This window comes from Glossina fuscipes, unplaced genomic scaffold (genome assembly GCF_014805625.2).
Source record: "Glossina fuscipes isolate IAEA_lab_2018 unplaced genomic scaffold, Yale_Gfus_2 27, whole genome shotgun sequence".
Lineage (NCBI taxonomy): Eukaryota > Metazoa > Arthropoda > Insecta > Diptera > Glossinidae > Glossina > Glossina fuscipes.
In genome coordinates this window covers 10,355,480-10,426,064 of record NW_023998422.1, presented here as the reverse complement: position 1 = coordinate 10,426,064, position 70,585 = coordinate 10,355,480, and the positions used below count along the sequence as shown (strand labels likewise).

At 34.2% G+C, this 70,585-nt stretch overlaps 7 protein-coding genes and 2 long non-coding RNA genes across 14 annotated transcripts in view; 5 read left to right on the top strand and 4 right to left on the bottom strand.

Annotated features, from left to right (window-relative positions):
* LOC119635732 (activin receptor type-1) overlaps positions 1 to 1,480 on the top strand; it is a 5,270-nt gene extending 3,790 nt beyond the window's left edge. For both annotated transcript variants that reach the window (XM_038030721.1, XM_038030722.1), the window contains exons 8-10: positions 619 to 815; positions 910 to 1,135; positions 1,206 to 1,480. In XM_038030721.1, coding sequence (XP_037886649.1) covers positions 619 to 815; positions 910 to 1,135; positions 1,206 to 1,367 — 585 coding nt within the window. In that variant the 3' untranslated portion in view covers positions 1,368 to 1,480. The remainder of the gene's footprint in view (positions 1 to 618; positions 816 to 909; positions 1,136 to 1,205) is intronic.
* A 4,925-nt stretch (positions 1,481 to 6,405) lies between these two features.
* On the bottom strand, positions 6,406 to 17,566 carry LOC119635641 (pre-mRNA-processing-splicing factor 8). Its single transcript, XM_038030533.1, has 13 exons — positions 17,428 to 17,566; positions 16,155 to 17,240; positions 15,963 to 16,088; positions 14,388 to 14,807; positions 14,100 to 14,317; positions 13,814 to 14,040; positions 12,923 to 13,747; positions 12,648 to 12,840; positions 10,283 to 10,856; positions 10,067 to 10,217; positions 9,807 to 9,983; positions 9,453 to 9,744; positions 6,406 to 9,398 (listed from the first exon to the last, which is right to left on the bottom strand). Exons 2-13 carry the CDS (start codon positions 17,195 to 17,197, stop codon positions 6,454 to 6,456), a joined length of 7,191 nt encoding a protein of 2,396 aa, XP_037886461.1. The 5' UTR covers positions 17,198 to 17,240; positions 17,428 to 17,566; the 3' UTR covers positions 6,406 to 6,453.
* A 5,888-nt stretch (positions 17,567 to 23,454) lies between these two features.
* On the top strand, positions 23,455 to 32,022 carry LOC119635677 (myosin-11). Of its 4 annotated transcripts, XR_005247100.1 has the most exons (9): positions 23,455 to 23,642; positions 23,841 to 23,940; positions 24,000 to 24,172; positions 24,526 to 24,729; positions 24,781 to 28,413; positions 28,480 to 28,551; positions 29,936 to 30,058; positions 30,205 to 30,448; positions 30,532 to 31,638. XR_005247100.1 is itself a non-coding variant. In XM_038030622.1 (8 exons), the coding sequence occupies exons 1-8, from the start codon at positions 23,592 to 23,594 to the stop codon at positions 31,854 to 31,856; spliced, it is 4,374 nt and encodes a 1,457-aa protein (XP_037886550.1). In that variant the 5' UTR covers positions 23,455 to 23,591; the 3' UTR covers positions 31,857 to 32,022. The 4 variants fall into 4 exon arrangements, 3 of the variants coding, with proteins under 3 accessions (XP_037886550.1, XP_037886549.1, XP_037886552.1); XM_038030622.1 differs by lacking the exons at positions 30,205 to 30,448; positions 30,532 to 31,638 and adding an exon at positions 31,839 to 32,022; XM_038030621.1 differs by having other exon boundaries at positions 30,205 to 31,638.
* A 3,310-nt stretch (positions 32,023 to 35,332) lies between these two features.
* Positions 35,333 to 41,707, bottom strand: LOC119635960 (little elongation complex subunit 1). The gene is made up of 4 exons (XM_038031006.1): positions 41,628 to 41,707; positions 39,987 to 41,544; positions 39,777 to 39,890; positions 35,333 to 39,716 (listed from the first exon to the last, which is right to left on the bottom strand). The coding sequence occupies exons 2-4, from the start codon at positions 41,485 to 41,487 to the stop codon at positions 35,431 to 35,433; spliced, it is 5,901 nt and encodes a 1,966-aa protein (XP_037886934.1). The 5' UTR covers positions 41,488 to 41,544; positions 41,628 to 41,707; the 3' UTR covers positions 35,333 to 35,430.
* A 222-nt stretch (positions 41,708 to 41,929) lies between these two features.
* LOC119635631 (serine-threonine kinase receptor-associated protein) lies at positions 41,930 to 56,011 on the top strand. The gene is made up of 3 exons (XM_038030518.1): positions 41,930 to 42,539; positions 54,962 to 55,627; positions 55,699 to 56,011. The coding sequence occupies exons 1-3, from the start codon at positions 42,422 to 42,424 to the stop codon at positions 55,896 to 55,898; spliced, it is 984 nt and encodes a 327-aa protein (XP_037886446.1). The 5' UTR covers positions 41,930 to 42,421; the 3' UTR covers positions 55,899 to 56,011.
* On the bottom strand, positions 52,537 to 52,882 carry LOC119635636. The gene is made up of 3 exons (XR_005247095.1): positions 52,792 to 52,882; positions 52,714 to 52,735; positions 52,537 to 52,660 (listed from the first exon to the last, which is right to left on the bottom strand). It is a non-coding gene; the product is annotated as an uncharacterized LOC119635636 (long non-coding RNA).
* Positions 53,385 to 54,209, top strand: LOC119635633 (non-structural maintenance of chromosomes element 1 homolog). The gene has a single exon (XM_038030519.1). It carries the CDS (start codon positions 53,409 to 53,411, stop codon positions 54,111 to 54,113), a length of 705 nt encoding a protein of 234 aa, XP_037886447.1. The 5' UTR covers positions 53,385 to 53,408; the 3' UTR covers positions 54,114 to 54,209.
* A 15-nt stretch (positions 56,012 to 56,026) lies between the features above and the next one.
* Positions 56,027 to 60,037, bottom strand: LOC119635634 (eukaryotic translation elongation factor 1 epsilon-1). Of its 2 annotated transcripts, none has more exons than XM_038030521.1 (4): positions 59,658 to 60,037; positions 57,589 to 57,675; positions 57,236 to 57,538; positions 56,027 to 56,372 (listed from the first exon to the last, which is right to left on the bottom strand). In XM_038030521.1, exons 2-4 carry the CDS (start codon positions 57,667 to 57,669, stop codon positions 56,220 to 56,222), a joined length of 537 nt encoding a protein of 178 aa, XP_037886449.1. In that variant the 5' UTR covers positions 57,670 to 57,675; positions 59,658 to 60,037; the 3' UTR covers positions 56,027 to 56,219. The 2 variants fall into 2 exon arrangements, with proteins under 2 accessions (XP_037886449.1, XP_037886448.1); XM_038030520.1 differs by lacking the exon at positions 59,658 to 60,037 and adding an exon at positions 59,294 to 59,312.
* LOC119635635 lies at positions 59,325 to 60,828 on the top strand. Its single transcript, XR_005247094.1, has 4 exons — positions 59,325 to 59,636; positions 59,962 to 60,043; positions 60,099 to 60,138; positions 60,216 to 60,828. It is a non-coding gene; the product is annotated as an uncharacterized LOC119635635 (long non-coding RNA).
* Positions 60,829 to 70,585: the final 9,757 nt, after the last annotated feature.

Genomic DNA, 70,585 nt, shown 5'->3' with positions numbered 1-70,585 from the left:
GATTCATTGCGTTCAATTAAGTTGTTCACAAATAGCCACGCAGCATAGCTCGTGTACGGTGGCAAAATGCTCCCCGATCAAGATTTCGTTCATCAGAGAATCATCATTTGCGCGTATTGCTCCATTTGATTTAAAAGATCCGCGTAGCGACTTAAGATGCAGTGGATCTATTTTGGTTGATGAAACATGATGTCCTACAAATTTTGTCGCCATCGCCCACAAGAATTAAAGGTCATGTCTATGAAATCAACTCAGTTTAGTGCTTTTGATTGTGGTGGTCTTTTTATAAATTGATCGTAGCTTTGTTCAGATACGCAAAGATCGTTGGTTCATAGTTAGTGGCCTCGCCATGGACCATATTCAAACCTTCATGTCTGGTACTTCGGTCTTAAAACAAGCCCTCTCATCTGCAGGACTGCCTTGCAAAAGAAGGGGCGCCCCAAATCATTAACTGCCTGATAAGCCTGCGGGCTTCGTCCGCAGGTGCCGACGTGACACCATAGACACATCTGACCTACATTTAGTATATTTAATATAGATATTATTGCTAGGTGACGACCATTATAAAAATAATAAATTACTTAATCAAGTTTCGTTTTTCTTCGTTACGCTTTTCAGGGTAGCTCCGCTAAGCCTGCTATGGCTCATCGGGATTTAAAATCGAAGAATATTTTGGTGAAATCGAACGGCACATGTGTTATAGCTGATTTCGGTTTAGCGGTTACACATTCAAACGTTACCGGCAAACTAGATCTGGGTAATAATCCTAAAGTTGGCACTAAACGTTATATGGCTCCTGAAGTTCTAGATGAAAGGTAAGTATATATATATATATATATATATATATATATGTATGAAACTTGCAAATGTATTCGTCGATCAAATTTTGATTAATTTTTCTCTTTTCAGTATTGATATGCAAAGGTTTGATTCATTACGTCCTACAGATATATACGCGTTAGGTTTGATATTATGGGAGGTATGCAGACGTACGATTTCATCGGGTAAATTTGAAGAATATAAAGTACCATATTATGATGTGGTACCAGCAGATCCCAGTTTTGAAGATATGCGCAAAGTCGTGTGTATAGACAATTATAGACCGTCCATACCAAATCGTTGGAGTTCAGATCCTGTAAGTTAGTCAAATATTGTATAATTTTTAGCTTTTAATTGATTTTTCCACATTTTGCGCGCGCGTATAGCTTTTGGAGGACATGTCCAAACTAATGAAAGAATGTTGGCGTCGAAATCCCGTTGCGCGTGTTTCAGTGTTACGCGTTAGAAAGACTATACAAAAACTAGCTGCCGCTGAAAAGTTGAAAAATGAAAAGATGAAAAGTTACGAAGACGAGATCTGTGTATAACAAATTTTACATTAATTTTATATTAATTTCATTAGCGTAAGTTAAACGTGTTAGATTTTATAGTTGTAAATTTTTATTATATAAAATATTTTAGTTCTTTAAAATTTAAAAGAAAATATATATAAATATATATATAAAGATATAAATAGATATACATATAAGAATAAGAAAATTTAAAAAATTAAGATTAACATAGTATTAATGTCTGTTTAAAAAAATTAAGCTAATAAGATGTTAAAGATATGAAAGAAAAAAATTGTACTTTACATGTAATCAAAATAGTTTGTTTTTTTTAGTTTTATATTTACTATGTTTTCAAAATATTTTTTTACTTGAAAAATACTTTTTATTTTAAATCTTCCTATTATACGCCACACCATTACTTGGTACAAGGTACATTAAGTTTGTCTGAATGTAAGCCACACCTATGATACCGAAGACTGGACTTGTCTGTCCGAGTGATGGCTCCCCATGTACTTATGTTTTTCAACCAACACGTCTCAATTTACAAATGTTAGCAAGCAAGTAGAATCTCGTTTTTAGAACAGACCAAATAGGTGGTTTTTACGCTTTACTCCATTTGTGGTGCGCGGGTATATTAACTTTGCACCGATAGATAGATCTATCGTTACAGTCCCCTTTTGAATCGATATGAGCTTGCTTGTCCGTTTCACCCGCTTGTTTTCTTGTGTTGAACTTATAGGTCCTAATTCCTAAGGTTTTTTGGTGTAAAGATGAAGGCTACTGCGATGGGAGTATATTTTCCACCACTATTTTCCATACGGCATCTTATGTTGGAAAGTCGTCATATGAATAATTGTATTAAGTAAAGTGATGTACGTATTTAACGGGTGGGTTGCAGCCGTCTGCAAGGTTTTTATTTATTTTTTTTTTTTAATATTTACTTCTTTGGGAATGACTTTAACGTCTTCAGACTATCCCACCTTTTATGTAAGAACACAAGCGGGTTATTTTATACTCACTACCGGAGATATCAGAATTTTCTTAATCAACGAAATTTATGTGTTATTATTTAACGCAAGCTCTATGCAGTTGGAATTTGTCTGTCCATAGGTTAATCGATACGTTATTAAAGATATTGAAATGATATAAAAAATTGAAATTTCAACTGTAGATTTTCGATCTAAAATATAAGCCATAGAACTAACAAAGGATCTAACGAATAAGTATATAATAGCTAAGTAATCGTGTCTGAATTACGCTTGAAATGTGCCTTAGGTCGGAATTTTCATAACTCCTTCGACGTTGATATTTAAAATTTTATGAAATACAAATCTCAGTTTAAAATTGCTTGTAGCTCTGCTAAGTAATGGGATACGCGTTGATCATTGACATACTTTCAGTTAAGGAAAGGTTTTGTGATTTATATGCATTTATTTGAAAAGCACTGGATACCCCAAGATTCAAGCCAAAACTAATAAGGTTTTCTTATGTTTCGCGTATGCTTGACCTGCTTCCCTAATTTGTAGATAATTCTTCTACAATTTATTTGCTTATACTCTTTTTTTTTTTTTTTTTTTTTTTTTTTTTTAATTTGTTTAAGTCCTCAAAAGATTGAAAACTCAAATAATTCTCATAATTTAACTCATTTGTAATACATACACATATATGCTTATATTGAATATTAACTAAATCTATCTCTTTACTAAAAAATTGAATATTTTTTAGACTATGGAATATATATATATATATATATGTATATGTATATATTGACCACTTCAAGTGCCATTTCTTCTTATTCTTACTTAATTGTTAAGTTAAAATAAATATAATTATTTCTACTTTTAAGTTAACCTCAGCACTTTTTTATGACAATTATTTTCATCTTAAGGTTCATCCTTAAATAGTTTTAAATTTAATTTAAGTTTTATTATAGTCTTCTCTTTGTAATTTTATTGTTAATTTCATACCCTACACCTACACTACGTGCGGTACAAATTGTATATTAAGTTTATGTGGATATGTTTAACGTCCAGAACTTGACTTGAAATTTTTTATTTAGAATTGTGCTCGCTTTTTATATTGAGTTTACAGATTGCAGTATTCGAGATATTTTGAGGATGATATTTGATGCGTTGGTATGTTTTCGAACATTTTATTGAGTCAGTCGATTCAAAATCATTTTCTGAATCCGTTTTAAGATTATAATCTAATTCTATACCGAACGTTTAGATCGCAGTATTCGAGACATATTAATGAAATTTGATTAACTGAATCAAAATGAATCAATTTAGAATCATTTTCTGAATCGATATAAGACTGTCCGTCCCTATTATATCTATTCTTGTATTTTTATATTGAACTTACACTTCGCAGTATTCGAGGTATATTGATAAAGTTGGATGCACTGAATCAATGTTAATTAATTTAAGCTTCACTATCCATATGATAATATGAAGACATGAAAAATTTTGAAAATTATTATATAAAAATTTGGACATGTTTAATAATCCCCACTTAAAATCAGTTAAAAAAAGAGAATTTTGGAAGATCAAATCAATATGTTCAAACTGGACGTGACAAAGCCATTTTTTAATTTGTCTATTATAAGCAAGCGCTTGTATGACAAACCAATTCTAATTTGTAATAGTTTATGACGAGTACTGATCCACAATTCTTATCGCACTTATGACCATGTTGGTCAATTTTCCAAATTCCTTCCTATATATAGGAAAGGCAATGCCGCCAACTAGAACTAATTTTTGACATCTTACGCAGCAAAATAGTAATGTAGGGTATTTAATAATCGGCCTTAACCGATCGTAAAGTTTTAAATTGTTCAGAAGACTACAAGAGTTGAACGTTTAGCTTGTATTTATACATATACTTAGTTATTATCAACGATATGAGTGTCGGTTGAGATTTGTGTACAAAAAAAGAAAGTTTTAAAATAACAACAACAACACAATAAACACATAATTTAATTTTTATTAATCGATTAATTTGTGGTAATACATACAATAAAATTAATTAAGATAAAAAAAAAATTTAATAAATATACAATTTCAATAAAATTACATTTAGATGATAAGATGATAGAATTATTAATATTTCTTTTATATATTAGTTTTTAATAGAAACTTGCTTATATTAAAAGGATATTGAGTAAGTATGGGTGCTTTACGTAACGAAATTGAAAATGGTAACGGATCCACAGATTCCTGGAAACGATTTATAGAGTTCCCCGTTACAGAGTAAATTCTATACCGAATTGAAAATAGTAACTGATCCACAGATTCCTGGAACCGATTTACGGTCCCCGTTATCGAGCAGACTCGATATCGAATTTGCAGTTTGGGTTGATGGTTAACGAATGCTCCGTAACGAGAATTCAGTTGATGTCACTCGATAGCGTGTGAGCATTTGCTCGACATCGAATGTAAAATGTCGCATTTTAGCTCTAAAGCAAAAAACTAATATTTGATGAAATTAAAGAACGCAGGAATATCACTTAGACTCGGCAATTCCAACATGTTGGCAAAAATAGTAAAATAAAAAAATTATTTTCGCCACTTTTACCTCTTGGTGGAGAGCGGATAAATGAATATGTCATTAACGACCGCTGACAGGTCTCGCTATCGAGCTCGATATCAACCTTGCATCTTGGGGCTGATGATTCTCGTTGAAGAGCCTTTGAGAACAAGAATTGAGTTGATGGTAGTCGATAACGTCATTTTGTTGTACGCACAGTGATGATGTTATAAATATTCCATTGTAAATAGAACGAACCTAAGTCGATATCGTGTTATAGCTCGAAAAGTAGACTTGCAAACCGGTCCAACATTGCTGGGGATTGTCTGAAGTAAAATTTTCAAAATTTATATGTTTACACGGCTCGATTAATTTCGCCAAATCATCCGATGGAAGTTGAATTTCATATATTTGAAGTTACTTTTTGGAGTCAAGATGTACGCAGCTAGAAGCCACAATAGAAAGTCGTCCTTTATTGAAACCTGCTTACATGCTACGCGGGTGATGGTTTCTGTTTTAAAGTGAAAACTACAGTGAGATAGATAGAAGGCTGAAATGCTCCACATTTACTTATGAGAAACTTTTCTTCTCATATACAAAAATGGAGAAGATCGGCCTTGCCCCCACATTCTTCCAAAGTGGCAAATGGCACACATAGCAAGCATTTAATATCGCAATAAATGAGTTATTTATTTTTCTATTAAACTGACTGCATAAATACGTCATTCATTCAATAAGTGCGTAAGATGATATAAAGATGTTGACACTACTGACAAAACCATTTGACTTTTATGGAAAACGCTGCGTGTTCCAATAAATTTTCATGACATCCTGAGAATTAGTTTACAGGTTACACTGATCTTAGTGACTTGCTTTGTAATTTTCACAGCAATGGATAAAGAAGGAAAAGTACTATTCAATCTCAGCAGAGACTTTGGCAGTTTTACGGCATTTCTTCTCCTTCGAACACAACAATTCGTCGATGATTTACTGAATTTCGAAATTCGGCAGTTGTTTCAGAAGCATTTTGGAAGAGGGAAAAATGAAGTTGCTTGTGGTAAATGACATCCTAAAGAACATTTGTCCATGAGAACGGTTCATACGAGGTAGACGCCGCCTTTGATTGCTCCTTTTTCAGAAGAACGTAATGGCGATTCCGAGCGCTGGTTACAAATTTTTTATGAGATAAGTGACCATAAATGATCTATGGATTTATGACATGTAGTCCAGAGCCAAACCGGTAGTCAGCGCAGTGAATAGCAACTGGTAAAAGTCGTCCAAAGCTAACAAAACAAGCAGCGCTAGTAAGACAAAGTTCGTTTGATAATTGGTACTATCTAAAAACTACATGGATTCGCCAATAGTGACGACGTCTACATATGCTATGTCCTGCCAACTTATTGAGCGACTTGTTTCATTCAACTTTCAGGTGATAAACGCAATCTAATTTTTTTAGAAAAAATCTTTATTAAAATCAATAACTTTTTTAATTACGTTTCTCTGATAAATTTTTGAAAAACCCAAAAATTTTTTAATAAAACCCTTTACAGCTAATAACTAAAATTAAGCACTTAAAAAACGCAAACGAATGACTTTACGCAAATACATCTTCACGATCGGCACCAGAACCATCGCCAGCATCTTCCAGATTGGCGAATAATAAAAAGTGTGAAGGTCGATGAATTTCATGATAGAATTCCTTAGGATTGGCCAACTGTAGGTCATATTTCATATTGGGATCATGGCGTACGCCCATGAAATTGTAATTCCAGCTGCCTTGGGCCGGTACCATAAAGAAGCCTAAAAATTTATTTGATAATAACATTTGTACACGTTCGTAATGCGACGGTAGATAGCCCTTAGGATTGTTGCCTTTGTCGGTGTTTTTCGAGCCCCATTCAAAGCCAGAAGGCGTTAACTTATACGCGGTAAGGGAACAAGAACCAGGTGTGAATGAGCAGGTAATAACAATCGTTTTCTCACCATCCCAACCAGGGTTCTCTTGCATTATTTTGGCGTGTGTTGTTATGTCCTGCGGCGACAATTGCGGCAATTCATTTGGTTGAGTGTGTATCCAACCTAACGGTTCCATATCTTTAAGGTATTGATGCGTGGGCAGGGCATTGGGTAAATTGATAGTCTGATGTGTGCCCCATTGCGGAGGCATAACTATGCAACGTATTTCCTTCACCTGGGGATTATCCGGTGGACTTATACCATATAGATAGCCAGCAATTTGAGCTCGCAGATCTGAGATAGTAACGAATTTTTTTAATATGTTTTTAGGCAATATATATGTATAGCCAGTTTCTTTAATATCATCTGAACTGACATATATGTGATTCGTGCGCAAGTGCAAGTTCGTTGCGGAAATTGCACGCACACGCCATTCAGTCTTCGAGCTAAACGTCTGCGTTTCATAATTCGAAGTGGTAGAGGTAATGATTTCGTCGCCATGTTTATTTGTCGTGCGTGTCGTGGTCGCAGTAAGTTGATTTTGCTCCTTAGTTTGTTTTTCAATTTCGGCAATTTGTTGTCTCTGAGCTGAGGGAGCGCTTATTTCCATACCCAATATGATGTCACGAATTTCGGACTGTGTAAGAGAGGCCACGTTCACGTTATTTTTCTTGCCGTAATCGGCTAGGATTAAATCTTTTAATTGTACTTCCACTTTAATCCATTCCTCATCCGTTAGTGTTGGCCAGATGTGATGAGCCTCGGTAATGGTAGTCTTATCCGGTTTCAATATAATTTTGGTACGTTCCGTATTGACATGTAAAGCTCGTAGTATCAAAATTAAGCGACTAAAGGCCGTGTAAGAGGAAATTGTCTTCAGCCAGTCATCGTACAGGTTGAATAAGACCATTTGAGGCTCGGTGGCTTTTAAAATCAAATCTCCGAATTTTTCCACTTTAAGGCAAGCTTGGAAAGGTAATTGCAATTCCGAGCCTTTAATAACGATATTAGGAAAGTCTAGCAAGTGCACTTCCAAAGGATCTAACATGCCTTTGCGCGTTACAATAATTTGTTTGGGTTGCTCTTCAACGGGAAGTGAACGAATAAGAGCCGCTACTTCCTCAGCGGTTTTCCATTTAGCCAATTGGCCTAAACGTTTCTGACCCGCCCATACTGAAGTATGAATAATTTTTAAAAAGAGTTGTCCCGTCCTTGGATTGAATATAAAAATGGCTCCATTAATTGGTTTTGTCGTTAAATTACCTTCGAACGTTTTATGTATGGTCACTCGATACACATTAGTATCGTCCACAAACCAAATGATCTGATTCGAGAAGAGTTCACCGTAGTTCTGAGAACTCAAATAAGGCTCTGTAGGCTCTGACGAGTACAATTGCAAGGCTTTGCGTATTCGTTCCCGTAATACATACAATGCAGGATTCGCTTTCATAATTTTCGCCATAGCCTGCTGTATAAGGGTTTTACAACCCGGAAACCAGTTGCCATAAGCTGAATGCAAATTATAAGCCAAGTCTATAGCTATTAGAACTCCAGTAGGCGAAGGATAAATAGACATGTTATCAGTAGTGTAATCCAAAAATTTAGCTCTGGCATAGCGTTCTACATCATGTGAATCATAATCACCCCAACGCAATTGAATGTCAAGCCAATATTTTTGCGTAGTGGTATTATCCATAGTGTCTTTTGTGTCAGCCAGCAATGAAGGTCTCGATACATTCCATTTATAGGCGGGGAAAAGAAGGATATCCGCACACGACGAGTTCATTTTGTATGACTTACGTGGATGTATTGTTTCTTTTTGTACCGTTTCAATTTCTAAAGCGTCCAATTCTTGATCAAAGACTTGACACAAATCCATTACTATCGATTCGTGTATTTTTTGCCACAAGTGAGCTCGGAAAATTTGAATAAGAGAGATTTTAAGTGTGGGTATTTTACCGTGCATGAAAATACCAGTCAAATCCAATTGCACCTGGAAACCAACGTAGACATTGGCTCGATTTATTGTAGGTGACCACCACAAGGTGAAACGTCGATTTGGTATTTGATTTAAACCTGAACGTTGAGCATTGGTTAACTTTTTATACTTCATGGATTCTTCAAAACCAGAAGCCTTTTCCCAGAAGAGACCTTCCCACGTCGGGAAATAGGTACCCTTGAAAAGTGTATGCTCCAAAATACCTTCAACTCCGCCCAAAGCTTGTATCATATCGGTACGATAATTGTTAAGATTCCATAATTTGCCGTCATGACGTTGATGAGTCCACCAGAATGGATTTTGCTTTAATACCTGATACTGTTTAAATTCGGTACGTATACGCCAACCTTTATCATAAGCTAAGGTATGACGATCCTTCTGGAACAATGTATTAATACGAGGTATACCACGATCCCAGCTATCCTCTAAGTCCTCTAAAGTTAAACGACGATTTTGAGTGCTGGCCTCTTGACGTTTTAAAGCGTATTCAGCCCAAACGCGCTGCGAATCAATAAATTCACTTTCCCACGGTTGTATATACCGATAAAGATTTGGTATCAATTGATCCTCATCGTGGGACATACCTGCACATATATTATATTAAACGAAATTACATTGATTTCTATTGCGTTATTTACCTGATCTAAAGTGAGTAATGCCTACATCGGTTTGCTTAGACCATCTTAAATCCGACTGAGGTATCAGGACATGACCCATACTTAACATACCCAAGCCACCCAATTCCTTGGGTGTATAAAATACCACCGGAGGGAAACGAGAAGGCATTTTCGAATTTAATCCAATTTTAATACGTGTCTGAATTTTATTTTCACACTTCACCAGCAAATCAAGCAATTCTTGAGTGTTGACCACGGCTTCTCGGAAATAAGTCATTAGGCCAATCAAAGCAGTATTCCATTTATTAACGATCTGTAGAAACGAATCCATAAATTTAATTTGAAATTGAAAAATTCAGTGCGAGAAACGCTAACCTTAGTAAACGTTGTCGATCCGGAAGCCATTAATATCTGCCTTACTCTATTGTGAAAGCGACCCAAAGACTCATCATCTACTCTTAGAAAACACTGAGCGGTACGTTCTTTTGTTACTTCGTTTTGTAAATTCCAAACGCCATCGCGATGAGTAAATTCGTCATGTTGTGTACGACACTAAAGAGATTGCAAAAATAAAAACAAAAAAAGTAGATAATAAAATTTTTCTTATCTTAACAATCATGTAGGTGTTGTAGAACCTTTGGTAAGATACGACATTCAAAGCCGCACATATTGAACAAGAGATTAGGATTATCCTTTGAATAAACCGAAACGAAAGTATTCTCCCAATTGATTGTCGTAACAGAACGAGGTAGACGATTTTTAATATCCCAAAAAACAGCACGACCTCTGAAAATGCGTAGAAATGAATAATCGTTCGTATGAAACATAAAGCCATGCATTTTAAGTCTTACAAGTTAACGTCATGTTTCATTAAACGCATACGAGCATCTCTGGGCCAACATTTTTTATTATTATAACCTACGATATTCTCATTATTGGGATCTGGATGTTCGGTTAAATATCGTTGTATTAAATCTCGTGCCTCTTCAGCAGTAAATCTAAAGAATAAATGTATACGATCCACATAACGGCAATACAAACGGATCGGATGGGCTGTTTCGGTGACGGTATCTTGGAATGTTAGAAAATCGTTTGGCATTTGAGGCGGTCCGGCCATTTCACTTGCTCTGTGCAAACCCAGGACCAATAAATCCAAAATCAAACCATAATATTGAACAATAAATGATGAGAATTGCAGACCACGTATTATGCCATAACTGTTGTTATGATTCATATCCTTGTAATTGATGATAACATTATGTTTAGCAGACATATAATCGGCAATATTGTGGTCCACGATTAGACGTAGCAAACGGTTCAGCAATGTCAAGTCAATCTTCTCGTAAAGCTTTTCAAAACGTGATTCCAATAAAACGTTACATTCGCCCTCACCAACATCCCAAACATCTTGCAAATTATTAATGCCTAAAAGAAAATATTATTTCGATTAAGACTTTCGCTGATAAATTCCCAACAGATACACATTTATTGCGCCTATGATGGCTATTTTACACTGCTTATGGCATAAATTAAAATTTGTGATAAAATATATAAAATTCAGTTTTATTGTGTTATTCTTCAGCGTTGCGTATTTTATGTATAACAGCCGCTAAAAATAAAGCTTCTAAAGAAAAACAGAACGAGAAAATTATATTCGGCCGCAACAGAGTCTTTTATATTCATCAACGCTGAAAACTGATCAATACAATGTAGACTTTGTCAAGTCTGTGAAGGTCTTCTTCTCGATGCTGTAAATGTTTTAAAAAAAGATTGAAATTTGAACATTCTGTAATATTGAGTAGGTTTGGCCGATTTTGCCCATGTTGGTGCAAGTACTACAAGATCACCCCATAAAGTTATAAATGCCAATTTTTTTCATTACATCTGTTGTAGTGTACAAGTAACAAGTAAAAAATTTTTTACAGTTATGTTGTGCGGTGGCCGTGATTTTTGCGATCAAGACAAACAGGCAGACGGACGGATGCTGCTATTTATTTCATGGTGCCCTGAGACTTCCTTTTGAATGCTGGGAAAATTTTGACAAAATGAGCGTAGCCTTTACCCTTCAGTGATGGGTATAAAAAAGGAAATCGTATCAAAAGGAACCTTGGACGATGGAAAGTGAAGTCAATAGTAAGAGGTACGACACAGTGAAATGAGAATTCATATTTCATTAATTTTATTACGAGTTTCAAGTGATTATTGATTGATTCGTCGCGTGGAACAGACAAAGCGGTAAGGAAGAGCTACATGTCTTTCAGTGGTCTGAACAACACTAACTTATTTGCAAAAATTACCCAGACCTGAATCGTTTCATGGGAGCTATTCCGAGGGTATATCATAATGTTCGCTTAGCATTCTTTTACTCTTAACATTGCACAATGCATTCGGATGTCCTGATCTTTCCCTCCATAATAAATCCCACAAGCTTAAGAGAAATATTCTAATAATTGTGAATCGAGTTTGATGACGACTACCTTTGTTGAAATATCCTATGCACATGTAGATATTTACAATGTCAAGAAACGACTGCTATTACAAAGTGCTCGACCGCTCTAATTGATTTAACAATAAACGGAATAAAAATAAAAGTTTGCGTAGTCACCTGCGATAATAAAGATTAATTAATTGAAAGGAATATGTTGCCCTCGTCTTTGTCGTTTGAAGTATTTTTACCTGAAAATGTTAGCCTTAAAGGAAGTATAAAAGCTATAACACGAAGTGTGAAGACTTTAACGAAGCCAACAAGCCAAGAAGCTTACAAATAAGTGCGGACAGAAATGCTACTAATCGTTAAAAACTAGTTTTTTTTTTTTTTTTGTTTTTTTTTTGTTAATTATTTGTACATTATTGCTCTATATAAGGAACCGGTTATTGTTGGAAACTAAATTGTTCACCACTACTCCTACTTTCATCGTACTCGTCCCAAGAAGAAAAGCCCATACGCCAGCTTAACTGTATAAGTCGAGAAAATTATTTTTCTTAGCAAATAAAAAAAAACTTTATATTCCATAATGTTCCGGCGACTATTTGTCGCAAGGCTATTCACATCACTTGTTTTCATTACGGTGCTTATCCACCCAACCAGCGTGAGGTTTGCAACAAGGGGATTTCACATACAAATCACCTTGCTTCAAATCACACGACAGACGGACAGATTTTAAAAATTGTAAATTTGATTATCTCGATTATATCGAAATTTTTTAAAAACCTTACCTTGACACCATTTATACGCTAACAATGGGGGTGGTTCAGTATCGCTTGGCTTTATCCAAGGCGGAAATAGGCGTCTCTTATCGGCTTCATACCATAAATATTGATCTAAATAAGCATCGGTTATCTTTTCTAAAGGTTCCACGTCATAAACAGGTATTAAATGACTGTACAAGTCCATGAATTCAATGCCGACCTAATTGAGCAAAAAAGAAAAAAGAAAAAAAAAAAACGCATTTCTTTCAACATTTTCTTTTATATGAAGTAAACCTACTAACCTCCTTGAAATTCCTTTGCGTTAAAAGATGACGCTTAATACGCGAGAGAGCTTCATGAGGATTATCATAAGCTTGCTCTATTAAACCCAATTCCTCACGTTGTGACTGATTTAAACGCGATTTAACGCTGTAAGCTTCCTTTAAACGTTCCAAAGCTAATATTAAAAGTTTAGTGTCATGTTTGTACGATAAAGGAGGAAACGGTATGGGCCCGAAGCGCCTCGACTCTAACCAATGCACTGTGGTTGTATAAATTGCTACAGCTTCTTCCGGTGAAATATAAGGACCATCTTTAAGGTAATTATGCTGACGTTCTTGTTCGGCTTTTAAATACAAACGTGTCAAACGTCCTAAATTCTTTTTACAAACAGTTTTATCGACGGTCGCGCCACGTCTAATGCGCTCGCGATTATAATGAGCTGTATTTGTCCACCAATCCGCTTTCATTTTGACATAACGTAATATCATATTTTCAATAGGTATTGGTAGACCAGGAACTTTCCAGGGTATGTTAGCTTTCCAGCAACGCCATGCCTCTGACAAATGTTGCAAAATTGTACGTGCCTTATTTTGCTTAATTCCCTCTGGCATCATGTCTACGATATCGTGCATAACCGAGGCACGTAATTCCAAATCGAAATGCGATTCGACACGTTGTTTAGTCACCGTTTTGGCTACACCTTTCGAGTGACGACCTTCAAATTGGCGAGACAACAAATTGCCGAGCCAACGCTCCAGTAGCGGTGTTATACCGCGCATAAAGAACAGCCATACACGCCAACCGGGCGCCCAAAAGCCGCAGCCAGGTCCTTTGCCAACAGGACCCTTAACAAAAAGAATAATAGATTTTCACTTGAGCTCTCACAATCCATTAACAATTTTCATAATTACCGTGTTGAAACGATAGTAAATTAAATGCTTCAAATCCTTACACATGCGTATCTGACGCATCAGTTTATACTTATAACGATACATTCCCGTAAGTTGACCGACATGAGCAAAGATATATTGCAAGCCGTCAGCCAATTGAAAGGCATCGACATTATTTAAACGATATTGCACGTGAGAGTCAATGATTAATTTAGTTAAACGTAAAATTTCGCGACATAAATGAAAAGCTGCAAGAAATTAATTCAAATTAATTTTCATTTTCAAAAATTTAACGAAGATTACCTACCATTGCCGAACCTAGACTTTTTACGTTCTTTTGTGGTTAAGGTTTTCACTGGTTTCAAGTTGAAATTATAATCCAAGTGAAGATAATTTAAATTCTTACGATGTATTAATAAATTTAACATATTGTAACCTTGGCGGCATACCTGCAGGCCAGCCTCCACCCAATCTAAAGTAGTAGTTTGAAAGAATTTGGTGGCCTTAAAGGACCGGAATAAATATCTGCAAGACATTACGAAAGCGGTGTCTTCATAGACTCTTTCAAACAATAGTACAAGTTAGGAAAACTCACCTTTTCTTCTGTGGTTTAGGACGTCGATGTTTTAAAGCATTCAAGACGTAATACTTTAATAACTTTTGGTAACTAACTCTTACTTTGACAGGATGACCCGGCGGACAATGCTCTTTATACCAACTTTTCACTAAAGGTATGTCTATAGCTCGCCTACAGCGACCGGAGCGTAAGTTAAATGGTCTTGGAGCCCACAGCAAGGCTATCCCATTCGCTGTGTTGTCTGTGAATAAAGGAGTGTCGTGTAGAAAGACCTTTACATCGTCGGGTAAAGTGAAATCTTCATCGTCATCTAGTAAAGGTTCTTGGATTTTAATGTTGGCATGACGATGTGAAATTGGATTAATCAAAGGATCAAAATAGAAGGCTGGCAAGTCAGGATCTTCAGTTTTAATATAAACCACGTTAGGTGTATGATACCTGGAATGATGAACATTAATCAAAAGTCATTACATTGCCTGGTAAATCATTAGAATCTGGCTAAGAATCGTTTTCAATATCATTTGCTTTACACGGCAGCGTGCTATTATTATGTTATTATAATCCACTTAATCTAATGATAAATGCTAGGGAGCAGCTTGCTGTCTACTTTTACTAGAATAAATTGGACTGCGAGCTTATCCTTTCTGGTATATTTATAGATTCAAGTGATGTCTCCTTCTTCTAATTCTGTATCGAATGATTCGTTTCAAAATATGTAGTTAGAAAGGATGCTTCACTAAGGGGGAAAAATGTAAATTCGTTTATGATTTGTCAAAAACTAATGAACTATTTTCATTGCAGAAATCTTGACCTCTTAGACATCCTACGATCAGGTTGATCACTCAAACAAACGCTTTACTCGACTGCAATCTAAACGCGCTAAAAACTCTGTGTCTAGATTGATCACTCAAATGATCACCAGCGGCATTTGGCGATCAGAAAAAACAAAACAGCATAAATCCAACCTATGTCAACCTATGGTTTTACGCTCTTTAAGGGATCATAAGTAAACTTACTGGATTTATTGAGTTATACACGATGGATGTTTGTTTTCTTTTTTTCAAAATCTGTTAAATATAGTGAAAGAACAAGATTGAAATTAGGGTAAGAGAAATACGAACGACGATCGTATTTTAAAATTTTTCATAAATTTTTCCTTTAACTTCCAGTTCTCATGATAGACAAGAGCACTTTTATAGCATCAAAAGCATTTCTATCTTCTCTGCTCCCTTGCTTTACTTCACTTAACATTTAACGGCTTTCATATCCGTCTTACACCGTGAATGCAACTACGACAATAACATTTGTAAATGTATTTGCAGAGTTATAGTTTGTTAGAAATAATGTCCGCTCTGTGCAGCAGCATAAATTTATTGCCTTTCAAAATAAATACTTGCTTTCAGCAGAGCACCTTGAGAACTTTTTTTTAAAAACGCTTTTTTTAGTAGTAAGTTTTCCTATGAAGGCGTGTTTAATGTATCACTTTTTTCATAACTGAATATAATCGAAAATCTGATTTTATTCGAAATTTCAATATTCTTTAAATAAAAGTGAAGGAGGATAGGTTTTAAACAAAAAATAATTCAAACTTACCAAGAGAGATGAACAAAGTGAGGCATGTTATTATAAAGGTAAGGAAAAGCTATACGATATTCCGTGCGTATCGGTTGACGTATAATCACTTTATTAATATCATTGAATTCGTTCCAATCCTCGTCTCTATAATGAAATTAAACTGAATCATTTTCAACGTTTTTCCGCGTCTTATTACTATTTTCTACTCACCCTATATTGTGATCTTTAATTAAAGGTTCAAATTTTGGTCCGCCCGGTATTGCCATATTTAAAGCTTTTGCGGTAAAGAAACTTTTCGGGTCAAAGAGATAAAAGAAATTATCATCCACCAAATCAGTCAATAATTGATTGGCTAGGCGATACAAAGTGGCTAATTGTGGTAAAGTCAAATTCCATTTACGATAAGTAGATCCATTAACGTATGGAGTACCCACCAAAGGGCGATGGTCATAAAACCACTTATATACGGCACCATCTTCTTCGGTATCTAGTTCAATCTGTATTGCTTCTAACGGTTCGACGTCCAACACGTTATCAGCATAGTCTAAAGGCGGCTCTTCATCATCAAAAGGAGGAAAACGCATACGTTTAAAATGACGCCGATCACGTTTCTCACGACGCATCATTATCCACATAGTACCCCATTGAGCTATATAGACAGGTTCAATAACCCAAGGAATTTCATTTACAAATGTTATCGCTCCAGTGATATGATAAAGTACTTGAACATCTCTTATTTGCTCCCAAGGCATAGGCATATTTTCCAATAATTTCAAAACTGCGTGAGGCATATATTTCAAAGCACCTAAATAGACACGCTTATCATGACGATATTTACGTGACGTCATATCACCATGATCACGAATAATCTTGCGTATATGCTCAGGCGGCATATCTTCTTTCTGGGCGTCTACGAAACCGAATTTGCGTTTCTCAGCGAAGCGTTTCGACTGCAATTGCTGCCACTTTAAAGCCTTTTCCTGCAGTTTTTCCTCCGTCAAATCAGGCTTAGGTGTTGGTATTTGTCCAAGTTGAGTTTGCACCGTCGAAGCTGTCACACCTGTTATATGACTTGTGTTAGAAGTTATCGGTTGAGGCGCTGGCGGCAAGGGAGCACCCGGCGGTGGTATTTGCTGTATTTGATTGGCTTGCAGCCGAGCTTGCTGCACCTGAGCGGCTGCTGCGTAAACCTGCTGCTGGGCCATTAACTGAGCGGCCCAAGCATTCGGCATCATATAGGGCGGCAGAGACATTTTAAATGAGCTCTATATCTGCCCTATATTTAATTGTTTAATACTGAAAATAACAAAACATTACTTTTTCACAACTTTAATGTACATTATTTTTTGTGTATATATACGAAAGCACAATAGATTTTTTCGCTGCCGGAGACGTCTCAAAAAAAGGGCATGCTTATAGCAGAATTTTTATTTAACATTTTACATATAAACAACTCGTCATTTCACCATATTTTTATACTCACTCTTTGTATTATTTACTAATTAATAAATTTTCTTAAATTTTCCTATACTTTAAGAAATCTTTACGTATTTTTTTCAAGAAATTTCACAAGCAGTAAATATAAAAGCGTTTTCTATAAGAAAATTTTTGGTAGACATTTTTTCACGTAGCATTGCCAGTCTACACTACCTACTATAAGCATTAAAATAAGCAAGAAGACTTCAACCCTCCTGCTGTATTTATATAGCGAGCTAATTCCCATATAAAGGAACGGTGGATGATTTGGCAACTCTGCTGAGTAAAAAGTAATTTTTAAATAAGAAGTCTTTCCTTCATTTGTGAAAATTTTGCGTGCAATCTCACAAAGGACATCCATAGGAAAATACAGCAAAGTAAATTTCTAAAAAGGACAAAAATTTTAACCGTGGCGAAGATACTCCACCAAGATAATACACGTTTTTGCGGCTTGCGTCTTCGCTAAAATGTCTTTACTACGCTGCGGTTTATCGTGAAGTAAAAAACAACCAAGAAAATATGAATTAAAAATCAAGAAATATAAGTTATTGCCATTAACTCTCACGCACATTTACAGTATAAACGTTGAAAACTAGAAAGAATGCAACGTTCAAATTATAACAATTTACGTTCTATCCTTCTATCTATTCATTCAATTCTAGATTTTAGACATGTTTTGAAAATTGCTGAAATCTATAAGGAAAATCCAATTTCATTACGGTGGGTAGGCCACCTATTCACATATTTCAAACGCACTAAAACGTATTAAAAAACTACTTTAAACAGCTTCGTTTAAATTTGTTACAACACACTTTGCATGGTAAATATTAACAATGCATTTTTTTAAATTCTTTATAACATCAAGAATGATTTCTTTTTTATTTTAGTTTTTCTCATCATTTTGTTGTTCTTTCAATATAGTTCAGTTATCAATTACCTTACCATAAGCGCGAATTAAGTGTGAAGATAATCCACTTTTTAGCAAAGACAAAAATGTGAGTTCTGTTACGTGCGGTGAGCTAACTTCATGAGACAAAATTTTAAGAGGGTAGACCACTGTAACGGTTAAAAAAAAACTTTTTTTGTAATGCTTTTTTAAATTGAAGGAAAGTTAGCATAATATTTGAGGAAGTTTTACGTATTAGAAAAGAAAGTTATATTTGAAATATATTAAAAAATGGCAGCGCCGCAGCTATTTGCAGTCGAAATCGTTTTATCTACATTCCTATATTTAGTGAAGCATGCAGAGGTTTTTAAAATTATTGAATGTTGTGTAATTCGAGGATGTTTGACTGAAAAAGTGCGATTTTCGACCAAAAAAATACTCTTTTATTATGGAAAAAGTTCCATGTGTTCCACTGGAGGATGTTGTTTCGATAAGACAATAAAATATACTTATGAAGGAAATGAAAATAGTTTGCGTTATGCTGCTTGCCAATTTCAAAAATTGTCTCTCGAGGTAATGGCGTTCAGAGTTTTGTCATATCCTTTTTTTTATAGCATGAAACTGCTCCTCCAAGTTCAAATGTTCCCCCTCATTGTGTTTTCTCGATGATTTGAAGCTACAGGATGGTTGTTTTGCCGCATCTGCCAAGGAAAGATTCGCACGTGTTACACCTTACTTCGAAATGATTGAGGACCAAGGAAATATAAAATTTAATACCAGAGTTCATAATCAACTTTTAATTTAATTGATAATAAGCTCTTAATAATTAATCAATCTGATATATCTTATATTATATCTTACATTCATATCGCTTTGAAATTTCTTATTATTTCCTTTAGTTGATTTTGTTGCTGTTTTGGAGTACTACCTGTGCCTGACATGCCCGCCAAGTATAGATCCCTCTCATGTGAATTCTTTAAAGCGTAAAAGTAACTTAACTTGAATAATTTAAATTAATTTAAAAAAGCGAATTTATTACTTAAAGATTTTAAAGATTAATTATAATAGTATTAAGAGTTAAGTACATAAAAACTATGATAACGAAATAGCAATAATTTTAATCAATTCTAAAGAGATGCATTTTATGTACAACAACAAAATACCAACGGCACTGGATACACACATAGTACTATATTGAGATAAAAAATATGCATTCATCTCCCCTTGTACGTCTCCTCAATAGTTTTATACAATTTTTATAGGCGTGCCATTCGATTTTACCCTATTTTGAAAAATTTAATGTTAATTCTTTCCATATATTCATATTATCGAACGCATTAGCAAAGTTTGGCAACCCTAAATTGTATGAGCAAGAGGAAGAATTGTCAAAAGTTTATCCAACTGTGCATAAAAGTGTGACCAACTGTGCATAAAAGTGTACCCAATTATCAAAAGAAAAATACACTTTTTAAGTGTTTTCAAAATGGCAAAAAAATAACATCCAATATTATGGAAAATGAAAAAAAATTTTTTTTTAAATTTTGGAATAATTTTTAATTAAATAAAGTCACATGTTTATTTCAATATGGATTTGTTTTTTATTATTCCCTCGATTTCTGCGGCGTTTGGAGTTTTTGGCCCGTTTGGGTGGCGTGTTTGAATTATTTCCTCTACGGCGCCTTAGCCTCTCAATTTTGTGGCGTAAATCATACTTCTTTAGCTCTATCGGGGCTCCCCGTTTTTTCCCTCTTCGCCTGTTTCTTTTTCGTTTTGGCGGCGTATGGATCATACTCGGCTTGGCGTGCATCCCGCCGCAAAGTCGTTCTTAGGTCTGAAAAGAAAATATATTATTGCTAGTGGACGGTAACGAAGTTGGAGTAGGAGCCGCTTTCTGAGCAGATGAAGCAGGTGCGTCTAACAAATTGACGGGTTCACCAATCTTCTGCACCTGATCGCCTGGATGCAAAACGGTCAAGCCCATAAATGAAGACACGTCTGAAAATAATAGAGAACCATTTCTTTGCTGTTTTTTCACGATTCTGATTAAAGACTAGATACTTTCCAGCATCGTTTTTGCTTACTATCGATGTTATATATTTATCTACTCTAATAATCGTGTTTTCCTTTAGCTGTTCTTCTTCGCATAGGAAATTCAAATGAGTAGAAAGCATTGCGTAGCTATTAAAGTATTGACCGTCCGAGATGATGATACGTATGCGCTCGCTTTCGGCAGTAATTATTTTCTTAACACCCAAAATTTGTAGGATAGGTCCTTCAATATCTTCGCCACTCATAATACGCTAAAATGCAATTTCACAACGGAAATTAATAGCACTAACTACAATTAGTCATTACGAACGACTTACAAGAATGACTCCTTCAGTTAATGGGGTTATATCAGGCATGCTGTTATTTGATTCAATTTCAGTTTATAGGCCTTGATTTAAGGTTTTTTATATTTTCCACGCAAAGCGTTTATTTAAAAAATACTAATCAATTTGAATAAAAGCTTATGGTAAGATTCTAATTTTTTTGCAATCAAGCGGGAAGACGCTTAAGCGAAAATATCAACGCTGTATTACATTAATAAATAAGTAAACATTCAACTGAACGAGAATCAACATTTGGTGAAGCAAAATTATTTACTGCCACAAATCACATTGATAAACTGTCATTGCTCTTTATAAAGTTCTTCCATGGAAAAATCGTGCGGTAAGTAAGAATTTTGAAATTATTATATCTTTGTCACCCCATTTTATCAAAGCGACAATAAACTCAAGGATTTCGTAGTCGACATAAACGTTTAAACAACTAATCCTTGCGAGAAAGAAAATAGTTAGTAAATAATACTTTTTAGTCATATTTTCAAAAACACAATAATATTATAAAGAAAATTTATTAGAACTATTTCTATTGAATTGTATGCATGACTTTCTTTTCAAACTTGCGGCGTTATATTATAGATAATCTTTCATGGATTTTGAATATTGTACTTTTTTCGTCTCTTCTTTTATTATCAGGTCGCTTATCCCTTTCCCCAATATTGAATCTTAATAGGATATTAAGATATTAATTGATATTTTAGGACTTCTGCAGACATCTCATTTAGTACGATAACCTTGAATGCCGATCTTTCTTTGTCTCTGTATTTAACATGCGCCCTTATGTCAATTTCATTATTTTTTAATATTTCGCCTTGGGCAAAAGCAATTATATCTTCACTTTTTTGCTCAGGACTACAATAGCTGAGATGAAGAGCTGTACTTTGGAGTAAAGATGGTGCTTTTTTTTTCCTTTTTGCTGATGAATAAGATTTCCTACATTTCAACTCGTTCGGCTCGGAAGATATATCTTCCTGTTTTATTGCTCTTCTGGGAAGACAAAGATAAAATGGCTACTGACGGAAAAATCGTATTAGATGATGGGGAAAATGAAGAAAACGACATATATCAAGTGGTACGACAGTGGCTTTGAAGCAGCTCGCGGTAGCAGCACAGCAGTAGTTGTCACAACCAGTATAGTACATGCATGTGCATGCATTTATGTGTATGTGCGTGTGTAGACAAAGAAAAGTAAAATATAAAATTTATGCATAAATTATAGAAAACGAAGAATAGGCCAAAGGTTTAGTTAAATTGAAAAAGAAAAGTATTTAAGCATTTGATGAAAAAAAAAAATTGTTTAAAACGAATTAACACAAAAAAAAAAAGGGAAAAGACATATTACGCGAAAACCGGAAATTTGTTAAACGCAAAAATATAAAATCCCAATAAATTTTATTTAATAGCACGAAAAACATTTAAGCATCCAAGACTGATTCACTCATTTTCACATTATTTTATTATATACTCAATAATTAATAAACGCAACTATATATAATATCCTATTTTATTATAAGCGAAAATTTAATTTTGATTCTATTTACTTCAATAATAATACTTTTAATAATTAACACTTCAACATAGAATAATATTAAAAAAATTAAAAAGAACAATAGGATTATTATTTATTAGAGTTATAGGGACGAAAGCTAGTTGATTAACTTTTCTAATCCTACGGAAAATTATTAACTTGTATTTGTATTGTGTATTAAAATAAATTAATAATGCAGTAGATAAATAAAAATGTGCAACAACAGAATACATATGTACCGGATTTACAATACAACCAAACGTAAAACTAAGAGATAAAAAGTGCTGAGAAAATAAAATTCAATCTCTGAGCGTAAACTTTACTTTGCTGTACATTTCTTATGGGTGTCCTGACTGAGCACGCTTCTGTTGAAATAAAGAAATCATAAACTATAGCAGATAATTGTACAAAAATTTGAAGGCACACTCTATGAGCGACACTGTAATACCGTATCAAAACATTATTTTTATTCAATACCTATATAAAACGCGAAAGAAATTTCCAAAACCCCTTAAAGTGTGTAAACTTTTGGTAAGTTTTGAATTTGAAATGCAAGTAAGCATGTCCGCTTGGAAGCCTGTTCATCCGTCCGTCTGCCTAGCTATGTCGTGGTACACATTTTCCCCTCCGCAAAAATGAAGCCATCGCTAAAACAATTAGGAAATGACTAAAATCGGTTAAAGGACGTGCTTACGACGCCAATATTTCTATTCAGCAAAAACTGTGAACAGCTTTGCGTTTTTTTGTTTTGCTTGTTACCCGTAATGTACGCTACACACACCACCTTTATTCTGAAAATAGAAGAAATCAGCCACGCCCATTCAATCTTATAGAGTATGAAAATTCAGTTCTTTTTTTTTTTTGGTCTCTTTTAGGATAACAGTAGCACGTATTCGATTGTTCTGGACGAGAGACGCAAGCGGTTACTTACCGTAGGGCAAGGTCGCGTAATGAAAGTGTAGGGTTTGTCGACGGTTTGGGCCGAATATCGAATTCCAAACATTTGGTTGTCATTATCAGTAACATCTGTTCAATTTAAAATTTTTAACAAGTGCAACAATGAAATAGGAGAAAATAAAAGCGTGAAATTACATCCCTGCACGAAGGTTGTTGTATTTGCTGAAATGAAACCAAGCAAGTTAAATGAAGTCAAATTGGAATAACACAATTTAGATAATGCATTTTATACATCAACTCTGGCAACTTGGTTTTTTTTTTTTATTTTGTAATATTTTCTTTTTTTTTTTAGAATCTGCTCCACGTATTATTGCGAACATCGATGTAGGGGAATCTAATAAATTCTTAAATATTGTATAGAAAATCCATTAAAAATTTTAAGTGTTCTATTTGAGAGTTAAAATTACATACGTATAATGTTTGTAAATTTGAAAAACAAAATAATCGAAGAAGTTAAAGCAGCTCAGGTGATTCCTTGAAATAATAAAAGAAAAACAAACATGATTGCGAGAAACGCAAACAATCCAATACAATAGCAGGCCTATAAATAAATATTGAACATTGTGTTTGATTTGACTTGTGCTAATTTGAACCCTGGATTCCTTGTTATGGTTAATTTAATTTTCATAAGAGTTGGTTTTTCTTCTTTTTTTGTTTGTTTTTAGGCTGCTGTCTCTTCATCTAATAGCACAACGCCCAGTGGTTCCGAATCCACTGCAACCACTAACACCAACAATGAAAATTTTTTTAGTATAACAGAAGAAGGTAACATATGCAATGGCAGCTAATCTAATTATAATAAATTTAATAAACTTATTGCTTAGATACACCACAAAATTCCCCTTTAAAACCAATGAGACTGCCTGGGATTAGGGGTAAAGCGGGAGCACAGTCTTTAAATAATGGAACAGGAGCCATACAAAGGGCGCGTAAATTGTCCAATTCTTCGATGGCAAGCGATGTCTCATTTCGTCTTCCCGCTTACGAAGGGGCACCGGTAGGTAGTTTGGTAGAGTTTATGTTAATATCACTATTCAACATCCCATGTACCCATGTACCCTTGACGCGTTTGGCTTTTTCAATATATGTATACAATTAAGCTCGTGTGTCCTTGAGTCCGGGGTTTATAAGCTGAAATTGGAAGTTGAAGTCTGGCAAACATATATGCTTATAACCGATGACGCAATGATTCCATAAATATGTGAAGATTAGTCAAGAAAGACGATTAGTTTTTAGACCTTCATATCGACTGAAACTTTCTGGCTAATATCTGACACAAAGACAGTATGATTATTATTTCTTTTTTTTTTTGGATGTAAGATTCGTTAAAATAAGAATTTGTTTTTTTAGATTTATCATCTTCAATCGGATTTGGATGAATCAGGTAGTGAACTGGGTGACACCAATTCATCAGCCAAATTGGACGTTGTTACTAAAGAACAACTTTTCGATGCTTATCGCAGATCTATTGATAACTATAATAAATATCGCAGCCGTTATATGGATTTAGCCAAAAAATATAAGGATTTAGAACGGGACAGTAGTAAAGCTAGGGTAAGTTCCTTTGCGATTTAATTATAAATCGTATTTAATTGTTTCCCTTAGTCGGTATTGATAGAAACTCAAGAGAAGGCAATACGACGCATTAATGAATTGCGTGAGCAATGTGCATTGGAGCAAGAGGCTAAAGCACACCTGGAAGAAGCTCTACGTGTTGAAATGGACGATATGGAATGTAAAATGCAAGCCTATCAAACCAAATTAAAGTTATTGGGTGAAAATCCGGAAAATATAGCCGCTGCATTGGCAGCTCGTCTTGACAATGGTAAAGAATTAATCGACTTGAACGAAGAACGAAATTTACTCGATAAAGATGTCGCCATTAATGGCGAAGACTCGAAGAAGAAGCTCAATAACTTAGAAGCTTTGCTTGAAGAAAAAGATCAAAAGATTAAAGAACTTGGTGAGAAATTTGATTTATTGCGTAAACAAGAAGACGAGAATTCTTTGCTGTTAGCTCAAACGAAAGCAGCTATACACTTGGAGTTGGAAAATAAAGAAGCTCAAGTGAAGAAACTTACAGAAAATTTGAAGCAGTTACAAAACGATTTACTTGCAGCTAGAAAAGAAGAAAAGCACTCTGGTATTCTAATCGAAGAGTTGAATGATTTGAAGGAGAAACTCAGGCAGACACAGTTATCAAAACAAGAATTGGACGCCAAGATTATAGCCACCGAACATATGCTGAATCAGTTTAAGGAGAAACAACTGGACAAAGATAAGGCCATTAAAGCATTGGAAGATAAATTAAAACTAGTAACGAAAGAAAATGAGGAAAAATTGCGAGAACTTACTAATCAAAACAATCAACTTAATGAGATAATACAACAATATCGACAAAATGAAGTCTCGTTAGCGGAAGTCGACAACGAACTAAATAGAACGAAGAATGAAAATGACGATTTAAAGAGAACTATGCAAGAGCATCAACAGAAACTTGAACAAATGGAACGTGAATGTAAAGATAATATAAAATTACAAGAGAAAGCCAATGAGGAATTACTGGCACAAGCTAATTGTAAAATTCAAGATTTACTTAATCAGCTTGAAGCGGAAAAGGCAAGTAGAGATAGTGCCAAACGTAAAGCTTTAGATTTGAAAGAACAGTTAGAGAACATTGAAGCTAAGAATGAAAATGAAACGAAATTAAAACTTGAAGAATTAACTAAAGAATTAAATGAAGTGCAAGAGCTTTTGAAAGTAAAAGAGAAAGAACTGAAAATCTTAACCAAAAAATCATCGAAAAATGAAAAATATCACGAAAATCAAATTGAGAAACTGCAAATGGATTTGCAACAGCAAGAGCAACTACTGCAAACATTGGGGAACGAGCATAAGCAAAAAGAAGAACAGGGGGACCGAGAGAAACAAGAGCTGAGACAGCAGGTGAATAGCATATTAAATGAGATTTCACAAATGGAAAACCAAATGGAATTAGTGAAGCAATCACACAACGAGTTGGAATCGGAGAAACATTTATTGGAGGAAAAAATCGAATTAATGAATCAGCAAAATCTTAATTCCAATGAAGATTCTTTACATTGGCGTGAATTGCTTAAAGAAGTCGAACAAAAGTTACGCGACACTGAGAGTAAATTGCAAGCAGTATTAAGCGAACACACCCAGTTGGCGGAAAAAAACTGTTTACTCGAGGAAAACACACACCGCTTAGAGAAATTATTAAGCGAAAGGCAACGTCAAGATGCTTCTACTGAGGAGGCTTTAGTTAGCGAATTGCGTTTGAAGTTGGAAACCAGTGAAAACTCTCTGCAAAAACTGAATGAAAAAATGTCAGAAGTCTTGGATGAGAATTCCCGGTTGCATAATAATCAAGAATTAAACGAGCACGATCAGCGTACCTTACAAGATAAATACGATACTTTAGAGAAAGAAAAATTTTGTTTAGATGATAGCAAAAAAAGTTTAGAAAATGATTTGAACGAATTAAAAGCAAGCCTTAATGAAGAAATTGATAAAAATCGAGCCCTTACTCAGCATTTGCAAGAAAAACAAAACCAAATTGACAATAATCGCGAGGCTGGGAAGAAGAAACTCGAAGAAGAACTAATATTAAAAGATAAATTAAATCAAGAGTTAGTTGAACTTAAGGAACAAATGCTGGAATCCTACAAGCTAAAGGAAGAATTAAATAGGTTTAAGCAAGAAGAAAAAGAGAAGGAATTAGAAAAAATGGGCTTAAACGAGAAACTAGAGAATTATAAGAAACGTTTAGAAGAATATGAAAAAGATAATGCCGAATTAAAAAATTTCATAAAAGAACTGGAAGAATTGAGAAACAATGTCAAGAAATTGAATATCGAAAAAAAAAATTTATTTCAAGAAAATCAACAAAAAACTGAAAACATGAATAAGTTAAACAAAGAATTGCAAGATTTTTCCGTGGAAGCTGAAAAACAAAAGGAATTTATTAAAAAATTAACAGAAGACATTTCAAATCTTCAAAAGCAAAATGAAACCGAAACAGATGAAAAACAGAAACTGCTAAAATTGATTAATACTTCGCAAGAACAATTAAATGATTGGCAAAGAAAGTTTGCGGATAAAATGACAGAACTTGAGAAAGCTCAAGAAAAAATCAATAAACTTCACGTTTACCGTTCAACCAATGAACAATTGGAAATCGAATGCGAATACCTTAACAGACATGTAAAGCAATTAGAGGCCGAGTTAGCTAAACATAATGAAAATATAAAATTAAAAGATTCCGATTCTGATGAACTTAAAGACAAACTCAAATCGCTGCAGTGTGAACTCTATGTACTTAAGGAGAGTCAAGAGCAACATGAATTGCAAAAATCGGAAAAAGACAGAGAACTACTAGAATCGCAAAAACAAATCAAATCGTTCGTAGAGCAATTGGAACAAGTTAAACAGGAATTACAAAGGCAAACAGATCATGTTAAATATATTACCGAACAAGATGATACAGTAAAAGCCGAATTACTTCAAACGCAAACTAAACTAAAAGAATTGGAAAATAATTATGAACAAAAATGTAAAGAATTGGATGAGATAAAAATTGAAACAAGTGATTATAATCAAAAATTCGAAAATATACGAAAAGAACGGGATGCTTTACATAAAGACTTAGAGAATAAGCAAGTCTTACTTCAAGATTTCGGCAAATTCAAATTGGACTTAGAAGTACCACAACCGATAAATGTGATAAGGAAAAGAAGTCTAGATTTATCACCTACGAGTAGCAAAAAACATAATTCTCAAGCTGAGGCCGAACGTTTGCGTCAAATCAATGCAACTCTGCAACAAGAATTGGAAGAACTTAAACACAAATCTTCCACTGAAATAATCACTTTACAGCAGGATATTGAAGATTTACAAACAACGAATAAACAAATGGCCGATCGTATCATGGATTTAGAACGTTTGAAAGCCGGTTTACAGGCTCAAAAATTATTCGGAATAGACAATAAATCGGCTATGGAAGAGGTTCAAATGAACGATGATAATTATTTATCAATAACTGAGAAAGAGGCTTTAGAAGCCAAGCTTAAAAATATAATGGCCGAAGTACAAGACGTCTCCAATCGTAATTTGTTTCTAGAGAACAAATGTGAAAACTATTTAATACTGGAACAATCTAACGAACGATTAAAATTGCAAAATGCAAAACTTTCAAGGCAATTAGATGAAACATTGGTAAGCTTGTGGAAAAATTATTCATGAAAAGAAATAATTTTTCAAGTAATCTTTTAACTCGTTTAGGTATCATTACAACATAGCGATGGCATTACCGCCAATACCGAATTTGAGTACTTACGTAATATTATGTTTCAGGTATGTGTGCAAAGTAAATTCTTTCTTTTTTATGGAAAAGTAGTGATTTTCCATTTGCCAAATGCGGAAAGAATTCGGATGTAGGAATAATCATTTAAAAAGAAGAAATTTATATATAAAAAATATATTTTCACAAAAAAAACCGGAATGATATTAATTTGAAAGGAAAGATAAAGTGAAAATGAATTTTTAGAAGGCAAGGTCTTTATTTTCTTCTTTTATAAGTCAGGCAAGCAACGAAGAAGTTCTGGGGTTGAATTTTAATAAAGCTGACGATTGGCTTGATTGCAAATATATTTATCTATATATATATATACACAACTTCTTCTTTACACGGTAGGTACTTTCTGCAGAAAATATTGTGTAAAAAAGATACTTGCGTTCTATGATAGATATGGGGTATGTTCCACGACTTTAAAAAGTCGTGTACGATGAAAAAACTCTAAAAATTTCCCCCAAAAAAAAAAAAAAAATCGCGCAAAAAAGTCATAATTAAATTGATATTACATATATATAAAAAAAAATTCATTTTTACTACGCAAAAAAAATAAAATTAGTGTATAGTGAAAATTCAATCTATACGTATAACATATTAAAATTTTAATTGAAATTGGGATTAAAAATTAGTTTCGCAATCAATCAGTTTTCATCAATGCAAACCGTACGGGAAATTTCACAATTGAATTAAAAAAGTAATTTATTCAAATTATTTACTGCATTCTAAGAGCTGAGGCACTCTCGACACAATGTAATGCCTGTGTTCGAGTTGAAATGGTTACAACGAGATAAAATGAAAGGTGATCTTAAAAATCGAGTATTCGTCGCTGTAGACCAAGTCATTACTACGTATGTAAGCGTAAACTGACCGAATTCTGTTCGCGATATTCCGCCAATTGCATTTTGTTGCTATACATGTGTCGGTAGGACTCTACCAAAATTAGAATTAAAAAAATTATTTTGCGCACCACCTAACTATCATCATTTTGCTAGAAGTGATCCTTTCCATGTTCGCCAATTAGTTTCTTATTTCATTTTACTTTGTTTTGTTTTCACAATGCAAATCGAAAAGTTAATCAAAGGAAAGTGATTTAAAAACCAAACAGCATTTTTTAATTATGTTTTTTTTTTTTTTGTTTAGAACTATATACCCTTGATCAAACTAAAATTCGGAGTTAATGTTGCCATGTTCGATTACCTGGCTTTAGAGAATTCGAAAATAAATTTCGAACGATTTATTTATTTCGTTAAAGATGACCCACCCCCTTCGAACTTGCTCTATCGGAACCGTTTTTGCCTTCTTCATTCGTTGGCATGAAATTAAATGTTTGAAATTTGACTTAAGGCTTTTTTCATTTTGTTCTTTTTTACTATTATTCTTTTTCAGTATTTAACGGGTTCAGCAAATGGAAATAATGCGACATTGGTTAAAGTTATATCGGCTGTTTTGAAGTTTTCACCTCAACAAACCCAAGTAGCTTTAGAAAAAGAACATCAAAGGCGGTCTTTGGTAAGTATAGCTTTAGAGAAAAAACCAAAAATGCTAATTACTTGATTACTTTACGTTAACTTAGATTTGAGAGAATGATTCCAAAAATTGTAGAAAATTTTAATTTTGTTATTGTTGTTTATGAAATACAAGTAAAACCATTGTAGCGGCACATCAGTAAATATCCTACACCAACCTATATTGATTGAAGGCATTGTATGAGAAGTGGTTCGATCCTGAACATTTTCAATAGCCTTCGTCTTAGGGCCAAAATCCGCCAGTATTCCAAATTCCATCAAAATTGTTCGAAAGTTGTGGTAGGTGCAGTTTGGATACATGAGAACATACGCATGGACAGACAGGCTAAGATCGATTTAGAAAAGGATTTTGAATTGATCGGCATAATAAAAGGTGGGTCTATCTCTATTTTGTGTAACGGCTATGTCTGAAAATCCTCACTGTCTGTATCGAACGACTCACTTTATTATTTTTAGGCCTAATCTTAAGTGCCGCTTGAAGAGGATCGGTGTTTGTGGTGACTGACGCACATGTCATGGGTGAACTATCTAGTTTGTGAGACTAGGGGCCTTTTAAAGTTCTGTCCCTTGCACATCCTTCAGGCGATTACATGTAGAAGAAATACACGTGTTTTACCTTTATAGGAACAAACGGAGGGACGAAAACTACCTACCTTATGAGCAGATCATAGGCCCCGGGCGTTGCTGTACCCTACCCTACCACCTATGGTCTCCTTCGATCCATGATTTGCGATGGGACGTTGCATACATCTGTACGATCTTAATGTATCCTTGTCCTCAAGTAGTGTGGGAAACGAAGTAATTATATCGTGGTCCTACAAGATTCGGAGCTAGAACAAGGGAAGATATAAGGTTTTTAGTATTAGAGCTTAGATCAGCCCTATTAACAGAGGCAATTGCTTCGATATTTGAAAATTTGAATTTAATGCGGTAAACATATTACGCCAACTTTAGTGTGATGGGCTAAATTGGGAATGCCCCTGGCTTATTATTACATAACCATTACGATGTGATTCAAGCTATTCAAAGAAAGATTTCAAAATTTTCGCTTGTCATACAACTTTATATTGTATATTTGTAAATAAATATTTCAAGGTCTAAACTATTACCAAAAACACTGCATTCTGCATGAAATTTCCTTAACTTTAAATCGTTTGTTTTGTGGCTTAATTAAGAAACAAAAAAACATATTTCACGGGCCGCCGAATACCCATCCTTTTAGTATGACTTGTTATTGAGTGACCGCACTCGCTCTTTTCGCATTCAGTTTGAAGCGGCTTTTGCTTTTTTTGACTTTATATGTAGATGCATGTTGAATGATCGAATGTGAAAAGATTTCAGCCTTATTTCATTTCTTGGTATTTCGCTACAAACCACTTGCGGTACGAGGGCATGTTAAATTTGTCCCGATGTATGCAACATCCAAAAATATTTTAGATAGACTCGCCCTTTTATAATACCGATTGGCTCACAACGTGATTTTAGGCTTACCTGACCATCTGATGTCTGTCTACGTATTTTCGTTTTCAATCTGAGATATTTTGATGAAATTTGGTACACTGGCCCAAGGAGGAATATTATTGCAAAATGATTCGGATCGGACCACTCTTCCGAATATCTCATTTTGAAAAATCGTTTTATAAATGACTGTATTAAGCGAAGTGGTGTAGTGTACATCTAATGGTGGAGCGTGTTCCACTATAATGTTTTTATTTGCTTCTTTGCTTATTTTCTTAACATTTCATATTCTCTTATTTTTGCAGCTAAGCAAAATCCTGTAGCAAGAAGACGAGAAAAGTTTTCTAATGTGGTAGTGCCACTGAAATTATTTTAGCAAAAAGTGTAATTAAAGTTTTTTGTAGTAATAAAAATTTTAACAACGTAAAACTTTATATAAAAACGGTATAGTGACACTCTCTTACATATTGTTTACAAGAAAAGAAAAAAAAAAAAATATTTTTTTAAAAAAAAAAAAAAAAAAAAAAAGTTTTAAATGCTTTTATTAGCATTAAAAGAAAACAAAAGTGCGAGAAACAGAAATTTACATTTTATACAAAAAAAAAAAAAAATAAAAAATAAAAAACAACAACATATAATTTACATAAATTTATAAAAAGTTATTATTAATTATATTTTGTATATAAATAATAAATTTTATAACAATTATTGCATTTTCATCAAGCTAACCCCTTCCCCCGTTTTCAGCATTATTTTCTATATAATAATTGTACTCCTAAAATATTACATATATCTATATAATCTTACGAAATAATGTAATGGTAACAATATTTAATTATTATGGTTTATGTATATTTGTATTCTCTATTTAAAAGTGAATTTTTGTGTGCAATAATTTCTTTTTAAAAAATTTGTTTTGTGTCCAAAATAACTAAATAAGTTTTCGGTTAAGTCACAAAAATTCCTTGTATTTTCTTTTCTTTTTTTTCTTCTTTTATTGTTATAAAATATTATACATAACTTGTATAACAGATTATAATTAATAAGTTTGTAATGAACTAAGTGTAAAGTAAATTTAACAATAACATACAATAATAATAATAATAATAATAATAATAAAAAAAGTGCTTAAATTAGTGAAATTGTTAATCTTATGATAATTTCATTTACAAAAACCGATTAAAAAAGCAGTATGTTCCCGAATAGACAATCGAGTTATCTAAAACATCGAAATTCAATACTTGTAGTTTAGGCGGATGTGTGCATAATTCCGAAAGACTTGAGATAGACCGAACCTTTTATTATACTGATCGAATCAGAAAGCGATTCTAAGCTTCTTTGTCCACCTATTTGTCCTTGATTCTGATCGAATCAGAAAGCGATTCTAAGCTTCTTTGTCCACCTATTTGTCCGGTTTCCTTGTGTTCAACCTACAGGCCAAAGTTGTTTGAGCCGAGCGATTTTCTCGGCCACTTTTCATACAACGCCTTATTTTGGAAAGTCGTTGCCTATTTAACTTGTAAGGAAGCATACTTTCTTACCCGCTCCGAACGTTAAAGGAGTTGTTGTTTAAATGTCACGAAATCAACGAATATAGCTTTCCGTAGGTTACTCTGTCAAGTAGACATTAGCATGTAAGTGGTAGAATAAGTAAACATACCTCGTGCTGAAAGCTCTAGATATCAGCGCATTGGTGTGGCAGCCAACAGCTATATAAACAGAGCACAAACAACGATCTTTCTTTTAGTTGTTCAGCAGCAGTTGAACGAACAGGTAAGTCAAGAACCTTAAGTAGTAGTAGTTTGTCGTTCTTTCCGTCCGAACGAAGTCCTTAAGATAACAGTGTGCTTTTGCATCATTATCTTACTGGCTCTCGGCCCGAAAGGAAGCCCTAGCTTTGTAGTTAACGGGTGATTGGCAGTAAGGTATTCTCCGCCCGGAACGGGGTCCTTAAAATGACGGCGTGCTCTTGCATCATTATTTTATAGACCCGCGGTCCGAAAGGATACCCCAGCCTTGAAGAACTTAGTAGTTCGTTACTTTCGGAACGGGGTCCTTACGACAACAGCGTGCTCTTGCATCCATTATCTTATAGACTACAGCCCCGAAAGTACACCTTAGGAACCTCACGCCTTTAGGGACCCAGTAGACTGCCTACTGAACCACTAAAAAAATTAACAGATAACACAGTCACACGCGGATCATATTTTCTCAGTAAAAGAAAACAAGGTTGCCCACTAAATACGTATTGGTGTTTTTTCTTTCACCACGAAGTAACTTCGCGAATAAGGATATTTTGTACTCTTTTTGAATTCCGCTAATACATATTTGATTTAATACAAAAATGCGAATGGTCTGTTAACTTAACGAATAAATTTCTTCGAACGGATCGCTGGACAGCTCTGAGCGAAACCCCAGCTATAAATTATCCCATTGCAAACTGTTTTAAGAGAAGTGATGCAGGGTATTACAAGGCGAACCACGCCCCTCTCGAGTGTTTGTGCTTGTTATACCCACTACGAGTGGTGTTGCGTTTGTGCGGACGTAAGTAACACCTAGCGAGGTTGTTGTACCGATCGATTCAGTATCATTTTCTCAATTATTTCATTTTCTGAATCGGTCTAAGCTATCTTTCTGTCTGTCCATGTATTTTTGTGTTCAACGTACAGATCACAATTTTTGAGATGTTTGAAATCACTGACGTGCTTTGATCCAAGGACGAACGTTATTAAAAGTCATTTAGATCGATTCACTTTTTCGGCCACTGCCCACACAACGCCCTATTTTGTAAATTCGTTACATGGGAAAAAATTCAATTTTTCAAGATTTCTTGCGAAAATTCGTGGAATAATGGAGTTTCGACGTTCTAAACGGGCATGTAAAATTTGGTTCGGCTGGGATAATTCTTTGAACCCCCTCCTATATAACCGTTCCTGCAAATGTGATCTTCTTGTGGTAAAAAGTACAATTTTCAATACTTCCACTTTGAAAATTGGTTCATAATAAAAAATTTACAAAGAAGTTAACCTTACCAAATTTTTTCACGACGTAGGACCACTTTTTAGCTACCAACGTATATAGGGATTTTTAGGAGATGTAAACCCTTCATAGTAATTTGTCATAAAAATGTAATAGACCAAATGTGAACCATATGTGTCCATGTGTTGGACCCCGCTTCATGTAAGATTTCCTACGAATAATAAGCCTTTCGGATAAAAGTTTAATTTTTGATTTGTTACACTGATAATTGATCCAGTGATTGAGTGATTTAGCAAAACAGTTAACGGTAAAGAATTTGGATCGCAAAGGTCTATTTTTTGGTCACCCCGACAAATGTCATGAAAAGCAAGTTCTTATAAGGAGTGAATTTCCCGTTTTTTATGATGGAAAGAACATTTTTATAAAATAAATTAACTTTGCATTAAATTAAAATTAAATTTGGATCGCGTCAAGTGTTGTTTTGGGTATTCTCCAACACGCGGTCTTTCCTGAAAAGTACGCCTTTGCAAGAAAATAATGTGTAATTTTCCATGTGTTATTACCAAAACGAGTGAATAATCAATAGTATTAGGCGAAGAGATTCTTGATTGTTTTTAATTCAAATATATATTTTTGAATAAATTTATATTAAATGTAAAAAGAGTGTTTGATTATTGTGGAAAACCGTCACGTCCATCTAGTTTTTAAAATAAAAAAAAATAAAATATATATATATATATATATATATAAAACATATAATTGTTTGTATTTAAAAACTTTCATTTATTTTAAATAGATTAAAAGCAAAAAAAATATATTTTAATGACGTATTAAATAAAGAAAGAACGAAAACAAAAACGTACAATTTAATGAACATTATAGCATACAATTTAGATTAGAAGGTAACTAATGCAAACGCTACGTTTTACTTTGAAAACGTACCGTTTTCCAAAATTTTAAAGGTTTACGATATATAAATGTTTTCAACATAGCTGCTGTAGAAGGATTTAACTCATGCATGGGACGGTAATGTCTTATCAGTTGATAGCAATTGACGTAACCGAATCGTTGTAAACGCAAAATCGCGCACAACGCTGCCTCCTGTATCGCAGGGCGATCGATTAAATTCAAAAAGATTGAGAAGAGATTTAAATAGCTTTCAATATCTCGGCGAAGAGGAAAAGGTTTTACTATCTTCGATATGACATCGAGTAAAATTATAACAAGAGAGTCGCAATCTTTCGTCTCGGAAACGGAATTATAAAACTTATTAGCCATCGGTAAGAGATGAGAATTTAAAATACGTTTTTCAGTATCATCGGGTGACATACGTTTGGCTAGCAAACTAAAGGCTACATCTATATTATCCGTTTTATTCGCTTTTAGATGTTCTACTAAATTATTGATGACGTCATCACGTTTCGGTTCAAATGGAGTAAAGTGATATTCAAAGCGTAGTTTCGATATTAACTTTTTGCCGCGTAATTCCTTATTATTCATATCATATTTCGTGTTCATTAATATGTGTTTTATAACCGTAATTAAAGGATCAGAATGATCGTAGGTGCGATCTTCGCGGGGCGGCAAAACGGTAGGATACCACATCAGAACTTCAAGAATCATAGGAATCGCCTTAAGAGTATGATAGTAAATACAGTTGGCAATGAAAAGACGCGCTGGATGTTTATCCAATTGATTCTCCTGCAACGAGACAGCCAAAAAATACAGTTGAGTAAGATTAAGAGCACCGTGCAAAGATATCCGTTGATTTTGCAAGCAATTGAAAAGTATTTCATCGATTTCGGCAATTAAATGGTTGCAGAATTCCGTTTCTTCATTAAGAAAATGTTTTAAAACTGCGAAAAAACCTTGTAAAGGATGACTTAGGTGCGATGGTGGCATATCTTGTATAACAGATGGTAAATCCTTTTCTTCTACATTCGAAGCCGGCAACTCTTTTGCCACATGAATCAGAGAACTGCAAATCTCTTTATAATCCGAGGTAACGTTTTTCAGACGCTTAACTAATTCACATGCATTACTATCCGTGAATGCATTGCTAAGGCAGTACTCGTTTAGATGAGAAATAACACGTTTGTCTGGAGTTTTTTCCAATTTCCTACTCGACTTGAAATTGATGTGAATGAAATGTTTTTGATCGTAACAATCTATAAGGCGATCAATTAACGATTTATTTTTTGAGATTTGTGAACGTAAATTGGCATTTAATTCCAAAGGTATTAAAATGGTAGAGGGACATGCTACAGATGAATCTAAAGGTGGTGGTGATTGCGGACTTTCATAGAAAGTAGTATCTATCGCGGATGTCGATGATATATTTGTAGAATCTTTTGCTGTATAAAAAGAGGTAGTTTTGGCATATTGCACTTCTTCTGTTTTCTTGAAGTCGTCGGGTTCCATTGGAGCTTCATCTGATACATCAGTGGAATCGCTTACATTTTTGGCTAAGAGCGTTGAACTGCATGCTATTTCTTCTTCTCTCGTACCAACTTTTGTAGGCATTTCTTTTTCGCGGCCTTTTAAAAAACCAAATTTTAGAGGAATTTCCTCCTCTCTCTTATTATCTTTTGCATTTATTTCTCCTTTACTGTCTTTAGTGAAACCAGATATTAGTGTAAGTTCTTTTTCATGTCTCTTATTGTGTTTTGTAAGCATTACCTCTTCTCGTTCTTTAAAGAAACCAAATTGTAGGGGAATTATTTCTTCTCTTGTACAATCTTTTGTAATCGTTTCTTCTTCTTCGCGTTCTTTAAAAAAACCAAATTTTGGAAAAATTTCCTTCTCGCTCTTATTATTTTTCGTAATTATTTCTTTTCCTTGTTCCTTAAAGAAACCAACTTGTACATGAATTTCTTCTTTTTTACATAAATCTTCTGCTTCATCTTTCATACTTCTTTTCGCTGTTGGTTTACGGAAATTATTTGATTGTTTCAAGGGTGTAGTATATTTACCAAGTTCGACTGGGATTGACTTTAAATTCAGAGTATTTTCTAACAATAAACGTTTAGCTTGTAGGCGGGCTGAACACTTGCGAGGTACTATGGTTTCCAGTTCCAATTCATTTTTACGTTTGCGGCCTTTTTTCTTTGATTTTGCTGGAGCGGATACGTCGTCTGCTTCTAAGCACCGCTCATTAAGTATATCGCTTACTATGTTACAAACGGAGTCTGTCAACATTTCTTGGCAGGTAGTGGCGTCTAAAATAGGTAGTATAGAAGCATCATTCAAGTCTTCTTCAATGGAAGAAGTACTACAACTACTATCATTTCGTTCTTTTGCTATTTCTATATAGTCTTCATCTATAATTAACTCATTTTCTGCGAATGTATTAAAATTAGGTGATTCTGGCGATTCTTTCAAACCATTGGCAACTTTGTTGCTGACTGACGAAGAGGTAACTATCGAAGCGTCAAACCCGGACATGCGTTTCCCATGTTCATTGACATTACAATTATTATCTATAGGAATCAAATCTGCATCTTGATTTTTGCCTTGTTTTTCTTCTTTCTTTTTAATATTTTCTTCATTCTTTCTTGAATTCTCATCGAGTATTGTGTTAACTAAATGTTTAGACCCTGATAGATTTGTTAAAATTTCATGTAATTCTTCTTCAATGATATCCGCTTTACAGTCTTCAACGGAGGAAGACATTTCAAAGCCTCTCTGCAACATTTTTAAACTTTCCTCTTTAGTTTTTCCAACAGTTTCTATTTCGGAATTGTCATCTAAGGTTGCTTGAAAATTTCTATAAATGATCTTATCGGTTATTGGTCGATATTGTTCTGACTTTTCATTAATTGTAAATATTTCGTTTTCATCTTCCGAAGACATTTCCAAGTCCTCTTCAAGAGTTCGATTTACATTTATGATTGGAAGATCTTGGCTATCTCTAAACGATGCATTATCTTTACTCTCGCAATTAGTGGAATCGATTGTCTTATCTGCATTAGTTAATAATTTCTGCGATTCTTCTACACCATCAGTTTGTTCACATCGGTCATTAAAAATTGGTTTTTCACTATTATCTAAGCTTTTACAAGGAAAACTTTTCATTTTTGTGCTTTCATTACAAAACCGTTCGAACAAATGGTTTTCTTGCAATTTTTTTGTACTAATTTCTTGTCTTAAAGGTTCGGCTAAAATATTGTGGTTACTATTTGTAGCACTAGTTTCTCGTCGCAGTTCTTCTGCTTCATTGCTCTCATCTTCATTCGCTTTACTGACACTTGTAGGCATATGCGGGGAGAGATTTTCACCATGTGACATACTTAGAGGTTGGCTCAAAAGTGTAGATTCAGCAGAGTTTACTGCGAAATTCAAACTATTCGTTCGGTTACATTTTGAAGCATCTACTGTTAATTCTCCATTACTTTCTTCCCTTTCCTTGTAATTTTTTCTGCAATTATTAGAGCTTTGCTTATTGCCATCAGCTTTGATAGGGGATTGTAACTTTCTTCCTATTTTATTAGAAACCAAAGTTGACGGAATTTCCTCACTATCTTGACGCCGCTGTAAGTGGTCTTCCTGGATATTGTTCTCGTTTTCACTACAAATTTTCGCCTCTTTACAACAAGTGTGTTTCAATTCTTTTTTATGCTGTTCGTTGCTTATTTCAACTTCTTCATCACTTTCGGTTTCTGTGTCGTCACCGAAAAGTTCCTTTATTTTATTGGATGCGTTTCGTCTGATCTTATTACTCGGTTTGATAAACACAAAATCATCTTGTATTGGCTTTGGCGAAAAATTAAAAACACCCTCGTACTCGTCATTACTCTTTTCATCTGAAGTAAGGGCAAAATTTGGCAGGTTTGTCAAAAAATCAACAGCATTTAGTTCATTAGCTAAGGCAGCATCTTTCAGTTTCCTCCTCGTTTCCTTTTTCTTCGGCTCTTGTGACTTTTTCAATAATTTCTTTAAGATTTTTTGTTCGGTTTTATTCAGCTTGGCTTTTGAAAAAAGTTCCATGATCTTTTTCTCAGTTAAGGAATCAAATTTGTTTTTAGACGAGGATGTTCTTATATCTGATGATATCGCAGCTTGCCCTTGCTCTACAGATAAGTTTAGGTGGCTTATTTCTTCATCAGTGGTTGAATTGGAATCATCTAACGATTTAAGATTCGAAGAAGAAAAGCATGAATCGTTCACGATTTCAATTTGTTGTCCGACATTCCGTGAACATGAAGCTGAAAAAATGAATTCAAATAAAATTATGTCGCATCAGTTACTACAACTTTTTTTATTACCTTTTTGGTAGTTACACCTGGGTAGGGGTTTTATTATTTGCTGGCCGTTGTGTTTGCCTGTTATAGAATTTCCAAATTTTAAGAGACCATAGTCCATTTTGTCGCATGATTGCACTACAATTAAAGTTAACCAAAAATTATAATAATAAATAATAATAAATGTATATATATAATAATAATAATAATAAATGTATACTCAACAAAATTTACCTTCCTCTTCGAATGTCTGCGAGCTACTTTCGGTTGTAATTGACCGAGATGTTTTTTTTAGTCCTAAGTTATTGGTTTCGTTACAATTCCGACGGGTGTTTTCATATAATTCCCTTAGCCAGTTATGAAACTCTTGTTGGTTGAATGACGGCACTTGCATAGAACTATTATTAATTAAGTTTAGATTGGTGTTGGAAAAAGTAGAAGGCATACTGACGTTTCGTGGTTGTATTAAACTAAATATCATTTTACCGAACACTTGCCACAGCTCATCAAAAGCTGTAGTATTCAAGTATTCTAAGGCCGACTTTTTAAAACTTTCTTCTTGCGTTGTTAAATTTGTTGAGTTTTGTTCTGCTTTGCTGGTAGATGGTAAATCGCTTTGCAATGTGTGTACGTTTCGTACATGTGTTGGTGTAGGTGAGCCCATTGGGGTACTGACTTCTTGTTTTATGGCCTCATCTAATTGGTGTGATAGGGGCCGGGTAGTAGCTCTTGTAGATAGATAGTCAATTTGTTTTCGTATATTGCAAAGCCATGTGCAGGTACCGATGGTATTATACGATTTGTTTTCTCCATCCATCTGAGAGTCAACGAATGGCGATATTGGTGTTACATCCCACTTCCCAAACTCGGAAAGTATTTCCTCTACAGAAGGTTGGAGTTTGGGATCTGGGAACGAAGTACCTACGTGGCGTTGTTTAATAAAACACGAAGTCGAAGTGCCTCGTGTGGTCATTGTGCTTATATGCTGTGTACCTTGAGTACGTAGCTCTACTTGGCATTGTGTTGCTTGATCTTTGCTTTCTATGAAATGGCTTTTGGATGGCTCTTGCTGCCATAAATCGCATTGCATTGATTTTTCTAGTTTTTTCATTTTCAACTTTACGCGTAACTTTTTGGGACTGCAGAATGCGGGAATTTTGAGGTTCTTATTACTACAGTAACGTTTCAAGTCATCACTTGTACGATTGTCTTGCCATTTGAGACTGCCTTGCGATTCCTCAAGTCTTTGTATAATTTTTAAATACTTTATGACCAGCTCATCATAGTCCAAAGGCCGGCTTTTTTCTTTTTCCTGCAAATCCAGTAGCTGATCGTAACCCAATTTTTGATCTATCATTTCATTATGTAGAGTCTTATAGTTCTCTTCTAACTCTTCTAAATTTCTTCTTGTAGTGTTAAGATTTTCATTTGCCTCTGTATATAGTTCTTGTACATTATTAGCACTCTTCTGAAAATTACCAAAATCTTCTTCTAATTTCTGTTTATCCTTTTTGAGCTGTTTTATTTGTGTAATTAAAGTATCCGTATCGTGGATTCTTTTAGCTAGTTCTGCACGCTTTTTACCGGCTTTGGTTTTATTGCATTTTTTTGGAGGAGATCCACTTTCCACTAATAAACTTTCAGATTTTTTCGGTGATAAGACTTTTGGAACTTTTTCATCTTGCATCCAATCCAAATTAATATCGTTGTAATTGAAATTTTCGTCTACAGGCATTTTTTTTTTTGCTAAACTTATGCCGCTGGAAATTCACGTGTAACTTTAAGCCGCTTGCTTTTTATATATATATAATCAATATAAAATATGCGATGTTACAACAAATAGCACTATTTCTAAAATTATATAAAAGTCATTACCACTCTAAAAAGCACATCATTCCTCTTGTGTTCTTGCACAAAATTTCATGAATTAAATAATCGAATAAATAAAAAATTAGCGAAAAACGTTTGAACTCCGCACATTGCCTTAAAAAAAAAAAAAAAATAGAAGAAGATGCCATATATTTATGAAAATATATAAACAAAAAACAATAATGAAAAACTTGAAAAAAGCCCTCAAAGCTATCAAAATAACAGCTGGTAGCTTTGCTATATGTCAAAAGTGTAAATAAAAATTATTGGCATCACTGTTTGGTCGACTAATATCAAAAAGAAAAATTTTTTCATTTTATTAATTTATTTAACACACAGAACACGCACATTTATTATACGACTGCAGTGAAATGCAAAATATTATTTTTAGTTCATTTTCTAACAATCTTTGAAAAATATCGTAAAAAATTTAAAGTTATTTTTTCTTTTCACAAAGAAAGCGGTAATATAAATTTTTTAGACAATCGCCGTAACAATAAAAAGAATCGAAAAGCGTAAAACTCCTTAAATGCAAAAATAATAAAAGGAGTAAAAAAAAAAAGAAACGATTACATATACATTAGCCTTAAAATAATAGCAGTGACAAAGAATTTATTTTTATAAGAAAAATTTCAACAGTGTCAACGAAATAAATAACAACAGCGGAAAATTTTTGAATTGCCTAATAAATCATTTTTACTTACTAAACAAAATAAACGTAGAGAGAGAAATATTGCTTGTGGTTCTCAAGGACTTGTATACTCCACAGCAGTTTGCTTTAATATACAATTTGTCAGAAAATGACTGCAAATCTTCGTCAAATTCCATTGACCTGCAGTGGCCACACTCGGCCAGTAGTGCATTTGGATTTTAGTGATATCTGCGAAAGTGGTTACTTCCTAATATCGGCATGTAAAGGTAAGAAGATTAAAGGTTGTACCATAAATATTACATTTTTCATTGTTTTTGAAGCAACGGTGGTATAACCAGAAATACAGACGCATAAGAAAAACTTCCAACCGGCCAAGTCATGGTCACAGAATTAAGTTTAATATGAATTATGAAACCGAGCAATAAGATTAAAGCATCGAAGTAGCAACGAATTAGACTAAGTTTAATTGCTTTTTGGCAATCGGAAAATCTATTCCAGGTTACATCGTATATATGAAAGCGTCTTAGAGCTTCTTCGTACTTTCATTTAATTAATTTTAGTAAATAAAGCCATATGGTTATGGCTACGTATATAACTAGGTAATGATAAATATATAACATAAGTGATCACACAAGCCAGCTAGGTGACTGTTAATGTAATCGTCTTGTCTCACAAAAATATTCTCCTCTGATTTTCGGGCGTAGAAAGGAGTTTCCTACGAATTCTTTGCCACGTAATAAATTCAGATTGTTGTGTTTCACGTGAAATCTTCACATCAAATGTTCCTATTGCTCTCAAAGATGGCTACAGTTGTTTGATATTAAGTAAATAAATAATTATACTTTTGTGTTGGATAGAAAGAACTGCCACCTTTGACGCCGAAATCAAAAATTTAAAAAGATTATTAAGAAATTACAGCTAATTGCATTTTGTCGACGTGATCTATTAACGGAGAAACAAATTACTTTTTAAGTTTCAGAATTTTCTGAACATGTCGATCACAAATTATAGACACATTTTCAAAGATTTAGCACGATCCATCTCGGTGTCATTTTTAGATTATAATGTTTTGAGGTCTTCGCCTCAACTTTTCATAATCACTTTTTCGATTAATCAAGAGTTTCGATTTGTCTTTGCACCTGGCGTATGCTATAAGACTGGGTCGCGCCTGGCAGTGAAAACAGTATTGTGGATGCCTTACTTCGATTACCGCGATTATGTGCTCTTTCCGTGGATGTATTTATTGCAATGGAAAGTATAAACCACAAAGTTGAGAATGGAGAAGTCTGAAAAAGCTCACCACCATATATTTTTCTAAGAAAGTGAAAACGCGATAATGTGAACAGTTGAATAGCAATAAAGAATATTTGAACCGTGTCAGGCAAATTCCTTTCAGGGGGTGAAAATCAACTATCTGCTTAAGGTGTACGACAAGAATAACTCTCAAGAACAAAAAAATATTTTGCTAATAATTTTGGAATCTCGGACATCTAAAATTATATCTAGAAAAACCTCGTCAAGCTGAAGTATTAAAAATGGTGTTTGGATTTAGATTAATTTAACTATCGTAATAATGACTTTAAAGCATTCGTCATCAAGACATTTTAAAGGTTCTTTCTGTCATTCCCATAAAGGCGGGCTTATGACATTATATCCGCATATTACTTTTTAAAAATGATCATCTAATTGATTCCTTGATTCCTTTAACAAACCCGGTATTGTAATTTTGACTATAAATTTAGGCTGATAACTCTAACATGCTAAAGGAAAAGTAAAGACCAATATTCCGCTTGGGCAATAAATACTTTCCATGTCGGGTGGAGATAATCTAAATTATAATTAAACAATTTCTTTAGGGCAAATTTAAAAATGTCTTGATTTATATAAATATGTATTCATCTTCGCCGTTATATCCGAGCGAACTAAATTCTCATGGTTTCTACATCTGGATTTTCGGTTAATAAATGAGTATTTTTGCCTTCCTTTAGCTGGCGTATTATAAACGGAGTAAAGACATTACGGTGGGCCATGGTCCACTTCCCTCAATACGTTTATTCATATATGTTTTATGCATACATTGAAAAAATGGTCCGATCCGAAATATCTTCAGTAGAGTCCGTCCTTCGCGATTTGTAGATTGAACATTAGAAAGGACACACAGATGGACAAGCTTAGATCGATTCAGAAAGTTATTCAGAACTGAATTGCAAAACCTTTTGGGTGTTACATATATTCGTACAAATTCAATATATTCTCATACCACAAATAGTGTAGAGTATAAAAGCTATCTTATTGTTCTATTTTGAGGACGAATTTCTACCTGCTTGCCATAATATAAAATTCCGAACTAATTCTTAATTGCAGGCCATAAAAACCAGACCAGACGCACCATTGCAGACGGCAAAGAACTGTGTATAGCCTGTACTAATTATTGATTGTATTAACCTTTATCTCTACCTTAAAGCATTACGATAATTAAATGATAAATACTATATATGTATATCATAAAGTTAACATAAGTAACAAATTTATGAAATATTTGAATGAAAGGCATAAATGAAACAAACAATTGCAATAATAGTGACCGGTAATCCTTTGCTTTCTCGTTCCAGGTACTAAATGTTGTTTTAAAACTATTTAACAATTATTTTCATTGTTTTTTTTTTTTTTTTTGCATAATAAGATACATTTAGATAAATGCATTCAACGCATTTTGCTACGTATACAAGTGATATTATGTATTACATGCACATATGTAAGTACGTACGTACGTACGTACGTATAGCTTTTGTGCGATCAAGGTGAACGAGAAATGAAAACATTTCTCACATGAAACTTTTCTGAAAAAAAGAAGAAAAAACATATAAACAAAAAAAAAAAAGATCTAAACAAAGACATGAAATAAATTGTTTAACATTTGTTTTAAGAATATTTTGAAACAAAGAAAGTTTAAATGTGAATTTCTGTAAAACAATTTTTGTAATGAACAGATTTAAGTTGTTCTACTGAAAAGAAAGCAATCTATTAAAGAAAGGCATAAAATCAAAGAAAGGGGAGGAGTAGGAAGGAGAAAGTGAGGGACGGAAAGGAAAAATTCTTCGCAAGGATTCAATCGAAATAATTAACGCATTTACTTGGTGAATTTGCATGGCGTCTACACGCGCCCTCATTCCTTCAGATATCATCTGAAAAACATAGGTATCTTCTATATCGATTCAAAGAGATTGTCCCAAGGGAGGAAAGAGACTCTCTGTCATATCCTATATGAGCGCGAGTCCATCTGCGAGGTCAGACACCAAGTGCTTAGAAAATATTTCATAACACTAGACATAGTATGGTGCTCCGCAACGCAGAAGATGGTATGGTTCGTAAGCATCCTGCCAGATAACAATAGATCTTGTATGTATACAGTACAGATTGTCCACACAATAGTAATTATAGGTGCTTGCATATATTTTGATCAGCAACATTATTGGTGAAAATGATAAAGTAACGCGAACTATCAATGTACACAACGCTTAAATTCAATGATTTTGAACTCTGCCCACATAATATAATATCCATCCATTTAGTGTTGTCGTGTTAGTCGTTGTATACAGACGCCAATCATTGAAAACTCAAAGTTGCGTTTTCGACATTCTTTACTTCTATTTGAAGAAATCTGCTGCCAAAGTCCATCAAACAATTTACGAAGCTTATGGTGATGCTGCTGCATTGTCGGATGTGGTTTGAGCGATTTAAAAGCGGAGATTTTTTTTGACAGTGACAAAGAACGGCCTGAAGGACCAAAAGAGTTCGAAGACGGTGAATTCATTGTAAGACTTATTGGACGAGAAGTTATCTGAAGATCCATATTGCCAGAAAGATGGGAACAAGTTTTGGAAAACGGTGGATTATATATTGTAGCAATGTTTCTCAATAAATGTATTGAAAAAATGATCAAAATACATGCAAGTACCTTATAATAATAATACTAATTTTGCGCGGAGTAATTGCAGCGCGTACCACACCAGGAAGTGGACAATGGAAGGTCAATCAGTTGGCTTACTTAAAAGTCAAAATATCAGGCAGATCAAGCACGCATGCGCTTTTGGAGTATAAATCCAAGTACTATGGAATAAGAATTTTGGTATACATTCAATAGTGGGTATAGAAAAAAAGATATTTTATCCATCTTTTGCAAATGTGGAGATGTAACGGTATGCTCGACTGACTTGCTTAACTCTCAAAGCTAAGAAATATATAAGAAATATATTAAAATTTGGACATTCTAGATCGCTGTAGGATTCGGAGTCGATTTAATCGTGCTCTCTTGTGGCAGAAAAGTTCAGCTGAAATTTTAACTTTGACACATGCATTCTTAATTTATGTTTACCGGTCGACTTGAAAAGTATTTAGGTCCACCTGTAAATTACAATCGATTCACCGCACGCATCAGTTTGATACAAAATTGCATGATGCTTAAATGTACTAAGACTAAAATTAATAAATAATGAGTGTAGCTCATCGGCACAGGGGTCGATGGGATATGTAGAAGATTTTGGTCGATAGTCCTTATTTGTGGCTGATCAATAGATCAGTAGAAAAATCAAGTTATGATGACAAATACGAATTTAACTAGCAAAGTAGGCTTATCATCGTCCTTAGCAGAGTTCTCTCTCTAAGCGCCCTAGCAGGGCTCTATTAATTAGTTAGAATTAATTGGAAGCTTGCTCCGTTCAAATTAACAAACGCTAAATATATTACTGTTGACTAGAAAGCAGTTCAAGTAATTTTTGTAGCTAAAAAACTCTTTCTTTTATTTATTACTAACTACTCCTTAATTCATAATTTCAAATAATATAATGTCGATCGAAGGTCGCTGTCGCAGATGGTATAAGAAATAAAATGTCGACACATACTCGATATAGATTTAAAATACAAACGCCGACAGATATGAGTATTTCTTGGCGTTATAAACTTTGAATAAATAAATGCTCGCTACATAAAGTTTTGCGTAAATGTTTTCCAAGTAATGTTGGGAATAAGTTTAAACAATAGTCGTGATATGATGTCATGAGTTCATCGCATCAAAGGGCAACTTTCTTCATCGACAGACCAACTTTAAGTTTCATATCACAACAGATTTGTGATTTTTATTATTATTGTGTAACGAAATGAATACAATAAACTTATTATCCAGATTTCTACGTGGTTGATCAAATTTTGGTAAAGTTCATGATTTATTATTAAATCAAGAACTCTTTCTACATTTTCATGTGCAGCTGCGTTATAAAGCTTTACCTCGCGTATTTGTAAATAACTTCTTCAAGGTCGAATTATCACTCAAAATGCTGCTTTCTATATAAATTTTTTTTTTTTTTTTGTAAAGTGTCCGTTTTGTGGACGAAAGGAAAAAAAAAAGAAAACCCGTAAACACATTCAACATTTGAGAACTACATAGCTGAGCCGGAAGTGAAGGTAAATGCAATTCATTTCCAGCATTGCCATATGTGAGCAAGTTGAATTATTTGAAATTTTAAAGCGAGCGGGCCCGACTTGACAGTACCGCATTCGGCATCGCGAACCGCGGGGCGGCGTTCGCTCATGCGTGTTACGGATCTAAAATGGAAAATCCTTTGCATTAAAGCTATTTGCAAATTTGATCTTACGACATTAAACTGAAATTATATGCTTTCTGTTTCTGTTTTCTATGGCAACATCTGAGTAACGTCAGAAGCTGACAGATAAGGGATAAATAAAACTTTATATTAGCTCATAATATGTACATACATATGGGGTTATGTCAGTTTTTATTAACACTCTTGCCTAGCGGTATTACAATTCGATTAGCAAAAGCTGTATGACTGCATCATCCAGTGATGGATACAAAAATCACGTACTTTCTCATTTTAAAAACGAATATCAAAAACTGAATAAAAATAAAGCAAGCACGAGAGCAACATACTCACCTTTATCCAAATAATGAATGTCCATATATATGTATATACATATATATATACATATCAACATCAGATTCGATTTTTCATTCGCTTTACGTAAAATATTGTATAAGTTCCACTAAATTTCCTTCATCAGCGCAAAATTTTAAATCTATTCGTCCCGATCTCTTGCACATAGTTGGAATATTCATGGTCGCCAAATTACCACATATAGCTACATTTCCTTTACGCATTTTTAGTTGGTCTTCGCAGACAGAAGTTTAAAAGTAATTTGCTTCCCTTTTTGATAAAACTCGACTTTATTTAAAATACACTTCTTACAAAGCTTAACAATGAAATACGCACCGTCATTATCTACGGTCTTTTCCCGTTCGTCGAGTAATATTATGAATGACGTTGCCTTAGAAACTGACCGAATAGGAGGCGAAGAAGCTATCGACTCTTTTTTTCCACATCCTCCCCTTCTGTGAGCCGCTGACGTGGTAAATATAAATGTAACTGCATTGATCTGAATAAGTGGTAATAGTTGGAAGGGCCAGATCTAGAAAATCTAATTGCTTTATAGTTCTAAGGCAATTCAATATATGCAACAGTCAGAACGACTTGAGGCTAACCCACCTTTTACTGTACAGATCAGTTCAGAATTATTTTTTAAGTCAAACTAAATTTGTCCCTGCGTCTCTCTGTCTTGTTTTCTTTCTACCGCCGCAATTTTTGATATATTTATTTTAATCATTCTCCAGATATTTTGTAAAAATAAATTTACAAAGTATGGAGTTAAGGGTTGCCGGATAACCTAGAGCATACGCTGTATTGAAAACTCTGCTCAACTTGGTATTTTTCAGAGATTTTTTGATGATATTTGCTATACTGACGTCTCTTGGCCAAGGACTCTATTACAAATTACAAATCGGATCCGATCCCCTATAAATTTTACTCTTATTTTGAATAGTCGATATATGAATAGTTGTAGGGTATTTAATAGACTGCTATTGTGCTTCTACTTGATTTTTTTTTTGATCCTTTTCTTCATCGTTAGTACCTGCGGTTCGTTGGAAGGCCTTTTTCATACTAGTTCTTTAGTTATTTTGTCTTTCAATTTGATTTGTAATCCACTGAGTTAATGCGTATTTTATTTATTTTTGGGAAAAAATTATTATAAACAAGCCAATACAGAATTAAAGAATGTAAGCGCCCAGATGCATCGCATCGGTTACAAATATATTAACAAACTTATAATATTCTGAACATTTGATGATGGTTGGTGGGTATATTAGTAATAATAAACATTAATAAAATCACATCTTATATGCACCACAACTACTGTGAACGATTATAAAATGACGGCAGCGCACACCAGACACTGTGTGCATGATTTTTTTCTTCATTTTCAAGGTGCTTCCCGTTTTTTTAAGTATATCGCGTGTATGTATATATGTATATAAATAAATATATTACAAATACATGTATATATATGGATTGCATGTACGTGTGTGTATGGTAATGTACATAAAAACCAATAATAAGTCATCATCGATAACTAAAAACAACGAAAGTAACAAAAAGTATTTTTTCAACCTAAAGGAAATTAATTAGATACACACTTATGCATGTACATAATTTTTTATCATTATGTACTAAATAAAACTGCAAAGTGTTGAACATAAAACTGGTATATTATATTCGCGCGTAAATAGGGGGAAGACAAGTTCACGCTTCTGCTTTGAATAAATATTTACAGACTTATCAGCAATATTTTATAAACATGAGAGGAATACCTTTAGCCAAAGTTACGACAAAATGAGTAGTATATTAAACTTATTACTAAGGTTTGCCAGTATCTTGAAAAATATTTGAACACTGCCGCTGCTCTCCTTAACAAAACGCCGTCTTTGGTTTGCTATATATTTCGAAATTTTTTCGATGGCGCTATCAAATCTTGAATCGTGTATATAAAAATCTTAGGAGAGGAACGTCCCACTTTTTCAATTTCGGTTCAAAATACCTTGCGCGGAGCGTACTTTTCAACTCTATGCCACAGCAAGTATAAAAGATAGCTTCCACTGAGCCTTCAAAACAGATTTACATGTGGCAACATTGTTACCAATTGTCTCACACCTCATTGTCATCAATCGTCCTGCATTCTGGCTTACATTAATTCTTCCACTTCTGCGTTGAAACGGTATACACAAGACTAGAATTACTACATAAAACCTTTAATTATTTGTTCAAAAATGCGACTACAATAAAAGAACAACAGTGCGAGGTCAGTGAAACATAGAAACCGTGCTCTTTATCGGCTTGAAGTATCAAAACCTGCAAGAACTGAGATAAAAGGCTTATATTTGATATATAAAGTTTCCTACACGAATTGTTATATATCAAGACTGCATGGCACATCTTTATATTGGCCGATGCAATTATTATATTGTTTCCCTAAAAATAGAAAATACGCTTCTTATGTGTAATGAAATTTGGTAAACATTGCATGCGGTAGGGTGCCTAATAGTTATTTTTCTCAGTCGTTTTAACGTTGAAAATTTATTGATGCATTTTAGTCAACGAACTCTGAATACGTGTAGAGCTTTCCGGTTTTACTGGTGTTATCTGCTTTAAAATTCTTAACAGTAGAGTATAAGTGTTCGGGGGGGCTATCAAGAGAAGTAGTAAGCGGTTACGTGATTGATGTTTATTACAATCGAAGGCAATAAGAATATACAATTATTTTGTTGTATATGTAGGGCTACTCAAGAAGTAGACCAAGGTTTCGTAGGGTTAATTAATTATATACACGCCTGTGCGTGGCATATATAACTAGGAAGGCACCAATAGTAAGCTGTAGTCGCACTTTAAATACTTTAAGATAGCACTTAGTTTACATTAAAAATCCGATCATTTACAAACGAATCGGAATTTTATACTATTATATAGTTCATGCCACGGATTTTTTTTAAAGCTTCATTGTATTTACCACCTATATGGCAGTACAGGCTCACTTGCAACTTTAAAGTGGCTGACACAATGAAGAATTTACGTTTTCACGTTAAAAGCTCCCAACACAATGAGTAGCCGCGCTACCATACTGCTTCGCAGCAAAATGTAAACGAAAACATGGTTTTAGAACCAATATAAATAAAGAAAAACAACAAACTAACAAGCTTTCTTATTGGTCAGGTATTTGTAGATATATATATTAGATATATTTTTGTGTATTAATTTGGAAACTATCGCTTTCTAAAAATCGCGTATTGAAGAATATATTTCAAGTTTAAAATAGTTGGTCTTTATTGCTTATTTCTTAGGAAACAACGCATGGAATAAAGTCAGATTGCAAATCACATAATATAAAAAAGAATGTAACATTTGTGTAAAATAAATAAAAATTAGCTAAATAATTTCTAAATTTAAAATAAATTGTCTTTATATTTTCTTGTGCGTTGTTTTCTTTTTGATTTATTTTCATGTACACATGCAAAATCACTTGATTTGTCAATTCCCGTAAAGTTTTGTAAAAAGTCGGCAAAGTTGAAGTCCCAATCTGGAAATAGAAATACCGCCTGATTATGCAAACCTCCTAAATACTTTTGTTCTTGATATCCGATTTTTGAGAGACGATTTTTCATTTTTTTGTTCGAAGTCTCTAAGAAGTGAAGAATATATCCGTTAAACGTTTTTTTTTGTGCCTTCCTTTCCATCGAAATTTGATTTTCCTTCATTCAAATATATCTCTATTTGTATAAAATCATATGGCACTCTGTAGATATCGGGAAACATAAAAATGGATTTATTTTTTTAATTTAATTTGCGTAACGCAGAGCACCCGCAGCTGAAGATATCTCCAGAGAATGGCTGCGGTGTTGCCATTGTTTGAATATTTTTTTCAAAATTTGTTTTGTTTAATACTTTCTCGCCACATGCAATAGCAGTAGCAAAACGCGTGTGGTTAAATCGATTCAGAATTAGCTCATGACTTCTTGCAAAGTTATTTTTAAGGATATCTGTACGCAACACACCACCTATCGCCAAAATTGATGCGATGAATTTAATTGCGACCGTACACGTAGCCGCTACTTTCAAAAGCTTGAAAAGTGAAAAATAAATTTATCATTATATGAAAGCAGTTTTCTTCTGCTTAAACTTTTGCTACTTGTGGAGTAACAAAAGCAAAGATGAAGCTAGGGACAGAATTAATTCTACATCTTACGATTATAAAAAATTCATATACACTTTGCAGATTAAGCGACTTACAACAACTAAGGCAAACCTGCTTATAAAACAAAATTGCGTCCATTAGAGAGTAAGCGTAGAAAAATTGCGTCCATTTGAGAGTAAGCGTATATGTTTGTTTACACTTCTCAATAATTGAAAATGTGTTTATTAACAGCTGTCGCATGTAAAGCTTATTGTAACCGATTGGCACTTGCATTAACAACAATTAAGATTCTCTAAAATCGGAAAGAAAGCTAGAAACGTCTTGGAGCCAATCTGACGCACTTACTTTCTAGATGATAATATTGGAGCTAAATATCAAATGTTATTAGTGAAAGTGACAGTTTGGATTTTTGCCTAGAATTACCTTCCTTAGAGTTACTTCAACTTTCAGATACGTCCAGACCGGCCAACCATATTTGCCCTGGGAAATTAATTAAAGGCATCGAAAAACACTAAGTATTCTTCAAGTCGCGAAACGACGTGTATTCATCTTGAGATTCGTTTGAGGTAATTGCCGCACCAATCTTTTCTTACTTCTCCCGCCTATCAGCGGAACATTCGATATCGTTCTGAAGCAGCGCTTTTCGGTAAACAGTTTTAAAGTAAATATGAAAACCGTGTTTTTTAGAAATCGTAAAAAATATTATTGAAAGCAGCAGGTTCCTTCGAAATCGGCCCAAGCATATATACTATAGTGCAATTGCGAACATTTGCGTACCTTTATTTTATTTTTTATCTATTTCGTTTGCTGTTTGATTTTACTTTTATTTTCTAGCACAATTGATTAAAACTATTTGGATTATTGCCAATTGTTAAAAAAGTTACGCAAAGTTCCAATACAAATTTATTTTTATGTAACTGGCAACACTGCTTTACTGAGCAGTTGATCTGTTGTTATAAGCCGCAAAATATTTAGTTAAGTCGAATTTAAATTACTCCAAGGTTTTAAAGAAGGTTTTGTTCATTATAATTTTTATTATCATGGATATGATTAAAAAGCAATTGCTGCAAGCATGTATTAATCATGGCAGCATGAAACTTGAAATTTTCCAACGTATGTTAAGGGACCTCTGTAAAGCATATGAAATATCCGAAGAATCTTTCGTTACTGTTGAAGAATTGACAATATTAATTAACGAGATTAACGAAAATATTAATCAATATGATCAAATGTTAACCATTGTCAAACATCCGCTAAATAACGAAGAGTATGTAGTTTTTGCCATGTTAAAATCAAATTTAGCTTGTAAATTTCAACCCCAATACACTGATAACGAACGAAAATATTTTTACAAGTTACTTGAAACATTGGCAAACAGTGAAGATTTCGGTATCGAATGGAATGACATCTACAGCGTGGCCAATACACTACCGACGAATGCACAACATCCCATTTCCAAACAACGCATACAAGATTTAGAAGATCAGTGGACTTCTCAAGGTTACTTTATTGCTAAAGATCATAAAATATTCTTCGGGCCTCGCACCATTGTGGAGTACGGCAATTATCTGAAAAATCACTTTCCTGAGTTTATTAAAGATTGCGTGTTATGCAGTAAAATTGTATTTTGGGATATAAAATGCAACGAATGTGAAGTAAAATTGCACCGGGAATGCATACGTAAATATTTGTCAAAAAAAACCAACTGCCCTAATTGTAAAAAAAAGTGGAATACGCATTTGTAAGCATTTTTTCTTGCTTATCTTCTGAGTAAAATAAAGGAGTTTATTGTTCTTAATACAATTTAAATAAATAATAAAAGGGTATGAGTAAAATCAGAGCCATTTCTACTTCTAGCTCACAGTACTAGTATTTGTTCATTTTGGGTTCATTAAAGGTGATGATAACAAATTTTTATTTTAAATATTTTCTCAAATCTTTTGTTCATTCGTTTGTTGTTTCTCATTTTATTGATTTGTTTGGACTTAACTCACTCTAACTTAAAAAATAACCAAATGACAATGGATTATACCAACTCATGCTTTTTTTTTGGGTTGTTTGTCTGGAAAATATACAAGTAGATCTCGTACATTTGGGAGTAGAGAATAGTATTGGCGATTGATTGCGAGGGGGAAGGGGTGTTGATTTTTTAATTGAGAGCGGGTTGTTATTTTTATTTTTTCTTCGTTGCCGTTACATTTGTCGCTGTTGCTTGCTGTTGTGTAAACATGTTTCCAAGCAGTCTAAATTCGCTAATGCAAGAAAGTCGGAACGTTTTTTGCGTATGGGTCGTTGGCATTGATGCAATCAATGAGTCAAGGTTGCTTCCGCAATGTTTGCATTTAGTTTTGTTTTCAAGATTTAAATGCATACATAAATATTTTCTCTGTTTCAGCAGCAACAACAAAGTGCATGCAATTATTGTTTACCCTGACATATGGGATATATGAAGGAAATGAATTTATTGTAACTTTCTAAAAAAGATTTTTTAATTTATTTTATTATAAAGTATTAATAAATGAATGGAAAATTTTTGCAAGATTGCATTATAAATGAGATATTCTTTTCGTTTTGGAAATTTTAACACATCTAGATGGCAGTCCAATGTTGCGGCAGGGTGATACTGGTGATTGGGTGGGCACCTTTGAAGGTCATAAAGGTGCTGTTTGGGGAGTGGCTTTGAATAAGAATGCCACATTGGCAGCCTCGGGTGCAGCCGATTTTACCGGCAAAGTTTGGAATGCTGTAACCGGCGCTGAAATCCATAGTTTCCAGCATAAGCATATAGTAAAGTCGGTAGCATTCGATACAAATTCGGAGAACATTGTAACTGGCAGTAATGAGAAATTAGTGCGTGTTTTCAATCTCGAACAACCTCAAGCCGAACCCGAAATGTATACGGGTCATGGCGGAAATATTAAACAAGCGTTATTCTGTCGTGATGATAAATGTATAATGTCGGCGGCTGAGGATAAAACCGTACGTCTGTGGGATCGTTTGACTGGCAATGAAATTCAACGTCTAACATTCCCCAATAATCCGAATAGTTTGGAAATTTCCGCCGATAGTCATATCCTAACGGTATCTCATGGTTCCAGCATTAGCTTTTGGGAAGTCGATACGCTTAAAAAACTGAAAGAAGTTAAAGTGCCAACCAATGTGTCCTCAGCTAGTTTGCATCCTGACAAGCATGTCTTTGTGTGTGGTGGTGAAGATTTTAAAATGTATAAATTCGACTATATAACAGGAAACGAAATAGGTAAGTATTACCTTTTCGGAAATGTACATACAGTGCTGCCAAATTCTATTTTTTTCATTTTATTTATTTAGAATCATTTAAAGGTCACTTTGGTCCTGTACATTCAGTGAAATTTAGTCCTGATGGTGAATTATATGCCAGTGGTTCTGAGGACGGTACTTTACGTTTGTGGCAGACTACCGTTGGCAAAACATATGGCCTCTGGAAATGCACTGAACCAGGCGAACTAAATAATTCATTAAATTCTCCTCGCGAAGTACATGCCAATTAATAAAAAATACATTCACTAACCCACTCGCATACATAATAATGATACAAATGAAGAAAAAACGAAAAAAACAAAACCCTTCCGGATATTTTCCTGCATAATTAATTTTAAGATTTGTACTTTGTCAAAATATTTGCGTAACTAATTAAAAAAAAAACAAACAATAAAAACTTATAAACAAATAAAAAATATTAGTACTTTCTCTATATAATTTCTTCCGCTTTAGCGAAGTTTATTTAGTTTTTTTATATAATTATTATTAATAGAAAGAAGTGGACACTGAGATGCTGACTATGAAAATTATAAAATAAGTTGTATGATGTTTTACATATGTGTGCCCGTAGCCCATCCATGCAAATAGATGGTAGTGAAATTTAATATTTTTTTATCTTGTCTAATTTCCGGTCTTTGTTGCAAATGATTAAACCAGCGAGAGAGATTCAAGTAGTTTTCTTTGTCAATTGGCGTTAAAGATTCCTGTAACGTATAGAAAATAATATCATCATACATTTTTAATTGATATTATAAGAAGATTACTTAAGTAAGGATTAAGTAATATAAGCTTTAGTTTTTCTACCCCAAAATAAATAAAAAACCTTGGATAATATTACTATCATAGTTTTAGTTAAATTGCGTATATTTATGATTAATTTGTGATTTACGACTTAAGCTAGTTAATATTATGTTATACTAATAACTGATGTGTGCCCGCACCATAAGGTGGACAATATTTTAAAGTGCTATCAAATGAATCTTCTTCCTTGAACAGTTTAGCCTAAGTGCCAAAGTCACTTCAATGCGTCAACTTGTGGGACTACCACTACTACCACACTTCCGGTGCGGGTTACAAGGCCTTGGTGGCACAATCCATCTCATTAACGCATGGAGGTTTTGAATTAACAAAATCTATTGAAACTCGTCGCAAGTTTTCAATGTATGGAACAATGCTTTTGTTCGCGCCGATGCATTGTCTGCTCACGCTCGTATAGTGGACGATCTGCTCCACTGAATCACTCAAGAAAGGAAACTGCTCACAACTTTGCGAATTTCTCGATTAATAGCAAAGGTATTTAAAAATAAGTGAAAGCAAATTTTTCGTACCATATCTCACACACTTTTTTAAGATAATTGAAACATGTTTTGTTTTCAATTCTAACGAAATGAAAAGTCACACTGGTTATATTAGACACGCATCAAATTAAGCAAAAAATCTAACCGGATATATATTTAAAAAAAAAATTATAATGACTCGAGAGAAAATCATGAAAAGGATAAATATATAATACTTAATTTGAGAAAATCGTCATAATTCCATGAGCATATAATTAGTAGCTACTTACCACTAAATCATAAATGGCATAAAATACAGCCAAATCCCCTATGGTAAGAGAGTGTCCCACTAGATATGATTTATTTAGAAGTAACCTATTAAAATCCCTTAAAAGCTGCTGAGCAATATGTTTATCTTTACTGCCGGGAGACACGTACAAGACAGCAAATTCTATCCATTGATAAACTTGTGCTTCAACCTCACGGTTGCAGCAACTACTCTTAGCAATATCCGAATTAGATTCTTTAGCTAATACATTCAAAATATTAGCAAAGCCAGTCACAACTTTATTACCGCATGTTCGTGTTACTATCTAAAAACAATGATAGTAAACTTTTTTTGTTGATTTTGCGAACTTCATACCTGTTCTTCATTGAGTTCAAGCTCACCGGCAGGCATCTCCAAACATTTCGCAATTTTTCTTACTGTTTCAACGTCGCACATTATTATCTAATAATTAATTATAATAATTACTGAATTAAATGCAATTAATGTTATGATTATTCTATTGTTATTCGTTTCGCAAAGCAAAACATAACCTTATTTTTAATTAGTTGGTTACGTTGAAAATGTATATTTATATACGAAAGCTTAATGTTGTAAAATTAATAACAGCTGGTATCTTGGCTTAAACAGTAACCGCAGCAAGCGTCAGCTACCGAAAATCGTCATCAAATTTTGTGTCTAGGCCCGCTCCGTAACCAAACAAAAAAGTCCCATATACAATTCTTTCCTTACATTTATCTTCTCCTTAAATGTTTAATAAGGTTTGGATGCAAATATGTGTGTGGCCTCGCGCGTTTTTAATTAAAGACTGTTTTAAGATTTGCAATTCTAAAATTGCGAGTGCAGTGCCTTTTTTTTTGTAATAAGAAAAAAGATTGAGCAGAATTTGGAGTAAGTCAATTATTTACAATCTTATGGTTCTCCCTATACGAAATTTTTATATTACAAAGATGCTTTGGTGCAGAAACTTAATGAAAAGTACTACTTGAGTTATCTTTGTTTGCGTTTAGGGAGCGTAGCGTCCTCGTGCACCGTTAAGCCATATATAACGTTTAATTTTAAACTATAATTCCCAGTTTTCGGAAGATTGAAAATACATCTTGTAATATGTATAAGCGTTTAGGGTGAAGACGATGCGTGCAAAAGCTATATTAACAATGAACTTAGTGCAAGTGGGTTATCAAAAATTGAGCTTCTTAACCGACTTTGACCGAAACAATTATGGATAAGTCATAAATAATATTTTTTTGTCGAGAAGGTTTTCCATTCGCACTGACGTTTATTTTAGCTTATTTCCTCTTATATGGGCCATTGGCTGTATTTACTTATAACTGCTTTCCGGTGACAGATAGGTCTCGATACAATTAGTCTGATCTCCTTTTTTTGTATTAGGTGTCATAGCCAATTCCTTGCATTGCGGGTAAAATTAAACAAGACGTGCAGAATATTTTTTTTAAACTATTACCCATCGCCACCGTAATTTTTGTACACTATGGCAAAAATAAGAATTGTGTTAGACAATGTGGTGTAGGACATTTAATAATCGGAGTTTGTCAACTCTGAAATTTCTCTCTTACGTGAACAACGGTTAAACTGCAAGAAAAATTAACTAATAATGCCTCGTTTAATTGAGACAAACTTATTGCTAAACTGAAAGATTTCATGTTTCAACCATTGTTTAACACGTTATAGTTGTGCAAGGCCACTCCCTCGACCACTTTTCGCATTACTTATACATGACTTTTGCAAATTGTTGCTGGTGTTCGGCTTTGGGCCAAAGCAAGTCAATCTATCAAATTTCATTAAAATATCTGAACTACAACCCACAAGAAGGATAGAAATCACATATATAGACATTACATACAGGGGCAGATGAATATATAGGTGAGCGCAAATATTGCATTCATCAATACTTTCTTATTTTTTACTACATTTTTGAACATTCAATTGTTTTTGGCATTTCATTATAACGATTTGAAAAAAATGTAATCGATTGCATTATAATCCAACATTTGTATACAAAAGCTGAAGACTGTACAATTTGTAACAACTGTTTTTTTACCATATGGAGCATACTTGCCGCAGGTTTCCATAACACTTTCATTATTACATTAAATTAGCGTGTATGTTACATAATTATATATTAAAAGCAGCAGCAGAATTTTCGTAGTACTGTTGATGACATGGTTTTTTCACTACGTTTTGAAAATATATAAAAGAATTGCTAACAAACATCAGAACAATAATTTCAAGGGGCGTCGTCGAAATTTGCAGTAATAGTACACCGGAGTACACACGAAAGTTTTTACACAGACAAATTTTTGATGAAATGAAAAGCAAAGGAGATATAAATATATAAAAATGTTGACTGCAGCATTGTTGTTAATTAAAATATTCTTGTCAAGGTAATAAATTATTCCGCTTACTCCACGGTATTCGTAACTGCTTTTTCAGTTTATGGCAAAAAAGAAGTTGTTGTCTTAAATACTGCTTAATAAATATTCTTTTATTCGATATTATTTTATGATTAATTATTTAGTAATTATTTATACTGCTATGCCATGGGCTAGAAAGAGTAGACTGCAAATTTTGAAGTTTTGTACGAATTACGGTATTTGTTTCTGTTCCCTGCATTCATTTCTTTTGGTAACTTTTATTTTTCGGCATGAAATTCTGGTTTTTGCTGAATTGTCTTTTAACTGTTCCATTCTATCGTTCCCATCGCCCAAGTTGAAGATGGTTTGCTTTGGTGATCAGCTGTTTACCATTTGTTTACTGATCTCGCTAATGTTGGCGGCGGAAAAATTAATAGGTAATAAAACTTTTGAATTTAAGGAAATTTGATAATCATTTCTTTAATTACTTAGCTTGTTTTGTGCTAAACGGATGGGGATAGTTGTTTATTTGGTAAGTTTTTTAATAGCGTGCTTTTTGGCTTTTCCTAATAAAGTATTTTTATTCATTGTTGCAAACCCCATTTCCAGTAACAACAAAAGCGCTGCACATAAAAAGAGGATAAAAAAACAAAGGAGATATGTGTCCAATTCCGTTGAGGCCACTAACTCCAGTTCCAGAAGCTGAAGTTGAGGAAGTGCCGTTAGAGGTAGAGGAAGCTAGAGAGGAAGTAGTAGTAATCGACAATCTTCCGAACTGGTTACCGGAGAATCTTGGGCAGGAACAAGGTCAAGGTCATTATGATACTGAGCCCGTCCATCGTTTACGAGGTAGACGATGATATAAGCCAAGAGGAATGAATCGAAATCCTCATTGACAAAGAGCCATAGCAAATATTGGCAATTAAATCATATCATAGGGAGCCGTAAAAAGATGGGAGTTGAAACCAAAATGATCGTAAGAATATTAGTGACCATTTGGAAGACTTTTGCACGGTAGAACCAAGCGACTTTTTGAAGAGTGATAAAAGACGCGTTATTTTGCATCTTATGGATAGGTGAAAGAAAAGCCATATTGGCCGTTTCTTATAGTAAAGAAAATGGAAAGTGCGGAATTTCGACCCCGTGTTCTTCGAGGTCAGCAGTGTGAACTTTTATTTTATAATTTCTTAAAAGTACAATATACTTTCGTAAATGGGCCTTTGACTACACGACTTTGATTATTGTCAAATAATATTTTTATGATCTTGGCTTTAGCAATTTTATGCAGATGTATGACATTCTCAGTGTTTCCAGCTTCTATATCATCTGATTGTATTTGCCTATGTAATTGAGATGCAAAGAAAGAAATTTTCTGATTTTACTTAGCGAAGGAATTTTCGAGCGTGACTCTACAAACAGCAAGGTTATATTGCATTCGCATTTTTTAGTTTCATTGCTTTTTTATCAAGTATAATGAAAAAATGTGAAATATTACACGAGATGAAGTGGAAACAGAGTGTTTAAGATAACATTTTTTTAATCTAAACATACTTTTAAGGTCTTTATTACAAATTTAATAGAAAGGCAGGAATGTTATTAAATTGTTTTATTTGCTCAGGCTGAATAGGAATAGTCATATAGTTCTTTGGTATCTCGGAAATCAGACTTGATATATACTTTTACGGGTATAACAATTTTGTCATTTCAGGGATGAACTATAGTAAACAACATTTGCGATTCGTTACATCACGTTGCATCGAATAGAACGGAGACGTCACTTAACGTAAAATCCGGAGTAATTTTCTTGATGTACAGATCATCATCGTTTGACTGATAAATGGAAACATTTCTTCTCATTATTATATCGCCGAAAGCCTACGATTCTACATTCCTACTCACAATACACAAAAAACCCAAAAACAAGAAAGGACAGAAAAGACGAAAACTTTTTAGTGGTTATTTAGACTAAATCAATTTTTTTCTTTTAATTTGGTCTCTTCTCCTTTGCCGGCGCTAATTTCTGTTACATTCTCTTGTTCACAAAAAAAATAACTAATTTACTATCGGCAGTTTAGTGATTCACTCCAAATTTTTTTTTGTTTTTGCCCGACAATCGGGAGATGTCCCCTGTAAGTACGGAAAGAAATGAAAAGATGGAGCAGTGCTTGTGTATGTTTAACTGCGAACAGAGCAAATGAGGCACCGTTAAAAAGACCACTGTAGGTACATTGTACAAGAGTCGGGCACTGTGATTGAAAAACGGTAAGACGCGGAAGTGTGTCGCGCGGTTTAGGACGGGAAATGTTTAGGAAACCTTGTGGTCCTGGTAAAGAACTTAGTCGGATCTATACTGGCTTGTAATGTGCCGTTATGGTAGAAGGGTACAAGCTTTTTTTTTCCTTCTTTTTTTTTATTGTTTGTACATTTTTATACTCTTCACCGAATCCGGATTGATATATTCATTTTCTTAAAACATTTGCAGAAGGAGGTATCAGAGACTCCATACAATATACACAAATTACTACTACTGTATTGTTGATCAGCATCAAATTCTAAATCGTCCCGTCTATCCGCGTAAGTAATGTCTGTTGGAAACATTGTCTTGGCCACAAAAATGAAGCTATCAACTTTCAATTTGGCAGAAAGATCGGAAGTTCCTGCTGGCAGGTTGGTAGTGTAGTACTGTTTAGAATTTGTGGTAAACATTCTCCCCTTGCCGAAAATGAATATATCGCCCACAAATTCCCAAAAAAGTTTTGAAAATTAACTAAACTTTCCAGGGAACACGCCATTAAGGCCCATGTGCCTGCGGGAAAAGTACTGAGAACAACTTTGCTTTCCATGTTCTTTTTTTTTGTTCGTTAGTTATAAACTAAAAAGAAATTTCCATTTTTATTGTCATCAAGTAAGAAAATCATATACTGCTGTCGCTTAGCAGCTTTTAAACCCACCACCCACCACCTTCGTTAGCTTACGTTTGACTGGGTTATAGTATTTTTTTGTTTCTGATCGAATCAATAATGCAAAGAACCATGCATTTGGCTTTTGCACAAAATTCCCTCTGTAAGCCTTCGTACTCCTCTTTCTATTAAAATTAACAATTGATAACACCATATTTTAGGAAATATCTAGTTTTAAGAATAGTTTCGAATGTATCTAATAACTTATTTTATTTAGAACGAATATATATTTTTATTTAATAAAAACTTCGTTTTTCTAACACATTGTTTAATTTTTAATGCTTTACAGAAAAACTGCGATTTAAATAATAAAGAGCGAGAAAAATAAAAGATAAAGAGCGTAAAGTTGGCAAAAAAATATTTTCACACCATTGCTCCTAAAAAGAATGTTCACATGATAATAAAATAAGAAAAGGTTGCCTCTACAGAAAAAATTACCATTGTGCCATGAGTTTATTTCCAGGTAGCACTTTAATAAAAACTGGCAATTATACGCTGAGTTTTAATTTAAGAGCAATTTTCATGGCGAAGATTACATATTAATCTTTTTGAGATTCATTTGTTGATGGTGAAGTTGGGAAAAAAATGACTTCAATCAATCTGTTGGATAGAGAGCTAAGCTTATAATGCAGTTCTGACAGGAAACAGGATGAAAACCTTAGAGAAAATGAGAGACAAGGAAAACGAGAAATGCGACTGTTAAGACGAACGAGTTTAAGATGTAGACAGCATGAACAATTACCTAACAATAGAGAGAGTAATGGCCGTCGGCAAAGTGAAGGAAGAGAGTAAAGTACCGCCTCCATGACCGAATTTACTGTTAAATTGAGATAACAAGAGATGCTATCGCCCGTGTTCTTCGAACAGAAAATATAGTTTATCGCCATATGGAGCAGGAACGCAATATCGAAGAACAAAATTGGCAAAATGAACGATATCGTTAGGTCGAGAGAGCAAGAGATGTTCAAGCCTACGCAGCTAGACGAGCAGATTCACAATATCGACAAAAGAAGCAAGAGAATAACACAGAAGGACGCCGCCACCATCATCAACATGAAGCGTACCCTTAGATCGAGAGAGCAGAAGATGTTTAAGTCCACGAAAGTTGTCGAGCAGATCTAGAGTATCTTCAAACGGAGCAAGAACATAATACAGCTGGGCGTTATCGGCGCCGTCAAAATGAGGATTATCGAAAAATGATACTATATAAGACGGTCCGCCAAACTGAATGTAGGTTATACACAATGGGAGCAAGTAACGTCTTTCAACGTCACCGACTTAGGCAAGGAATAAGAATATTGAGCAAAAGTCTCCATGGGATTAATAATAGGAGAGTGCCGCCGCTTAGAAGTAGACCCGAAAATCGCAGAAGGATCAGTACTAGGCAGGTAAAAAGAGGGGAGTCTCGAACGCGCCATTGAGTAGTAAAAAACCGGTGCATACAAACCAATAGGTCGGTTGAATTTCCGGAAAAAATCAAGAAGGATCCAGCGGAGATCTGCGCTTGTTGTAGAAAGCGGCCCTGTTGAATATATTCTGTTCGGCAGATTAGTTTTGTTCCCAAGAGAAGGCCAGAGGCCTTTAGACATTCTTCTAGACGAAGACTCTGAAGAATTATTACTGCAGATACCTTCAGTTCATTAAATCCTCTCTGTTTGCTAATCCAAAATTCTTCTTTAAATTTGTTAACTCTAAAAGAAAAATTTCCACATATCCCTCTTATGTTTCTTTTAATGGCTCTGGTTCCTCGGATGATTTTGAAATCTCAAATCTATTTGCTGAGTATTTCCGACGAAACTTTTCGATTGCTAATTTTGAGTTATCAGGAAACTACCCATATCCTATAACTAACTCGGTTTCAATACCTAACTTGGTTATTTCGGAAGATGATGTTTTCAAAGGGTTAAGTTCTCTAAAATACAGTTGTTCGCCTGGACCTGATGGAATTCCATCATGTGTACTTAAATCTTGCGCTGTCGAGTTGTGTGGTGTGATCTCAAAGATTTTTAACATGTCCTTGTGTTCAGGTGTTTTCCCTTCATGTTGGAAGAGTAGTTTCCTTATTCCTATCCACAAGAGTGGAAGTAGACAATTTGTTGAGAACTACAGAGGCATAGCCAAGTTGAGTGTCTTGCCCAAGTTGTTCGAGCGTATTGTGACTCAGCATTTAGCCTTTGCCATTAATTCGTATATTTCTCCGCACCAGCACGGCTTTCGGAAAGGGCGATCTACAGTCACCAACTTGTTAGAGTTTACCTGTCATGTTTTCAAGGCTTTTTCTAGTGGCTCTCGCACAGATGTTATTTACACTGATTTAAGCAAAGCATTTGATTTGGTTAACCATAGACTACTTATCTTTAAACTCCAAGCCTCTGGTTTCCCACCCTACTTAGTGAAATGGATAAGCTCTTATCTGCACAATAGATCCTTCAGAGTTTTGTTTAACTTCATTAGCTCGGATGAATTCCCCGTTACGTCTGGCGTACCTCAAGGAAGTCACTTGGGTCCCATTTTATTTAGTTTATACATTAACGATCTCCCATCGGTGGTTAATTCCAGCCAGATCTTAATGTATGCTGATGATGTGAAACTGTTTTCTTCCTTCTCTGTTGAATCGCAATCACATCAGCTTCAAGGTGATTTAGATAATTTTGTTGCATGGTGCTCTTTGAATCTCCTGCAACTAAATCTGAGTAAATGTAAGAAGCTTTCATTCTCAAGAAGAAAGTCATTCATTACTCAGTATTTCATAGATTCGCATAAGTTGGAGGACGTCGATTCGATTACGGATTTAGGCGTCCTATTTGACCATAGGTTACGTTTTAACTTGCATATTGAGCTCTCGATTAGCAAAGCTAGGTCCGCGCTTGGTTTTATAAAAAGGTGGTCCAAAGAGCTTGATGATCCCTACATTACGAAAAGGCTGTACATGTGTTTGGTTAGACCCATACTCGAGTATGCCTCAGTTGTGTGGTCTCCTTCATATAGGTGCTACGTAGATTCAATTGAATCAGTTCAAAAGCAATTCTTGCTGTTTGCCCTTAGAAATTTGGGTTGGGATCCGATTGCCTCTCTTCCTCCGTATGAAAATAGGTTGCTTCTGCTGTCCCTGCCGTCTCTTGAGAAACGTAGATTTGTTCTTGGCGTTTCCTTTCTAATTAAAGTAATAAATGGTGCTATTGACTCGCCTTCATTACTTGGTGAAGTAAGCTTCAATGTCCCTAACCGCTTCTCTAGGCACTTTATCTTGGTAAAGCTTAATCAGTGTAAATTTAATTATGAGCTGTTCAATCCGCTCAGAGTCGTTTGCAAGAACCTAAATGACGTCTACCACTTATTCTCGTTATCGGACTCTTTAAAGTCCATTAAAGCAACATTGCTTAATACGCGCGATTTACCTATGTCGTATTTAAACTAGCTTTTATCCTTAAAAAGTCGTTTCGTTTCGAAAGTGAATTATTGTCAATTTATTATCGGTTGCCAGGCTTATGCATGTTTGCGATGGCTTAGGGGTTCATTTGCAATTTGATCCTGTACCGGTTGTAAGTGTGCTCCTATGCTGATAGTGTACATACTTTTTTTTCTTTTTTCTTTTTCTTTTTTTTTTTTTTCTTCTTATTTGTTTTATTATGCTTATACTCAATTTTATTGTTAATTAATATTAGTTTTGCATTAAGAGCCTATTGAACTCGACTGCTATTTGTTTAGTTGAGTTTCTAGTATAAGTGGAATAAAATAAATAAATAAATAAAATAAATAAATAAATAAATTATCTTTTTCAACTATTTATTGCGGCATTATACGCCGCACAGCAGTTACCCTGGGAAAAGTCATAAAATTTGAGCTACCACGTTTTGACACAGATAGACAAAGTTTTAAATCGATACAAGAAATTAGAACTTTCCCGCATAAAAAGCGGCATATCAGCTTGTCTGAGAAAAAAATTGAGTAGAGTTCGTACACCGCAAGAAATATGCTGGATAATAGTTTGTTGAAAATATCGTTCAACATTATGAGGGATACCACGTACTTAAAAGAGTAAGGTCTTCTCCGGCACATTCGAAAAGTGAAAAAAGGAAAGTTCTTGCAATGATACGACAGGTTGGTCCACCCACATTATTCATTACTTTGTTTGGGGCGGAAGCTCAATAGAATGAACTGACGGCAAAAATATTAAAAAATAGGGAAATTACAGAAGCGGAAGCTTCGAATTCGACTACGCAAGTAAAATATGATTTAATTCGGATAAATCCCATTATTTGCTCGTGTTATTTCGATCAATACGTATGACATTTATTTAAGCTGTTTAAAGTCAATGGGGGTGTCGAATATAAAATTGAGGAATTTTATTGGAGACTCGAACTTCAGCAAAGGGAGTCACCTCATGCCCACACACGCCACCAATTTTAAGGGAAGAAAATTAATTTCGACCATTGACAAATTTTATAAAAAAATTAATTATAACTAGTTATTATAGTTATTATAGATTATAAATATTTATTGTCAAAATTATGGAAAAGTGGATAGTGTACTAAATACAAATTTAACAAAGGAAGAAATTTACAGTTCTGAAAACTTCGGCAAATTTTTACTAGATTCGCGGATTAACAAGTTAGACCGAATGAATAATATCTACCCGATCGACAACCAAAAAAGCTACGATTTTGTTAAACACGTCTTTTGGAGACTGAGATATTAGGGGCTTATATTAGAAGTATTTGCAAATTACCCCGTGTCCGTGTAGATATGCAATAAGTACTAGTTATTTACGCCTGTGTGTTCTACGTTATGAACTAAGCTAATAAAAGCCATCGAGGTGTTTCACGATTGCTACGGGAAACGATGGTAGAAATTCTCTTCAGAAATCAATCCGTTCGCCAGCAGCTGCAACATATTGGCAACAAATTTATGTCGCTTTCTGCGAGTTGCGCTCAAGAAGCGTCTTACAATATGTTAGGAATGAATTTATGGCAATTTAGTAGGTCAATACGTCTGTCACTGAAAAAAGAGTTCGAATGGTTAAATTCAAACGGCAGTTGGAAAAATTGCCGGCAAATTCAACATAAAATATTTCAAACAAATATCGTTTATCATTATATCCAGCGATCATATAGATTGGGCCGAATATGTCTGACAGAGTTCGTTGTTTATTATTCGCGTACAAAAGTAAAGCGGTAATCACGTGGAAATCATGATGAAGATGATTACGTGGAGGGGGAAGAGAATAGTTTCAATAATGATACCGTTGGAAACTCTGACAGAGTGTAGAACAATTCTGGAAAAAAGAGTAGCGCTTGTGACTTAGAACCGGGAACATGAAGCGCGGTAGGAAAGGCCATTGCTGGTAGATTGTTTCAAGAGCGGACAGTATGATTGAAGAATGACGACTGGCGGTAGTGTGTCGCAAGACACGCTGGCAATGCCAGGACAAGGAACGTTGAGTGGTCTTGGTAAAGGATTTAGTTCGATCTATACTGGCTGGCAATGTGCCACTATGCAAGTGGGGTACATGCTTTGTTTTCCTTCCTTCTATTTGTAAACATTTAGGAAATGAATTAACATCTAACAGAAAAGAAACAACTGTTTAATATAAAAAAATCACTATTTACACATATATATATATATATATATATATATATATATATATATATATATATATATACTGGTTTAATTTTTGACTTCGGGTTTTAAGTACACCTTAAGAGCATCAGTAATATGCCTGTATGAGGGGGAGGTCTAATATGACTCACGGCTCTCATCTAATCAGTTTATAGCTAAAATATATGGGGAGCAGGCTTAATCTGTTCAAATAACTACTGCTAAGGCGTTTCATTTCATCTTTAACTCTCGTTATTTTTAACTTATAAAGTTAGTTTTAATGTTTAATTTAAGATTTGTTCTTAAGAGTGTCAACTATTCGGCTGTTATTTTGCTTTAGCTGTGTGAATAAATAATAAATAAGTTAATAAATAAAATTTTAAGATCAATTAATGAGTCTACGATTTTCAAGATAGTTTGACTATAGCTGAAAGATTCGATTACGCGGGAATTTTTTTAACAATAAGACTTGATTGATTTTGGTTATAAAAAGAAATAAAAACTTAATTGATTTCATTTCAAAATGTATTGATGAAATTTATTAATTTATGTAATTAAATATTTTTCTGCATGATTTAGAAATTCTAGTTTATTAAGCTAAGGGATAATTAAGTGAGGCTTTCTTTAATTAAATCCAATACAATACAACATATTTTCATATCTATCATGCTACGAGTTGTTAGTGTCAATAGTTTACATGCATTCTCTCTATAATTACTTTAGTTAAAACATTTACCGTTATTTTGCCCATTGAGAATTTACGTGCTTTTGCTGAGTACTACCACAGCTACAACATAAGTGAAAAGGGATTTTTTTTTTGCCCGATTTGCGGGACTTAATGTCTCCAAGTGTCACATTAAAATTAATACAAAATCACATACGGACGTGTGTCCCGAAATTTCAAATACTATCCCAATTGTTTGCAACTCGTTTTTTTTTTCCCGAATCGTCTCCAAATGCAATAGTTGCGAAAACGCAAAGGTTTAAGTGCACGTACTTCTTAAAGTGGCGTAGATTGCTTAGACTACTAACGTACCATCAATGGCAATGTCTCTTTACATAAAAGCCATTTTCAAAAAACACCTGAAGATATCTACCGTATACCTGAATAGAGCTCTGTAAACGCCCTAACAGGGATCTATTAAATATTTGAAAAACGTAAAATATTTTTGTGGACACCTACCTCATCAATCTGTATGAAAATATCGTTCAAACAAGTCAAACAAATTCAAATTCTGCTTATAGGAAACGTTTTGAACAATTTTTATGAAATTTGTTATGTTAACGAAAAATGGCTAAAGGAAAACCCTCAAATTTTAGACACTAGCGCGGCCAAACCACCAAATCACGTAAATCTGTATGAAAATACCTGCCGAATGAGCAACAAAAATGAAAACTTCTCCCTCTGTCGGCATCTGTTAGGGCGTTTACAGAGCTCTGTTAAAGTATGTTCTACATGCCTTTGCTGGTTGAATTCGAATTTATCTTCACGCAATTATTTTCAAAACGGGTTATGTATGGTGAGTGGTACCAAAAATGATCCGATTCAATCCACGTGCAATTCTTAGCGAGGCAACGACGGCATATAAACCATGTGTGTTGGGTCCAGTGCCATGTATGTGGCGTTAAGTCATTTCATCATTTTTATCATTATTGCTACGGTCATATGTACAATTAACCCGTTATGTATGGTGTCAGGTCCCTACAGTAGATATGGTTCCATCTATTATACCTTATGGCACCTGCATAATAGAACAAGGGTGCTCGTGTGTAAGCTATGCCAAGAAGGACTTGAAGTAGTTCTACGTTTTATTATATTTTTCGAGTCAGAATCACTTTCTGAATCGATCTAAGCTTAACCTCTGTCCGTCTTGTTTTCAGCCTAAAGCCCGTAATTTTCGAAATATTCTGATGAAATTTAGTACATATGCTTGGCCCAAAAACTTATGCTTTTGAAAATGGATCGCATTGGACCACTTTTGAACCACTTTCCATGCAACGGTTTTTTCTGAAAAGTCGTTTATATGAATAACTGTGGAGTAGTTAGTGTAGGGCGTTTAATAGTGTGCCGTTGTCCATAATAATCTTTTTCTTTACTATCTATTTAGTGAATAATTCCCTATCGATCGGTACCATAATATGGGCATCCATTTCAAAAGTTTCTTAATACCGCAAATATTGTTCACACAGACAGACGGACAGACGTGCTTGAATCACAAAATGATTCCATATTGATTAGTACCCATTTCAAAAGTTCCTTAATATCGCAAATATTCAGATACAAAATTTATTATCCTTTACCGGCATTGGCGGTAAGGAGGCATAGCAGTGATAGATTAGTAAAACTATTAAATAATTATTGTAACATATACTTATATGTAACCTTTAAAATTTAAATTAAAATTATTGTTGTAATACATG

Excerpts from the sequence above, each read along its gene's own strand:
- LOC119635641 (XM_038030533.1), bottom strand. The coding sequence starts at position 17,197 with ATGTCTCTGCCGCCCTATATGATGCCGAATGCTTGGGCCGCTCAGTTA. Across the intron at positions 12,841-12,922 it reads CGCAAAGGAATTTCAAGGAG|GTCGGCATTGAATTCATGGA; the intron begins GTTAGTAGGTTT and ends TTGCTCAATTAG. Across the intron at positions 9,745-9,806 it reads GATCGACAACGTTTACTAAG|ATCGTTAATAAATGGAATAC; the intron begins GTTAGCGTTTCT and ends TCGTTTCTACAG.
- LOC119635677 (XM_038030621.1), top strand. The coding sequence starts at position 23,592 with ATGTTTGTAAATTTGAAAAACAAAATAATCGAAGAAGTTAAAGCAGCT. Across the intron at positions 24,173-24,525 it reads CCGCTTACGAAGGGGCACCG|ATTTATCATCTTCAATCGGA; the intron begins GTAGGTAGTTTG and ends TTGTTTTTTTAG. Across the intron at positions 28,414-28,479 it reads GGCAATTAGATGAAACATTG|GTATCATTACAACATAGCGA; the intron begins GTAAGCTTGTGG and ends TAACTCGTTTAG.
- LOC119635634 (XM_038030520.1), bottom strand. Across the intron at positions 57,539-57,588 it reads TTGAACTCAATGAAGAACAG|ATAGTAACACGAACATGCGG; the intron begins GTATGAAGTTCG and ends CATTGTTTTTAG. Across the intron at positions 56,373-57,235 it reads ATGCCATTTATGATTTAGTG|GAATCTTTAACGCCAATTGA; the intron begins GTAAGTAGCTAC and ends TATACGTTACAG.
- LOC119635633 (XM_038030519.1), top strand. The coding sequence starts at position 53,409 with ATGGATATGATTAAAAAGCAATTGCTGCAAGCATGTATTAATCATGGC.
- LOC119635631 (XM_038030518.1), top strand. The coding sequence starts at position 42,422 with ATGACTGCAAATCTTCGTCAAATTCCATTGACCTGCAGTGGCCACACT. Across the intron at positions 42,540-54,961 it reads CCTAATATCGGCATGTAAAG|ATGGCAGTCCAATGTTGCGG; the intron begins GTAAGAAGATTA and ends TAACACATCTAG. Across the intron at positions 55,628-55,698 it reads TATAACAGGAAACGAAATAG|AATCATTTAAAGGTCACTTT; the intron begins GTAAGTATTACC and ends TTATTTATTTAG.
- LOC119635960 (XM_038031006.1), bottom strand. The coding sequence starts at position 41,487 with ATGCCTGTAGACGAAAATTTCAATTACAACGATATTAATTTGGATTGG. Across the intron at positions 39,891-39,986 it reads GCAGACATTCGAAGAGGAAG|TGCAATCATGCGACAAAATG; the intron begins GTAAATTTTGTT and ends CTTTAATTGTAG. Across the intron at positions 39,717-39,776 it reads CAGGTGTAACTACCAAAAAG|CTTCATGTTCACGGAATGTC; the intron begins GTAATAAAAAAA and ends TCATTTTTTCAG.